The sequence below is a fragment of the Dermacentor andersoni genome, unplaced genomic scaffold (assembly GCF_023375885.2).
Source record: "Dermacentor andersoni unplaced genomic scaffold, qqDerAnde1_hic_scaffold ctg00000102.1, whole genome shotgun sequence".
NCBI classification, from domain to species: Eukaryota; Metazoa; Arthropoda; class Arachnida; order Ixodida; family Ixodidae; genus Dermacentor; species Dermacentor andersoni.
Window position 1 is genome coordinate 120,121 of NW_027314809.1, and position 71,895 is coordinate 192,015.

Here is a 71,895-nt window from a genome sequence, read left to right on the forward strand (position 1 = left end):
CATGCTTAGCACGTCGTTTGGTAGAAATCCACGTGCGCGTTCTGCAAAAAGCACCATTTGCATGCACATCTTGTGGTTTTGCAGAAAACTTCATCCGCGTCTACCAAAAGATGCATGTGCATGCTTAAGAGGAAGCTTTAGCTTGGGTGCTCCTATCTAAATACATGTAAAAGGAGAATTCGTTTTTCTCGGCAACCACTGCACTAAATTTGACGGCGTTTGCTGCATTTAAAAGAAAAGCTTAAAATCTAGTGACTGTTGGTTTCGAATTTTCGATTTAGGTCGTCAAATTTTTGTAAAAATTTGGCAAAAATCGCCAATTTTCAGAAAACGAAACTATCAAGTTTACAACTCCGTAACTCAGCAAGAAAAAATCATATCGCCATTCTGTAAATTGTACCTGATAGCACATCTAAAGCGGACAAAATTGATATGTTACATATGAACCTCAAAAAATGGAGTAATGTGTAATTACAACTTTTGCAGAACGTTCGTAAACAACGTAACAAGATCACGTAAGATGTAAACTGACATATCAAATTTGTCCGCTTTAAATGGTCTAATGGATGCCGTTTACAGAATCGCGATATCTGTTCTTGATGCAGAGCTATTAGCTTGTAAACTTCGTGCTTCTATTTTTTTCATACGTCTGAATTTTTGAAAATCCTTTTAACAAAATTCAAGCCCTAAATCAAAATTCCGCTTCCAACAGTCACTAGAATTTAACTTTCTCTCTCAAATGCAACAAATTTCATTAAAATCGGTCCAGAGGTTATCTCAGAAAAACGCTTTTGCGTTTTTACATGTATTTGAATAGGCCGCGTTGGAGTTGAGCCCGAGCTAAAGCTTCCTCTTAAAACGCGTTTTCGCACAAATGCGTGCGCGGGTGCTAAAAAGAGCAGCATCGGCATGCTTAGCACGTCGTTTGGTAGAAATGCACGTGCGCGTTCTGCCAAAAGCACCATTTGCATGCACATCTTGTGGTTTTGCAGAAAACTTCATCCGCGTCTACCAAAAGATGCATGTGCATGCTTAAAACGCGTTTTCGCACAAATGCGTGCGCGGGTGCTAAAAAGAGCAGCATCGGCATGCTTAGCACGTCGTTTGGTAGAAATCCACGTCCGCGTTCTGCCAAAAGCACCATTTGCATGCACATCTTGTGGTTTTGCAGAAAACTTCATCCGCGTCTACCAAAAGATGCATGTGCATGCTTAAAACGCGTTTTCGCACAAATGCGTGCGCGGGTGCTAAAAAGAGCAGCATCGGCATGCTTAGCACGTCGTTTGGTAGAAATCCACGTGCGCGTTCTGCCAAAAGCACCATTTGCATGCACATCTTGTGGTTTTGCAGAAAACTTCATCCGCGTCTACCAAAAGATGCATGTGCATGCTTAAAACGCGTTTTCGCACAAATCCGTGCGCGGGTGCTAAAAAGAGCAGCATCGGCATGCTTAGCACGCCGTTTGGTAGAAATCCACGTGCGCGTTCTGCCAAAAGCACCATTTGCATGCACATCTTGTGGTTTTGCAGAAAACTTCATCCGCGTCTACCAAAAGATCCATGTGCACGCTTAAAACGCGTTTTCGCACAAATCCGTGCGCGGGTGCTAAAAAGAGCAGCATCGGCATGCTTAGCACGTCGTCTGGTAGAAATCCACGTGCGCGTTCTGCAAAAAGCACCATTTGCATGCACATCTTGTGGTTTTGCAGAAAACTTCATCCGCGTCTACCAAAAGATGCATGTGCATGCTTAAAACGCGTTTTCGCACAAATGCGTGCGCGGGTGCTAAAAAGAGCAGCATCGGCATGCTTAGCACGTCGTTTGGTAGAAATCCACGTCCGCGTTCTGCCAAAAGCACCATTTGCATGCACATCTTGTGGTTTTGCAGAAAACTTCATCCGCGTCTACCAAAAGATGCATGTGCATGCTTAAAACGCGTTTTCGCACAAATCCGTGCGCGGGTGCTAAAAAGAGCAGCATCGGCATGCTTAGCACGTCGTTTGGTAGAAATCCACGTGCGCGTTCTGCCAAAAGCACCATTTGCATGCACCACTTCTGGTTTTGCAGAAAACTTCATCCGCGTCTACCAAAAGATGCATGTGCATGCTTAAAACGCGTTTTCGCACAAATCCGTGCGCGGGTGCTAAAAAGAGCAGCATCGGCATGCTTAGCACGTCGTTTGGTAGAAATCCACGTGCGCGTTCTGCCAAAAGCACCATTTGCATGCACATCTTGTGGTTTTGCAGAAAACTTCATCCGCGTCTACCAAAAGATGCATGTGCATGCTTAAAACGCGTTTTCGCACAAATCCGTGCGCGGGTGCTAAAAAGAGCAGCATCGGCATGCTTAGCACGTCGTTTGGTAGAAATCCACGTGCGCGTTCTGCCAAAAGCACCATTTGCATGCACATCTTGTGGTTTTGCAGAAAACTTCATCCGCGTCTACCAAAAGATGCATGTGCATGCTTAAAACGCGTTTTCGCACAAATCCGTGCGCGGGTGCTAAAAAGAGCAGCATCGGCATGCTTAGCACGTCGTTTGGTAGAAATCCACGTGCGCGTTCTGCCAAAAGCACTATTTGCATGCACATCTTGTGGTTTTGCAGAAAACTTCATCCGCGTCTACCAAAAGATGCATGTGCATGCTTAAAACGCGTTTTCGCACAAATGCGTGCGCGGGTGCTAAAAAGAGCAGCATCGGCATGCTTAGCACGTCGTTTGGTAGAAATCCACGTGCGCGTTCTGCCAAAAGCACCATTTGCATGCACATCTTGTGGTTTTGCAGAAAACTTCATCCGCGTCTACCAAAAGATGCATGTGCATGCTTAAAACGCGTTTTCGCACAAATCCGTGCGCGGGTGCTAAAAAGAGCAGCATCGGCATGCTTAGCACGTCGTTTGGTAGAAATCCACGTGCGCGTTCTGCCTAAAGCACCATTTGCATGCACATCTTGTGGTTTTGCAGAAAACTTCATCCGCGTCTACCAAAAGATCCATGTGCACGCTTAAAACGCGTTTTCGCACAAATCCGTGCGCGGGTGCTAAAAAGAGCAGCATCGGCATGCTTAGCACGTCGTCTGGTAGAAATCCACGTGCGTGTTCTGCAAAAAGCACCATTTGCATGCACATCTTGTGGTTTTGCAGAAAACTTCATCCGCGTCTACCAAAAGATGCATGTGCATGCTTAAAACGCGTTTTCGCACAAATGCGTGCGCGGGTGCTAAAAAGAGCAGCATCGGCATGCTTAGCACGTCGTTTGGTAGACATCCACGTGCGCGTTCTGCCAAAAGCACCATTTGCATGCACATCTTGTGGTTTTGCAGAAAACTTCATCCGCGTCTACCAAAAGATGCATGTGCATGCTTAAAACGCGTTTTCGCACAAATCCGTGCGCGGGTGCTAAAAAGAGCAGCATCGCCATGCTTAGCACGTCGTTTGGTAGAAATCCAAGTGCGCGTTCTGCCAAAAGCACCATTTCCATGCACATCTTGTGGTTTTGCAGAAAACTTCATCCGCGTCTACCAAAAGATGCATGTGCATGCTTAAAACGCGTTTTCGCACAAATCCGTGCGCGGGTGCTAAAAAGAGCAGCATCGGCATGCGTAGCACGTCGTTTGGTAGAAATCCACGTGCGCGTTCTGCCAAAAGCACCATTTGCATGCACATCTTGTGGTTTTGCAGAAAACTTCATCCGCGTCTACCAAAAGATGCATGTGCATGCTTAAAACGCGTTTTCGCACAAATCCATGCGCGGGTGCTAAAAAGAGCAGCATCGGCATGCTTAGCACGTCGTTTGGTAGAAATCCACGTGCGCGTTCTGCCAAAAGCACCATTTGCATGCACATCTTGTGGTTTTACAGAAAACTTCATCCGCGTCTACCAAAAGATGCATGTGCATGCTTAAAACGCGTTTTCGCACAAATGCGTGCGCGGGTGCTAAAAAGAGCAGCATCGGCATGCTTAGCACGTCGTTTGGTAGAAATCCACGTGCGCGTTCTGCCAAAAGCACCATTTGCATGCACATCTTGTGGTTTTGCAGAAAACTTCATCCGCGTCTACCAAAAGATGCATGTGCATGCTTAAAACGCGTTTTTGCACAAATCCGTGCGCGGGTGCTAAAAAGAGCAGCATCGGCATGCTTAGCACGTCGTTTGGTAGAAACCCACGTGCGCGTTCTGCAAAAAGCACCATTTGCATGCACATCTTGTGGTTTTGCAGAAAACTTCATCCGCGTCTACCAAAAGATGCAAGTGCATGCTTAAAACGCGTTTTCGCACAAATGCGTGCGCGGGTGCTAAAAAGAGCAGCATCGGCATGCTTAGCACGTCGTTTGGTAGAAATCCACGTGCGCGTTCTGCCAAAAGCACCATTTGCATGCACATTTTGTGGTTTTGCAGAAAACTTCATCCGCGTCTACCAAAAGATGCATGTGCATGCTTAAAACGCGTTTTTGCACAAATCCGTGCGCGGGTGCTAAAAAGAGCAGCATCGGCATGCTTAGCACGTCGTTTGGTAGAAATCCGCGTGCGCGTTCTGCCAAAAGCACCATTTGCATGCACATCTTCTGGTTTTGCAGAAAACTTCATCCGCGTCTACCAAAAGATGCATGTGCATGCTTAAAACGCGTTCTCGCACAAATCCGTGCGCGGGTGCTAAAAAGAGCAGCATCGGCATGCTTAGCACGTCGTTTGGTAGAAATCCACGTGCGCGTTCTGCCAAAAGCACCATTTGCATGCACATCTTGTTGTTTTGCAGAAAACTTCATCCGCGTCTACCAAAAGATGCATGTGCATGCTTAAAACGCGTTTTCGCACAAATCCGTGCGCGGGTGCTAAAAAGAGCAGCATCGGCATGCTTAGCACGCCGTTTGGTAGAAATCCACGTGCGCGTTCTGCCAAAAGCACCATTTGCATGCACATCTTGTGGTTTTGCAGAAAACTTCATCCGCGTCTACCAAAAGATGCATGTGCATGCTTAAAACGCGTTTTCGCACAAATCCGTGCGCGGGTGCTAAAAAGAGCAGCATCGGCATGCTTAGCACGTCGTCTGGTAGAAATCCACGTGCGCGTTCTGGAAAAAGCACCATTTGCATGCACATCTTGTGGTTTTGCAGAAAACTTCATCCGCGTCTACCAAAAGATGCATGTGCATGCTTAAAACGCGTTTTCGCATAAATGCGTGCGCGGGTGCTAAAAAGAGCAGCATCGGCATGCTTAGCACGTCGTTTGGTAGAAATCCACGTGCGCGTTCTGCCAAAAGAACCATTTGCATGCACATCTTGTGGTTTTGCAGAAAACTTCATCCGCGTCTACCAAAAGATGCATGTGCATGCTTAAAACGCGTTTTCGCAAAAATCCGTGCGCGGGTGCTAAAAAGAGCAGCATCGGCATGCTTAGCACGTCGTTTGGTAGAAATCCACGTGCGCGTTCTGCAAAAAGCACCATTTGCATGCACATCTTGTGGTTTTGCAGAAAACTTCATCCGCGTCTACCAAAAGATGCATGTGCATGCTTAAAACGCGTTTTCGCACAAATGCGTGCGCGGGTGCTAAAAAGAGCAGCATCGGCATGCTTAGCACGTCGTTTGGTAGAAATCCACGTGCGCGTTCTGCCAAAAGCACCATTTGCATGCACATCTTGTGGTTTTGCAGAAAACTTCATCCGCGTCTACCAAAAGATGCATCCCGGTCAAAAAATCCGTCAGGGCTATCTTGATGGACTTGTAGAATTCTTGAAGGTCCGTCAGGAATTTCTACAGGCACTCTCCCAGTACCAATAGGATTCTTAAAGGTCAGTCAGGAATTTCTACAGGCACTCTCCCAGTACCAATAGGATTCTTAAAGGTCAGTCAGGAATTCCTACAGGCACTCTCCCAGTACCAATAGGATTCTTAAAGGTCAGTCAGGAATTCCTACAGGCACTCTCCCAATACAAATAGGATTCTTAACAGTCAGTCAGGAATTCCTACAGGCACTCTCCCAATACAAATAGGATTCTTAACGGTCAGTCAAGGATTCCTACAGGCACTCTCCCAATACCAATAGCATTCTTAAAGTTCAGTCAGGAATTCTTACGGGCACTCTCCCAATACCAATAAGATTCTTAAAGGTCAGTCAAGAGTGTCTATATGCACCCTCCCAATACAAACAGGGCTCTTAAAAGTCATGTAAGACTGTTACAGGCAACCTTCCAGTTCCAATAAGAGTCTTGTCATTTATTGGAGATACTTTACATGTAGCTTTCGTAGACCAATAGGGCGCCTAAAGGTTAGATAGATTTCTACGGGCATCATGGCCGTCCGAAACGAAAGCGTCCGCCCAGCCGATTAACTGAGTTGAACGTGTAAATCCTCGTGAAAAAGCTGCAGTAACCAAAAGCGATCAGTCTTTGTTTGGTGCTTCTACTTTTATTTACTCTTTGTGTTGTCGAGATCGGCAGATGCGTGAGGCAACTCGCAACCGAGTGGCTTTCCGCAGTACACTAGGCGAATGATTTCTTCACCTCATGTTAATTACAGCTACAATAACATCAATTGCGCTACCTTAAGAGTGTCGAGGAGAGCAGAAACTAATTGCCGCTATTAGCACAGTTACCGCGTGAGTATATTATGTATATATAGTATATATAAGCGACATTACAAACTTGGGCCAGTTAGAGAGAGAGAGAGAGAAAATATTTATTTATCATGAGTTTGGGCGACTTCCTCGCAGGGTGGGCCAGTTAGAAGCAGAATGAAGGCTGCGCTACAAACTGAATTTTTTCGGTGGCTTGTCATCAACTACAACTATTCTACAGGCTTGCAGAGAGCTAAAAGAAAATATCAAGGGTTGACTTGGGCATGTTGGTAGTACATGTTCATAATAAAAACACCACAAGAGACAGAGACAAATGAAGAAAGACACAGCACTGTGCTTGTCTTTCCTCATTTGTCCGTGTCTCACACGCTTCATTTTAAAAAAGACAATATGTTCAGAAAATTTCACTTTTTATTGGTGAATAAAAATTATGCACAGATGTACATCAACAAAGCATGGGCTAAACAACTGCCATGAGGTGACAAGATACATTGACAAAACAGTTGCTTAGAGGTGACAAAGCAATTTTCTTAAAAACGTCTAAAAAATGAGCAACATAGCCTATTTAAAATCCACATCAGTTAGACCAAGCACTACGCAAACAAACACCGCAGATAATACAACATGTAAGCTAGCTCTCAGTGGTAGTGTCATAAATGGGGATGCAAGAGTATTTGCAAGGGTACCCCCCACCCCCGCCTATGTAATACCCTCTCCTGGAGGGCCTTTAGGGGCAACGTGAATAAACAAACTTGCATAACTGTGCAACATTATCATAACTGTGCGACCCAACAGTGAAGCCTACAAGAAAATGCACCAATGTGTAGGTATATGTCACTTATTCTTTGTCAGATAATGTGCATGTAGTGATATCATTGTTAAATTTTCTCACCATGCTTGTCTCTAAGTAAGCACTTTTTTTTACATCAAAATCACAAGTATCACTCATGGTTCTCAAGTGCCTGTGCCTATAACTATGAATGCCTCAATGTACAAAAGTTGCTGCTGAGCATGTTGAGGGGCATTCATTTTATTAGGTACTTCACGAAAGCAAATAAACACACAAGCTTGGGTTTGGATCGTAGAGGTGCACCAATCGGCTACAGCTCTACTGAGGAAGGAGAATGCCACATGCAGATTTGCACATGAATAGAACACATTAGCACGTTCTGCCTAGGCAGCAGAGCTTACCAACCACTCTCACAAACTATTGGTGCCATGGCTGGTCAATTCAATGAACAGTTGCACCTGACTGCTACCTCTCCCCAACCACCTTCACGGAATGGCGACTTCAGGCAACCGAGCCAACCATGCAAGCACAAGCACAGCTACTTAGAGCGAGTGCGACGGCAGCCTTTTTGTACCAGCAGACTTCCCACAGCTCCACGACCTCCTGGAGTTCTGCATCGCCTAACGAGCCCTCTGGTTTAGCCAGCCGGATAGCCATTTCACTAACAATGTGACTGACTTACTGCTGCATTACCACCATGCATTACGGGAGCTTTCAGAGGGCCGAATTGTGGAACTGTGAATGGCACCTCCTGTGCCAAACATCTGTAAGAACCTGCGGCACAGCGTAATCGGCTACTATACTTCGTCTTCCTCCCAGCACGCTGTCATGACCACTTTCACCCCATGACCAGTGGCCTCATTGCATATCTTCACAATGCTTACCCATGTTCACCCATGCTGATTGTTATCACATGCCAGTCCAGACCTTCAACCTCTCTTCATCCCATGAGTTGTCACACCAGCTCAGATAAGTCCGCACACCTGCTGTTCCCACAAAAGAAAACTGAGCCAACCACAAATCCTGTCCGCTTCTTTACAAATCCCACTTCTTCCTTACACACTGCCATGGGCTCTCATCCCAACCTGTTGTATCTGGTGACCTCTCACAACCATTTCCGAGGCTTTACCACTCACTCTACCAGGCACACTTTCTCTACATGACAGTCCAAGGACCACTTCGAGCAACCACCACCACCGCCCCAACTTTGTTGTCATAGGAATTCTCCTAGCAAGCAGGAGCAAGTAGACCGTCTTCTGAAGAGCAGTGCTCTTGATCCCCACAGATGCCTGAACTGCAAAAGTTTCACAGATGTAGCCTTGCCATGTATTCATTCAGCTTGAGTGTCAATTCTACCTCAGCATGAGTAAGGCACCACGCCACCATGCTGCAGCTGCAAGTCCTACACAACTGCCGCTTTTTCTGGTATCACTGCTGCCGCCAAATTCGTGTACTCTATATTCATGTCCCCAGCAGCAAGTAAACCTGCTCTTAATAAATTAAGCAATGACAGCTATCGGAATCCCTCATGAGACATTGATACTGCAGATACACCGAGATTACCACACCAAGACACCACTCCCGACGGCTTCTCGCACCAGCCACCTCCACCTGTCCTTTGCATTGTTCCTGCAGCTAAGCTTGTGAAATAGCATGAATCAGCTGCGACTGATCGTGCAGACACCAGCTTTTGCTGTACTATGCCAGTGCCATCAGAGCACCAATGGATGACACGGTCCTCAACATCAGCCCTTGCTGGACCCTTGCCGTCAGCATACACCTGCCTGGTACACCTCGGCCCCGATTCCAAGATCCGTCACACTGGAAAAACATATGTATATTCAACATAACACTGTCAGTGGGCAAGACTGCACGTTTCATGTACAGCCACAGGCTTGGTCTTCCCATGGCTATGTCTTCCTGCAGGCTCGCAGCTGACAACCTTCAGATAGGCAACTACGACTGGCATGTACGTACTTCTTGAATCTATGCAACCCACCGCCCATCCCCAGCACCTCTCAGCCTTGACCTCTAAAGAACCGTATGTACCATTCACCCCAACATGAACTCGACCAGGACAGCCCAATTGGCCCTATGAACTGCCACCATGTGTACGCACTCTCTTATTCGAGCGTTTCTTTTGCATATATTATTCAATCGCACTGCATGCTAGGGGAAGTACCTTAGCAGAAATGTGCCAATCAGCTACATTATCGCCAAGGACAAAGAAAGCTGTAAGCAAATTTGTGCATGTATAAAATGCTAGCACAACTGGCCTGTGCAGCTGCACTTGCGAAATGCTCTCAGCTTCAAGGCTATTTGGCTTCGACGAACCATGACCGTGGCATCTCCCTCTCCTCAAATGCCTCCACATGCTTTTCAACTCTGTCTTGATTAGCAGCCTATGGCATTATTCTACATGTCGTAAGAGGAGGGAATGGCTGCACTCTTTGCGTGCATCATAAGTGATTCATAATCCCATACAAACAGTAATGGCCTTCCCACAACCAGTTTTCTCATCTGCCATGGTCCCATTTGTTACATGTGGCATAAAAGCCGGCTCTGCTTGCCATTCTAGACAGCTCCCAATGAAAGGCATGGCACACTTGATGAAATTGCTACCGAGCAGCCATTAGTAAACCTTATGGAGGTGCATGCGCTCGCCCGCCTTACCACAAATTCGCATAGTAATAGAGGCACACAGCTCCTACACCTTGCTGCATCTACGTCAAGAGTGCTGGAACATGAGCTGCTACATTTGCCACCCCAATTAGGTCCTCTTGTCGAAATGCTTACTGCAAGTTTCTTTTATCCGACCATTCCAAGTTCCAAGGTGATTTCAGTAACAGGCACTGACGAGGACACAGACAAGAAGCAACAAAGGCTTGATGAGGTCTGCACACCCTATTACATGGCAAGCATGATGTATGGTGCTCACAGGTTGAAACACAACACTGCAAGAGGGTGGCCGCCGGTATATGCAATGTTGCGTGGGAGCAGGGTGATGCAGTGTGGTATACCGCGAGGGTGAGAGCGTTTTGTGCATAGGCTTACTGCTTCCAGCTGCCAATGAATGAGACTGCGGTTCCCCGCAGCGCCCCACTGATGCTGCATGCCTGGCGCGCTAGAGTGTGCCGCCAATGTCGTCACACTGTCTGCTCGCATGCTCTTGTTACACATGCCCTTCCAATATGGCAGATATTCTGTGCACGTAAGGCACATTTACGTTCACCTTAATAAAATGAATGTCTGCATGAAGGAATAGCAAATGTTATTCTTTCTTTTTTTTTTTCTAGAAGGTTACATTCTGCAATAAAGTTTGCTATTCCTTCGTGCAGACGTTCGTTCTATTCAGATGAACGTAAATGTGCCTTACGTGGACAACACATGTGCCGCATAGGAAGGGCATGTATAAAAAGAGTGCGTGAGCAAATAATGTCGTGAAACCATCGGCACGCAAGCACGCTCCAGCGCACCAGGCTTGCCGCGCCCCTCCGGCGCTGCAGAGAACCGCAGTCCAATTAATAGGCAGCCAGAAGCAGTAAGCATACGCTCAAAACAACCTCACTCGCAAAGTACCACAATGCAACACCTTGCTTCTACGAGCAGTGCTGCATGTACTGGTGGCCACGCTCTCAGTGTCGTGCTTCAATCCGTGAGCACAGTACATATCTAGGTAATGCAATGCATGAAAAGAGCCTTTTTTTATACAGGTGCAAAAAAAGAAATACAACTTGTGGAATATCGGTTAATAAATTAGATGAACAATTACATATTGATCGATTCTCGTTTTATAAAAGGACCACTAGAAGTAAATGATACAATAAACAAGAAACAGCAATAGAAAACTAGCTATTCTGCAAAAGCTCAGGACACACCATGCAATGCCACATAGAAACGAAGTAGCAATACAGCAGTGCAAGGCACTGGGAAAAAAATAGCATTACAACAGTTTGTACAAAGCATACCATGACAGACACACTTCACTAACAACAGCTTTCACATGTCATTACTCGCACACAATAACAGTGAAAAACACATAATAAAATAAACAGTCCAATGGTTTGTGCAAAGTGTTCTACTATAGACACTTTGCAAACAATATCAGCAGACAGGACTATTGATCAGTTTTTAAGCATGTTGATGACCAGATGCAAAATACAAATAAATAAAAATGCCACATTAGTGATTGAGAAAGGGGAAAAAATTAATTATACCCTCACACTACTTCAGCTTGCGGCCAGACCAACAAGCCCCAATTCAATGTTATCAATAAGGTAGAAAAACTCAATTTTATGACCAGAGCACACGCACGTAACAAAGCAGCTCCCTTCTCAGCAGCAGTCTACAAGACTTGGCACAGAACCATTGCAGTTAGATTCCTACAAGAACATGGATGTGCAGATACCAAAAGGAGGACATGCCTGCCTCTAGAGTCACCAACATCAATAGTATACTGGGCACAGTTTTCAAGCAATCCACGACTGTATGGTGAAATAGAAAAGATTCCCGAGAACTAGAAAGGGCGGCTAAACTTTGGCCATGCTAAAGAACAATTGAGCACTGCACATAGCGCTAGCCAATAGCCATGACAGCCTGCCTGCTTGCCACTGCCAGGCAAAATAAACAAACTGTAATTCACCCACAATGACAGAAAACAGAACCCCTGACAAATAAGTGGTCAACATGCATGCAGCATCAGCAGAGAACATTCCTAACAAAAGCTGAAAACACTTTTGCAGCTTTTAGTCTGTGGTGCTCTCCCGATTTTTGTTATATGGGAAAAATAAAGGCAAATTTCAAATGTCGCGATGTTAACCTTTCCACCATGTCCAAAAGAAATATAGGCTTCGATTATACCACTCAGCAATAAAAGCTCAGTAGAGCAGACACCTAATAGTTTGCATTTTATTTTTTGCGCAGCTTCACTTCACTGAATCTATGTGCCTGTAATGCCCACTGGCAAGAACAAAGAGATTGCCACAAATAAAAATTGCATCTGCTGCAAAAAATATGTGTGCAGGAACAAATGTAACAGATTGTCCTCATTTATCATCAGATGGTTCCTTGTGCTTTAGTTTCACATGGAAACAGTATTACAAGCTAGCCTAGCAAAAAGTCAATACGAAGTGCGACACAAACAAAAGTATTGCTATCATTTGCATCTACAGCTTCTAGACCATTCATGACAGGAGCTTCTGTGCAAACATTCTGGCAATGTCATTCTTGTCTACGACCTCCAGGGCAAAGTTAGTTAGCATAGAGGGTAAAAACTTAGTCACAGTTGTCTTGAACAACTTCTCGTGATCACTGGGGCCTGAATACTTAAGACTTAATGCTGTCGCAGCACTTCAGCACCATTTTTGCCAATATCGCACACCAATGCTTATGGTGCCGCATTGATCAAATTGCATTGATCGCAATATGGCATTTAACAGCAAGAATAATTAGAAATCTAAGCTTTCAAACCCGGTACACAGTCGACAACTCCATTACATGTTTAAACGCAAGCACATTAACCTTGCGACTTGTTGACAATGTGCAAAACAAGAACACTAACCGATACATATATATTTTGTTTTTTTTTTCATGTGGCACACGACTGGGGCTCTCGGCCAATGCAGCTAGTTCATTGTATAAAAGTAAGCCACTGAAATCCTACAGCGAAGTAAGGGGCTCTTGAATGCAAAACAACAGATTTGCTATGATAGCCTAATGTGTGCTTTACTTCACAGACAGCAGTCATTGCTCTATTACTATATCCTTCATCCCAAGCCACAGTTTTAGTAAGGCGAACAGGTTTTGTCACATTTTAAGACTTCCAGAAGTGCATACACTGCCATTGCGACTTTTCCGCATAGGTGCTTCGACAGAGAGAGCGCTGCAAGCCTGGATTGAAAAGCCTGGATTGAAACTATACAAGAGACTATGGTGTAAATTATGCAGAATGAAGTCCCCACTGCTCTCTCAGTTCAAACATTGCTAGTGTTGATGCACATCAAAAGAGTTCATATGATTAACTACTGCAGGCAAGAATACTTTCAGCTCGCTGTACACATTTCGTAAACTCGCCATTTCACCACAAAGGATTCCTTTAAAAGATCAGTAGTCAGTCCCTGTAGGCCTTGTACATCTACAGGTGGAATCAAAACTTCTCTACAGAGTTCCCAACATCACAGATGTAGGATGAGCTGCCTACAGTGAAGAATACACACTGTGCCTGCAAGTCATCACTGCTGTACAGGCAGTGATTTTCTGAGGGCGGTGGGTGTTGGCAGTGCATAATGTGAGGTACATCAAAAGCACAAGCACCAATGAGCATGTGCTGACAATGAAAATATATGGAGCTTGTGTCCGCATAAATTCCCAAGACATGCACGTACTTGCCATCCTTCATGCTGACATAATATGAAGAGGTTTTTCGCGGAACTAAATAGTCTGCAGCATGTACGACTACTGTGCCAACCTGTGCTCGGAAGTACCTTGAAACTTCAGGCACTCTCTCAAATTTAGATATAAACAATTCCTGCAAAGTTTCTGACATCCCTGAAAATGGCTGGGGCACACCAAGAACACATGTCTGAAAGCATGCCTTGTACTGAATTTCCATCTTCGCTTTTGCAGATGCTATGCGAGCAGACATAGTCACTGTTCTTTCCAAGTTATGATACATCTCTCGCATAATGCACCTCTCAGCTACCTGCATTGGCACAAACTTCGCCGCAGAAATAAGACGCAATACAAAGCCATTGCCATCTTCAAAGGGAAATGTCGATGTTGCCCAAAGAGGACCAAACATGCGTGTTGACTTCGGCAAGTGTAGCAGTTGGTGGACATTAAATGTCATTGAAGATTCTCCATAAAGTCTTGACATATGAGCAACAAATCTCAGCAACAGCTCTTCTGCCTCATTTATGCCACTTGCAGTAACAATATCTTTAAGCAATAAAAAAACAGCTTTCGAAAGCAGAGAAAAATGAGCCAGGAAACTTTGTGCAAGCACACCTGAAAGGCATGGAATACTATAAAATAAAAGCCAATGCCGCCATTCAACAGCCTTCCAAAAAGAACGCTCCGAGAGCGGTCGCGGTGTTCGTCCGAATGTTATTGGTGGCTTGATGCTACACAACTTCCCATCCAGCAATTTCAGCTCTCTGCCAATGTAATAGGCAGATCCTACAGATGAAAGCCACAACTTAGTCAGCTGTTTTGTTACACCTTCTAAAACACAATGCATATAGTCTGGGGGCAAGCCCCACACAAGGTCTAGACTTTTTAGCTTCATCAAAGGAGATGGCCCCTTAATACCAGCGACTGTAGTTCTCTGGTGTACAGCTTGAAGCATCGCCTTGAAAACACCTTCATGCGTCCTTTCTGGGGCTGGCTCTGCATGGCACAAGTACTTCAGTGTTCCTGCAAATATAAGCGCACAAATGCAAAGGTCATCTCCTGAACGCATCAGAATAAGCTATGAATTACATCATATGGCAGTATCAGCAATTCAGCATTAGTAAGCCTTCACTCACATACACTAAGAAGTATTCCTGCAAAATAAGTGACTCAGCAATCGGCCTTTGTCCATATAGCATAACAAAACCAGATAAAATATGGTGATTGCAGCTATTAAAATTGGTAAAGTGTGCAGAGCATGCCACCTAAACATAATGTGATGTGGTACCACTACTACTGGTGGCAGCACAGAGCATTGCAGCAATGGTGCTTTCGGCAGTACAGTGGGAAAATGATCAGCGATGTAAATAAGAGGGTTAAATGAATTCTTGATGGACTCTGCAGTTAATCCACCAATGTTTAAACCACAATGATTTTTATGTTTCTATAAGTGGTTTAGCACACTAGCTTAAAAAGCCAAGCATTCAGCATAAATTTATGTGCGCTTTTTAGGCAGATAGCTACCATGCCCAAGTAATTAACCACTTATTTTTGATTTACATTTAAATCCTTTAAAACATTACCTTTCAGTGCATTCCCACTTTATTCGCATACATGTGGCAGCTAAATCTGCAGTAAAAAACTGTCAAAGGAAACAACAGTGATAGACTCCAATTCAGTGGTGCAAGCTAATGTAGTGCCTTTAGGGATGAGAATATCTTCAGATGTCATGTTTGTAGCGTAGAGAAGTGCAGAGCCATGATAAAACTAAGCCAGCCCTGATGCAAAGGTTATCCCTCTTGCGAGACCGCTTGCAGATGGTAATACGAGCACGTCGCCGCAGTCAATGACATCAGACGTCATAGTAACAATGCTTTGATGGCGAGGAGGTAGCGCAGTATCTTCTGCAGCAAGCAAGTGAAGTGGAGCATCATCTGCATGAAGTGAATAGGTCGCGTCGTTCATGTGGAGAATGCGTTGCCCGCAGCAGATGGAGGCGGAGGCCATAGAAAGAAAATCCCATCCCAATATGAGCTGCTGGGCACACGAACTTAGCACTGCAAATTGTACGTAATGCAGAAGTCCATCAATGGATATACAAGCAATGCACATGACAGTAGGTCGAATGGCGGCCCCTTGAGCAGCGAGTAGCGTAGGTCCATCATAGGGGGTCGTAACTTTCCGAAGTCGCGAAGACAATTCACGGTGAATAACTGAAACACTAGCACCAGTGTCTATCAAATCTTCTACTTGTACACCTTCTACTACAACCAATATCATGTTGCACGGACGCGATAGAGGAATTTCTGTCCTGCCGTTTGATGCAGCTTTTCCTCCAAAAGCCGGACGACGCTGTGCGAATTGAGAAGCAGGTCCAAGTGGGGACGTGGAGTGGCGAAGGGGTGATGGCGAGCAGCGTCTCGCAGGACGGTACGTCGGAGCCATCTTGGATGCTACATTAGGCGATGGTGATCGGCCGCGTGGTGGAGCATAAGGATGGCATTGACCATGGAGGCTCCCTAGACAATGGAAAGTAGCTTTGGGCGAAAAGTCATCCCGTTCGTATACGTCATATCCGCAACGCTCGTCTTGCTGGCGCTTGTGGCAAAAATGTGCTATGTGGCCACGATAGCCGCAGTAGTAGCAGATGGGACGAGGAGGATGCCACAGCGGATAGCTGGTTTGGCTAGGTGCGCTGGTAGTCATGGAGGCCATGTGGGCCGGCGTTGGTTTTGAAGGCATCAGTGGAACGATGACTGGAGTAACTGCGACAACTTGTGCATATGTTGGCGCGGTCCAGATATTTCAGTAACTCAACTTGTTTTTAAACTTATGCTTTGATGTCATACATATAATTGTACCCATGAATTTTGCACTGTACCATGTTTATTTTTCTATTTTTTTTATATTCAATTTCGTTCCCGGTCATCACAGGAGGTGACCGGAAGTGCTGCGCAAGAAACAAGAGTGTCCCTTGGAGCTCGTGCTACTAAAATGTATCACTTTTTTTCTGCAATTTCTGCTCGATTTATTTTGACATTGCATAGCAATGGAAACAAGTATCAAGCACCAGCATATAAAGTAAAATATAAACATAAAGTAATAAAGCAAAAGAAGCAATGTTCTGCTGAGACTCAAACCTGGGTCTTTTTTAGTGGGAAGCAACCATTCAACCCAACAACATAACTTATCGCAGCACAACTACTGGCATTACCATCTTCTGGCTTATTTTTTTGGAAGTTTCTTCTGCATCACTCCAGCATGGCACATTGAAAACAAAAAGTGCAATGCATGAAGGAAGAAATAAATTCACCGACAATCAGGATACTCCCTAATGCAGAATTGGAGCACAGCTCTATACATGTTTTCATTTCGCAATATATTGGCTGGCACAGACAATCAGTCTTGTGCAGCCCACTGCAAACAGAGTGAAGTACGGCGCGACTGCCTTGCTAATTTAGAGATTGCGGGAGCCAGCGTGTGTGTGACGCGTGCTTGCGAATCACAGCAGCAGCCGCCGGCAGACCTCCTAGATGACGCGCACTACTCTGGCACCGACTCGTAGCCATCATCGCTACACTACACTTTTCTTCTCATGCCTTCGCCATACCCTCCTCCACAGCCTTCCTCCTCACATCTCGTCCCCTGCTGCAGTCCGCATTCACTCTTTCATTCTTCGCTGCGGTCATTTGCTCAGTTACGCCAACGCTTGCCGCAGAACAAGCGCCTACGAGCTGCACTCTGCAATGAAGATGAGCCCTTCCTGAACAGGAAGCATCTGCAACTTGTAGGGCAGTAGCTCCTCTATGCATGCCGTCTCTGATCTCCGAGCTAAGCACGCCTACGCCAACCAAAGCCACATCGGAGAGCAACCATTGAGATTTGTTCCATAAACAAGGGCAACGAGACCTAAAATTACATGCGAGTTTCGCCACACTTTTTGCAATGCATCTAGAATTGTCGGCTTACCAAGACTGCTGCTTGTGATTGCAGCAGCATAGCTTAAACTCCCGTTCCATGCACAGGCAAAAGCACTTAACTTTTCTGCTGACCTACACACTAGTCCTAAAAAGGGCTTTCAAGTACCTTCTGAAAAAAGTACCTTCTGAAAAAGATACAAACGGAAATTGGCTCAGGAATACTAATGTTCCTGTGGCTTCATAGCATGCTGTCATAATGCCATCACTGATAGGTTCAGCTGAATTGTATGTTCTGCAAGTAATAAATTTGCAAATCGTCTGGCTGAAGCCACAAATTAATCCATGGGTATCATAGCGCTATAGGACACAGAGAAGACGGAGGCAACAGCATGAGCGCTTGTCCTGTTGTCTCCCTCTAGTCTGTGTCCTATAGCACTATGATCCCCATTAATGTATCTAACCAACTAGCACAAAGAACCATACTTCTAAGCCACAAATAACTTGCTCATACGGAGATAAATTATGTTAAATTCCACTACCAGTTCTCTAAAGAAATGTTCTATAGAAAATGTCCTGTAAAAAACAATATATACTCTGCTTTGAGAAAAACTAGTCAAAAATTGCCCAATGTGGCATAAAAACATTGCAACTATCCAGACCATTTAGTAGATGGGAACATATGCAACAAAACTACACCCACCCAGCTTTTCCATCTATCAAGATAGATCTCCAGCTCTAGCCTCGGTGCTGGACAAATAAATACACTTTCTATGATAAATGTGTAAAGTTAAGCTTGCACTCAATTTGCCCTCCACTTGCTGGTTCATAGTACTCACTTAATATTTTTGCTTCTGTTGCCAATAAGAGTTTGACAACACCAATTCAAAGTGCTTTGTAGCTATGGGCACTAAGTACCATGCGTGCACTCACCTTCTACAGCTGTCCCTCTCTCCAAACACCAACTACAGCCAAAGTAGCCGTTGAATTGCTTCATGTTCAGAACTGCAGCTCTAGCTGGCGAATCAACACAGCAAGTAACTGCATGGACCGCTGATTTGATTCGTCTTCCACCATGGGACCATGTAAGAGTTCCAATATTGGCAAGCTCTTCAACAAATTTGCCAATGAAAAGATGCATTGGAGGGTGAACTTTTGAAAACCACAGAGCGCCAATTGCTATATTTTGCCACCGGACTTGAGCAGGAAGCTCGTTCAAAAGAATTTGAATTGGCCAAATTGAATATTTGCTCGATTCAAAAACTGGTGCACCATCTGTATTGAAGCACAGTGTCAAATCTGACCAACTCATATTAAACTGTTTCCTTATGCTTCTATACAAATCACCGTCAGTGATGTCACTGTATGTTCCTGGTATAAAGCGTCGCGATGCCAGCAACTGCAAGTTTTGAAGCAGTGCACCACCAACATTCTTCAATATATCTAGCATCCGCTGCCTCATATCAAACACCAAGAAGAAACTCCCAGAATGCTTCAGGCTCTGAAGCGTCTTCTCCATGCCACATGACTGACAAGTCACCGACACATTTTCTTCAGATCTTGAGAACTTCCCCAAATATTCATGACAAGTGTGACAAAAAAAATGTAGCTTTATCAGTTCTTTCTTGTCTTTCCAGAGCTTTCGGAAGAAATATGTGCTTCCAGGCACTACATTGCTTCCTAACAGGGCATTTATCAAAATTAGCAGACCTCTAATTTGAGCCCACGTCAGTCCAGCACTGACAACATAAGCTAAGATGAGCAACAGTGCCTCTGCCTTTGTCGTCGACTGCGAAGGGAGCGTTTCCTTTGAGAGTTTCAAGAAGTACTGCTCAGGGGCATCATCCAAACCGAACTGTTCCGTGTCACAATCTTCGGCTGCACTGTCACCTTCGCTGTCATGTTGCACCTGTGTATGGTCGGCCTCTTCTTCGGTTTCAGAGCCGACATCCTGCATGGCAACACTGGGAGCAGGAACAGAGCATTCATCTTCGTCTCTCTCGTCTCTTTCACATGTGTTGCTGGCATAAGGCATTGGCGGTTCATCATCAAGGCAGCTAGCAGCCATGTCTGGTAACATGCTCAGGTTGCCATCCCGAGATGCATCTTCAGAAACACTGGCTGTCCGATGAACTGGAGAGTCCTTTGCACAAACAATGGTCGCTGCCTGCTTGTTTGGTGCAACAACCTGGAAAAAAAGGCCTTCCAGTTTTAATTAAGTGGTAATTACTTTTACTGCGTACTGGGCAGATAAATTACAGTGGAAGTGATGTGTAATAAACAGAAGTATCACAACTAATAATAACACAAAGAATAATTAATTTAATTGATATCCAAAACATTAAAAAGGGTCACACAATGGAAGGCTCGCTCTGGGCTGAGGCTTCCCTTGTTCAGCCATTATTAATAATTGATATTACAATATGTGTATAACATGCTGCCATATAATCAGTTGCAAAATACTCAATTCAGGTGGTTCGTAAGGCATCTTAGAAGCAGGATATTCTAAGTGCACTGTACACAGAATCGTATGAGAACATGACACTTATTATAACCTGGATTAATTTTAATTGCTGCGCTCAAGTTCATACCGACATGAGCAAAGGATGAAATTATGACAAAATAGGGAAAACATACGCCCATTGGAAGCAACACAGTGATGCTGTTTTGTTGCATCATGTGCATTAGTTTAAAATACAACTAATCCTGTTTTCCAATAATACAAATGGCTGCTGACAAATCTCAATGCCAAGGATACAGAAAGCTCCCCTAAGCTATCAAGCTAATATAATACAATTTATTATATTTTATCACAATTGTGTGCTCATTTATTTGTTAAATCAAGAAGTGCACAAGTACTTAGAAATGCAAAGATCTGACGGCAAGGGAAAGAATCCAACGAGTTGGCACAATCCTGCAAAAGGGAATTGATGCACTGGCCTCTTGGGTCGATGTGGTAATAGCATGTGAAAGAAATGTATTATATTTGAGGGCAACAATTACCTACATTGTCACATGCTCAGTTATTGCTTATGCTCATTTGCCTACACAAGCAATCGACATCAGAGATAACTTTTGCAACTGCGTTGTCTATTCTAGATTTGTTACCTGAATATAGGGCACAGCAGCAATTCTTCTGTGGTAGTTCAACGCGTTCAAGCCCAGTCTTTTTTTTAAGCTTGAGAAAAAGAGACGCAATTCGCTGCGGCTCAGCTACGTCGTGATTTTAAGTGACGCATTCTCTCTTTTGACCCTGGTGGTCGTCTGATGCTCTCGCAGTTGCTTTCACCGTTCTAGACTAGAGCCTTGATCGAGCTCTGTACGAAAAACTACACAGGACTGTTTTTACTTTCTGCCTGCATCGTAAAGTGGCGCCGCGGCAATCGTCATGGGAGCCCTGGATTAGGGGCCCCGCCAACAGTCCTCTGACTAGTCAATAAAGATGTTTATATTTCTCTGCACAGAACTCGACTTTGTGCTCGGCTGCAGAACGCCACAGCCACTAAACCAAAGTGGCATGTCAAAAACTGCCCCCCCCCCCTCCACCCAAAAAGAACTTGTTATAATCACTGAATTATCAGTATTGCACGTACCTTGCTAGCGCTGCGTGTTTTCGCTCGCTTGGCAATGCTGCTGAGGGTCTGCTTTGGTACTTGATCAGTTGAGTTCGGTTCCAAGTACCGCCTGTAGCGGCCTCGCGTCTTCTGCGACATGCTGCGCGCAAACACTAGCAGAGAGCAAGCTGGGCCTGCGGCACGCTTATTACTGCTGCTGCAAATACTTGCGGGCAAACACAACTAAGAGCTAGCTTCACCTTCGGAATACCACAAAACTTAGTCGAAACCCCAAAAGGAGGCATGTACAAACCGAACCACGCGGCCGACTATCCAAGATTATGGAGCCATGCGTGAGCAATGGATATATATTGTGTTTTGTGAGATGGAAAACATTGATGGTCGCCACCTGGCCGCTGCTTTTTTTTCTTTGCTAGTAAACATAAACTTGTTTCGCCGCCTGCCGTCAGCTGCAGAAAGCAGCGTTTCAGGGAGGGCTTCCGCGCGTTGCCCACTCCTAGGATAGGCGAATGCCCTCCTTGAAACGCTGCTTTCTGCATCTGACGGCAGGCGGCGACACAAGTTTATGCTTGCGCAGTGACGGCAGCAGCTTGCATTCTCATATGTGCAGTATATTTGCACTTTTTTTCATAAAAACCAAACAAGTAAATGTGCGAAGTGTTATACTAAATGAATTCGATGCAAAAATGCGATCGTTTTGCAAAATTTGAGCAAGAACAGTGCAGGGATGAGCACAAAACCTTTTTGAGAACACGCGCAGCGAAATATTCAGGACCCTGTACTTAGGCTGATGCGGCCACTTATTAGCGTTTCTCTCTCTTACGCTCGTCTAGTATACCTGTGTTGAAACCAACAATCGGCATGTCGTATAAGCTCACGTCGAAATCATGCCGTCGTCGTCACGCGATGGTCGTCACCGTCGTCTTGCTGATGTCGTAATACGCACGCTCCTGTCAGACACAGAGCTATTTGTATTACACAAATATGTACCTGGTAACGCTTTGCGCAATCCCAAACGAGCCCGCTACATGCAAATGTTTCGCATAACATTGATTCCCACTGTGCGTGGGATGAACCAGCCCGATTCAGCACACTTGTGGATATCAGTGTAATTATCCACACTATACCGAAATTATAAGTCATCCTTTATAGTTCTTTTACATGACTTTTGATCTGCGTTCTGTAGATTATGCGATGTTGACGGAAATCACAGAAGTCAAGATACATGTCCAGGGTGCTCTAAACGCTTTCCAGCACTTTTGCCGATCATCATAAGTTGCAGCACTCTAATAGATACATATAACTACAGCGCTGTACTCTCGTATAATCAATTCTTCCCAACACAAGTTCCAACATTAATGAAATAGGGGGAGTCGGGACCGTCACAGCAGCATATGCATTGCTATATTTCGCTGTATAAACAGCTTCCTGAATGTCCACTTGTATAAGTCGTAGGATTGTATACCTCCGTATCACGCATAAGTATTCGCATGTTTTGTACAAACACTCAAGCATGAAGCACTATGCATTATTGCTCTTGGCTTGCAAGAACTAAGCTTGGTTCATATTTTAAAATGTTAGTTGTTCGCTCTAGAATATTGAATAGCTCTTAAATATTGAACCCTTTTCAAAAAATAAACCAATTGTGAGTAGCGTTTCCTCGTCGTCGTGTCGTCTTTTCACCGTGTGTTCGTCCTTTTTAGCGCTACCATCAGTTTTAAAGAATCGCTGTAGAAGCTTGTGCATGACCATATATGGAAAAGTTACAGATTAACAACCGTCAAAACCCCGAAGCTAGACTAGCCCGTGCGCTATAACAACAACCGCGGGACTGGGAATTAAGCCAGGGTTTTTTCGGGAGGACAACGAACTAGAAGACCGCAATATTAATTAAGGAAATTAAAAAAAATAAGAAAAAAACGCAGGAACAAGAAAGAAAGGAAGGGAAGCAGGAAGAAAAGATGTGTTTGAGGATGGTAACTGGGCGCATCCAACGCAGCGTAGGTCGACAGTCAATCGTGCTTCAAGCGCCGGACGCTTCACAATTAAAATATTTCGAGGATTCACGATCGAAACACCATGTAGCTTACCAAAAGTGAAATAATGCAGAAAAGAGCAAGCAAGTTGTGACTGCAAATGTGTGCCAAGCATAAAAGTTGTCTTCACTTTTGTGTCCAGCTGCATCAGTGTACACGTGCAGCGCCCTAAAAAGTGTTCACTGCCAACTTTCAAAGGAGTAATTTCACGACGTGGCAATTCCACTTCCACAGAATAATTGCATTTTCCCTATTATTATTAGCTATTGTCGCTGTTGTCAATTGAGATAAACTTAAATGTATAAGAAAATCATGGGGTATATACAATGCCATATATACAGAGTGACCCGTTATGCAATATGATACGAATACCGAATTTAGAAAAAAAAAAACAAAAATTCATCTCGCTTTTATTACACCCACTCACCTTGCCGTTTTAATCTATCTTGCATGTAATTCTCGGAAACTTCCCGTTCGTCGTGCAAAATTAACTTTTGACGCAGATGTAACGAAAGTCTGCATTAAAAAAGAAAGATTAAGAAAGTGCAGCCAACATTTCCTAACCTTATAACGGCATCATGGTGGCTCATTTAGTGTGGACACCTGTTTCACATTATTTAGCACGCGTTTTGAATGAAAAGGCTCTATTGTGCGTCCCGCAAACAGCTACACTAGCACGAAAGCAGTGTGGCACTTTCGTATGTTCGCGCCTTAGATCACATGACATTGGGTAATGTCGTCAATAGGACGTCACATCTCAAGCACGTGGTATAACGTGAACACGTGGAGATTGCTACTCTCTCAGTGACAGTTCGCTTGGTTCGCCCGTGCCTCCTAGCTTGCCGCCACTGACCTGAGCTGCGTGACAATGTTTGCGTTCGTGCAATACGAATTCGATGGCAAGACGGCTGTCGTCAAGCACTGCGCCATAAGCGACTTCAAGCCCAAGAACGTTGCCGATTTCCAGCCAACCAAATCTTACAGCGTTTACTGGCCTGGAGACGACAACACAGACGGCGACTTCTATGAAGCGCGAATCCTGCATCTCGCTGGTAAGTGACACGTCAAGCTCCATTCGTACCCTTTCGTAGTGATGTCCTGGATCGAAGAGCGTGCGTTGTGTATAGGCAGCGGCCGTAGTGACATAACTTAAGTCGGGAAGCAGCTTATCTAGACCTTTTCACACAATGTGTGTTACGCCTCGAAAGTGGCGGTAGCATTACCTGTATGTGCATTCACTTGGAGTCTTTAATTTTCAATATACGCTATCGCACAATGATTGCACCATGAGCATTTCATGTAGGCGTGCTTCAAAACGGCTGTAGAGTCTCCAAAAGGCGGCGTCTTTCCTTGGATTGTAACGGCGTTGTCGTGCTTGCAGGAACATTATGCAAGTAGGCCTTGTAGGATATTTGTGTCTGCGTGTGTTTGGGTTGCATCCCACAACGTTATATTATCTGCAGAATCGATGGAGGAGATGCAGGCCTACATGGAGAAGCGCCCCAGGAAGGTGTTGGTGGACTTGCCAAAAGGGCGAAAAAGGAGCAAAGAAAAGGTAATAATGCCTTGTTGATAATTGCATTTGCTGCATGCAAGGCAGAAGGCTAGAGCACTTAATATTATGTGCTGAACTGCCTTACGTCTTCAAAAAGTAATGACAGTGATGTCCAACCTGCACGGAAGTCAATGTGATTGCATCACACATACTACAGCGAAAAGAATGGTAAAAAAATTTTAGGAACACCTGCAAGCATTCCGCGTGCTAATTAGTGATAGTGGAATAAGTCAGTAAGTGATGCACCACCATTCACTTAAACCAAGCACTTTCCACCTTCATAACACTCTGTAGATGTACTGCAAGTCAATTTCACATCGCCTCTAAGACAACAGTGTGCTGATAAGGCAAAAGCAGACAGTTGGGCAAGTTTGCATGGTGACAAAAGAAACAGCTAGAAGAGACAAATGCGATGAAAGCGAGAGGGTGGAGTGCCCACTCTGAACTTATAACTGATTCAAAATCTTGTGACGTCTGCAGGAGAAAGAACAGAATGCAAACACAATTTTATTCTTAATAATGTTTTAGTTACTTTGGCAGCTGAGATCAGAAATTTTTTCATGGTAGGTCACAGTACAAAGCCTTCACAGAATAATTTTACTATGTAAACTGCAAGCCTTTTTGTAATTGAAGCCTTATATATAGCATTGTGCATGCATAACATACTCCATATTACCAAATAGTTGTCTAAATAGTAAAAAAGGTTTCATGTTCTAGTCCATGCAAGTTCTCCCACATAAGCTGCTGCATGCCCAGGTATATCAAAAGCAAAAGCAGTGATTAAAATAATGATATTTAAGATGCGCCACATGCATCTTAAAACAGTTGTGGTTGAATCTGTGCTGCAAGTTTCAGTAACATGTAAAGTGCTTTATCTATATGTGTATACATCAACATCATTAACCTACTTTAAGTCCACTGCAGGATGAAGGCCTCTCTCTCCGATCTCTAATTGGCCCCTGTGCTGTGCTAACCGATTCCAACTTGCACCTGCGAATTTCTTAATTTCATTACCCCACCTAGTCTTTTGCCGTCCTCGACTGCATTTCCCTTTTCTTGGCACCCATTTTGTAACCCTAATGGTCCACCGGTTATCTAACCTATACATTACATGCCCCACCCAGCTCCTTTTTTTTTTCTCTTAATGCCAATTAAAATATTGGCTGTGCCCGTTTGCTCTCTGATCCACACTGCTGTTTTCCTGTCTCTTAACGCTACACCTATAATTCTTTGTTCCATCGCTCTTTGTGCGGTCCTTAACTTCTTTTCGAACTTCTTTGTCAGTCTCCAAGTTTCTGCTCTATATGTTAGCACCAGTAGAATGCACTGATTGTACATCTTTCTTTTTAGTGATAATGGTAAGCTTCCAGTAGGAATTTGAGTATGTCGGCCGTATACACTCTACCGCAAATTTATTGTTCTATGAATTTCTTTCTCATGATTGGGGTCCCCTGTGAGTCCTAGGTAAACATATTCCTTCGCGGACTCTACAGGCTGACTGGCGATACTGAAATCTTGTTCCCTTGCCAGGCTATTGATGATTATCTTTGTTTTCTGAATATTAATTTTCAACCCCACTCTTGCAAACTCTCTGTTAAGGTGCTCAATCATTTGTTGTAACACGTCCCCAGTGTTGCTGAACAGGACAATGTCATCTGCGAACCGAAGGTTGCCGAGATGTTCGCCGTTGATCCTTACTCCTAAGTGGTCCCAATTTACTAGCTTGAACACTTCTTCCAAGCATGCAATGAATATCATTGGAGAGATTGTGTCGCCTTTGCTGATCCCTTTCTTTATAGGTATCTTCCTACTCTTCTTGTGGAGAATTAGGGTAGCTGTGGAATCTTTGTAGATATTTTCCAACATATTTATGTAAGCCTGCTCTAATCCTTGATTAAGTAATGCCTCTATGACTTCTGGTATGTCTACCGAATCAAGTGCCTCTTCGTATTCTACGAAAGCCATGTAGAGAGGCTGACTAATCTGCAGATTTCTTTATTACCTGATTGATTACATGGATGTGATCCATTGTACAGAATCCCTTCCTGAAGCCAGCCTATTGCCTTGGTTGACTGAAGTCCAATATTGCCCTTATTCTATTGGAGATTGTTTTGGTAAATATTTTATATAATAAGTAAGCTAATGGGCCTGTAATTTTCCAATTCTTTAACGTCTCCTTTTTGTGGATTAGTAGAATGTTGGCATTCTTCCAGTTCTCTGGGACCCTTGAAGTTGTGAGACATTTCGTATAAAGGGCCACAAACTTTTCAAGCATGTCCCCTCCATTTTGATTAAATGAACTGTTATTCAATCTTCTACTGCCACTTTTCCAAATCTGCCGGTAGCCCTCAATGATTGGCAGAAATTATTTTGTGTCGTGCCCATTTTGGCAGTCGTTGTGAGCAATCGGGTTCATGGACTACAACTGCTATCTGCCACACACGGTTTAAACAAAATTCTTGTATAGTAATGGAAACACCTATTGTATGTGAATTGGTTAGTTATTATTGGTGTTATGAGTGTACCATTGAAATCCCAAGTCGTCATCATAATAATATGAGCACCTTTAACTAGCATGCAGCAGAAATATGGAATGCAAATTCTAGCTTTCTTTTGTTTGTGAGTGTAACAACATCTGCACCACATCTACAGAAATATCATTTCAGCTTTGTTTTTATTGTTTTTCACATTGAGTTGGTTATTGTATATAGCTTTGTTTGTGTTTTACTTTTATTCTGCAGTAGGTAGGTAAATAAAGTCGTGCTGCATTACACTTAACTGTTACATTCTGTGCAGAAAGTGGTGTGCGTTCATTTTGCCAGGGCATCTATTGTGCCTTATTGAACTGCAGGTGGAGCAGTCCCAAAAGAAGTTAAGGACTCAAGTACGCGAGAGGTCGGAGCTGCAGCTGGCGGACGAAGTCCTGCAGGACGATGAGTCTGACTTTGTCCCGAGGAGTGCATATGCAGCTTTACAGCTGCAGCTGCAAGCTGTGCAAAATGAGCTGGACAGCTTGCGCGCCCAGTTCACTGAAAATGCTCAAGTAGTCTCCTCGGCACAGCAGGTTCCTGAGGATCAAGGCAGTGCCTTGCCAAGAGGCACTTGCATATGTGCCGAGGAGCACTACAAGGAGCTGAATGAAGAAGTGCGGCAGCTTCGTGCCAGGAACATGGAGCTGCAAAAGACACTCTGTTACAAGCTTTTTCAAAGTGGTGAGTGTTTTCATTTCTTGAATTTTGGATCATTACTGTACTGTTGGAAAATTCGCACGCCAAGTATGAAGTTGATCCCATAAAAATGTTTAGGGCCCCATGTTACATACAGTGTAAACAAATGCAGGATATTTCATATTTCTGGTTTAGTTGAGGCTATTGGTTCCTGTCTGTGTTGCCTGGTTCACTTCAGTTATATTTACCCTGTATTATTGTTTTTCGTGCTTTACTGGTTGCAGCTGTCTGGTGGCATATCGTCCTGAGGAAGGTCAGTCTGTCATGTGCTCAGGATTGAGTGTATTAGAAAAGGCCTATCGACTAGGCCACTTGACTTGGTAAAGCCTGGTGTTGGGTGCAAAGTAGAATGGGCAGCTCAGGATGGCAGACATGGCTTAGAAATGAATATTTACATATGGAGTTTGGTAGCAGTACATGACATTGCACCAATTTACTGCTTTCAAGACTGGGCCATGCTTTAAAGTGTAAAATAATGCATTTTAGGTGGAAATTAGTCATGACAGACTCTGCCATTGGTAGTTTTGCACTCATTTGATTTTTCTATGAAATATTCTTTCCATTGTGACATTTCTGAAAAATACTTTTAAAAAAAGGCAGGCTTGAGCAATTTGGAGGACTTTCATTGTGCATAGAGTGACCTGGGGGGAGATATTCTGTAAGTGTCCACCTATTGGACACGTCCATTTCTTCTGCTGCTGAAGTTCTGATTGGCCAGGGGTCGCCTGTCTCCTTCTGATGCATAGCCCAGCCCAGCCAATCGGAACTTCAACAGCAGACAAAACGGACATGTCCACTAAGTGGACACTTAGAGAATACCCCCCCCCAGCAGTATCGTCAAACCTCAATGTGGACCTAGTGCTCACTCCTAAGGGAAAGTTGGAACGCAGAAATTGTAATTGATATTCGGGACAGTCCTGCAAATTCTAGGAACCTTTGTGAGCCTAGCATTGTTACTGCCATCTGATCATGCTAATGCAGCAAGAAGCACTGAAGCAATGTTTGGAATTTTGGTTAAGTGGAAACACGTAGGAAATGCTTGAGATCCTTTTGCTATGTGATCAACAAAAGTCGGACAAGAGCTCTTATCCATTCTTGAAGCATCGTCTCCAGCCTGAGACATCTGCTGTTTGAATGCTGTTAATGACTAGTGGAAGTTTATGTATGTGGATTCAAAATGCATAGGAACAGAAAAATTATTTTTCTCGGTAACCACTGCTTCAAGTTTGATTAGGTTTACTGCATTTAATAAGAAACGTTTATCTAGGGACTGCAGCAAGGGTATTTTTATTAGGCCATCAATTTTTCATATGAATTGTTAAAAATTGCAGAAATTCAGAAAATGAGAATATCAAGCTTACAACTTCGTAACTCGACAACAAAAAAAAAACCATTTCACAATTCTGTAAATGTCACCTTATGACATATAAATGGGACAAGGTTGATGTATTATGTGCCTTTAATTTATGGGTTGGACTTTTGCAGAACCCCTGTAAACATTTAACCAATTCATATAGGCTGTAGAATCTTAATAAATTTGTCTGATTTAGATGGCTCTAATGGATGAAGTTTACAGAACTGTGATGTCTGCTTTTGGTGCTGAGTTATGGATTTGTAAAGTTCGTGCTTCTGTTGTTGGAAATATTTTTCACATTATATTCCTAAATCAAAATTTCTTAATCATTAGAATTTAACTCTCTTAAGTGCAGCGAATTTTATTACAATTGGTCGAGCAGATGTTTTATGAAAACGTATTTGCATTTTGCATTATTTCAATAAAGAACTTGGTGTTGGCCACAAGTTTCTTCTTACGACTTAATCTTTCTGTGAACCTCTTGTTTAGAGTGCTAGATAGATGAACAATACAGAGCACAATGGTAAAGCGATATGCCTTCTACAAAGAAGCTAAATGCAGCAAATTTGTGGTATAGCTGTGAAATTTGGTGCATCTGCTATGCACATTTTGCACCAGCCATGCTCTGTACACAGAAGTCGAGCTTGTTGGCATTTGCAGAGATCATTGCCTTTTCAAGGCTAATTTGTTTCATTGTTTGTTCCCCAAGTGAAAATCTGAATGAAAGGAAAAGTACAAATTGTTTTCTTCAGTTTTCTTGGTGTCTCATAAAGGGAATTGCAAGTGGTTGTGAAAATATATCAACTAGAGCTGGTGCCTTTGCAGAGAAAAAGCATGCAGATGAACTGCAATAAATAAGTGCCTCAGTTAAGAATGTACTTTTCAAAGCATTGCACTTACACCAAAAAGGCAATGTAGGGGCAAATTTGGTTGAATTATGAAGTATTCATATTTTCTGGCCAGAAACTTTGCCTCCATGAAACAAACAATGCTAAGATAAAAAGTGAAATTGTTTTGAGCTTTAAGGGGAAGCTTAAGAGTCTGTCGAATTCAATAGGACACTCATATACGGTTGCGGGAACCTTATAAACCATGTAGGTAAATTTTTTTTTTTTTCAATTAGGAGCGACGTAATCGTCGGTTAAAATTGCGCTGTAGCTCCGCTCCCCGTCGTATGCCGCGCGCTGCTGCTGACGCTGACGATGCGAGCGGAGACCGGAAACCACGGTGTTGTGACAACACTAGTGTTCTGTTCCTTCGCAGCCTCCGCGACCGTGCCTGACCGTGCTTGTTTGTGCATGCGTGCCATCGTAATCTGCTTCAATCGACCCTGCATTCCTTTGTTGGTGCGTCTGCGTGTATGTAGAGTGGTAGTCAACGTGCGCAGCATCAACTGAAGTGGTGGGCCGATCATGCTGGCTTTCTGTGCAGCCTACGGTTGCACGAACACCAGCGGCCGCGACGATGTTGTCTTCCAAATGCCATCAAAGACTACCAAAGAAGCATTTGCACTCATGAACACATGCAAAGAACTAGTGTCAAATTACCAAGTGCACCTTAGCTTGATACATACGTATACGGCCAGCCCTGCAATTCGGCCTGTGCAGTTGCTGCATATGGCCACAGAATGAGAGAGGACAACTTGCCACTAGCAGGCTTTCTAAACGCAGCGCGAAAAGATCGGAGCAACAAAAACAAAGACTGCACGAGGGCGGACTGACTGATGATAACTGGTGTTGGAAGGCCTTATGAATTCACGAACTCGCCCAAACCTGGATTTTGATTTACTGCGAGCTCCTTCGTGTTAGCATGCTGAACGGAAGGTGCATGTTTATCTCCCGCCCTTGATGCAGGTTTCGTTGCAAAGCGCCGCTAATTTTCTATTTGCACGTGTGTTGTAAAACAGCCTGCAGGCAGCTACCATAACGCAGTGCAAATGTAGAGTTTGCATGTGCTGGAAAGCCGGCACACGCCAGGACGCTACACTCCCCCCTTCTCTCGCGCACAGCGAGAAACCGACCGTCTCATGTAGCCGACGGAATTCGCCGCCTTTACGACTTCGGTTACGAGTAGTGTGCGGATGGCGCACAGATGAAAGTCACTACACGTACTGCATGAACCGGGAAGCTTTTCACGCATTTAAACCGTCTTTGTAGATTGCCGACAGCTTTGGACAGCGCGCAAATGCCGACGATCGCATCCCCGCTTACGTTCCACGAGGAGGCATGCAGGAACACAACACTACAGTTGTTTGACCGGAAACGAGCTCACTAGATCGGCGAAAGATCGGCGAGATCACTAGATCGCTTTGCAAAAAACATACTCGCCAAAGAGCATTTCCAACATGAGGAGATCCCAAGACTTCGCTTTCGTTCGCGTCGAAAGCACTGCTCGCACCAGCATCGTTTGCTTCTTTGAGAGGCCGGCTCTTCGCAATCGGCTCGTACATGTAGGGAGTAACGCCGAACTCCTCAGAAAAACGCAGTCTCTCTAAACTTTCCATTACCATCTCAGAAAAACAGCACCAAACTACGTGGCACCGCGCTTCATGTGTAGCGGCAGCGGTTGGTTCGGACGAACACTAGTGTTGACGTCACGAGGCGCCCGACCAATCACAGGCGGAAACGAGACGCGCGAGCTCGGCGTGTCCGCTGCTGCACTTTTCGTCGAAATAAAATATATTTGAGCTTTCTTTCGCTCAATTTCGATACGATATTCGAATTCGGAGGGTTGAAAACTATTATGTACAGATGTTCACTCATTTTTTCTGGAAAACCTTTCAGCTTCCCTTTAATGCTCATTGCTACAAATGCTAGAAATGTTTGTGTTACCACCACTTCAGTGTAAGAACTTGTAATGTATTTTGACACTGTTGTGCAAGCACAGTCAGTGTTATTGGAGATTATTGCTCTGCAGACATCTGTTATTTCCTTGACTCATATCAACACTGCTTAAACAAAGAAACATAAGGGATCAACTGTGCTTCCCAAACGCAAAAGTTGCACTAGGAGAAATGTTTGTGTTCATTGCTAGCATTGGCGAAACGACAAGCAGTAACAGCTGGCAGCATCTGTTGCTATGTTGTCTTAGTTTTCTACTCCATTCTCTGTTTTTGACTTGTGCTTTCTTGTCAATGGGCTAATTAAACATTATGTCTTTGTGGAGTACATACTATTTCATATAGAAGTTATCATTTGTCATTTACTGGTGCCAGTCATGATAAGTTATGACATTCAGGTGCTGGTAAATTGTTGACAGCTCAGATGCCTCCTTCAAAAACCTTTCAGAAAGCAGAGTTGTCTATGCCACATCGTTCGATGTGTCAGTACGGGCGCAGCCGGACCCTGTCACCCCTTCGAACATTGGAGGCAAGTTCTATCTTCTGCTGTGTGTTCTAGTTTAATCTTCATTAGAAGCACTATTTTGTTTTCCGCAGTAAAGTGTATTGAAAAAAGAACAAAGAATGACTCAAGAAAGCATTTTTTTTCTGTATTTGATGTAGCATAAGGGCCATTATGTATCATCATATTGGACTATAACATTCCAACTGGAGTGCTTGTATAGCATGCAATGATTACATTTTCAAAGCATCGTTCAGCCTTATTTTATATCCTGTGCATATGTACTGTTAAAAAGACAGTGAAAAATTTTGTATAGAACTTGGGAAATGAGCTTGAAGTTAATATAGTCTATTTCATAAATACCTCGCATTCAAAGAGTGCTTCAATGCATTCAGTAGAAGTGTACTTATTGGCATTCAAATTCACCGTTAATCCCCTTCGTATTCCTTGTGCTCCTTCAATGCCATGCACTGCAAAGGCTATGCCAAGTGCACTTGTGCTCAGTGAGCTGCAGTGAGCTCAGCTAGTGGGCTCATTGCAGTACCCTGGGGCAGCCGCAGTATCTACGCTATGTAGCAGACGCAGCAACATGTAACTGTAATGCATATATGCAGCATTTGCTGCATGTACAACACTGGCTGGAATGTGCACTTGTGCTCATGTTCTCCAATCTGGCTGTGCAATGTGGTGTGGACAGGCTTTGTCCTGAAACAGCTTGACTGAATAATAGTACCACATCGAACTTGTGCATTCTTAATTTAGCACTATCAATAGCTCAGTAGGAAGCGATGTCTGCCAAGGCATCTAGCGAGGAGCAGCCAGGAGTGAGCACGCGCTGGCAAACGTACGTGGGGTCTGACCCTAAGTTTAATATGGTTCAAGGCCAGTTCAATATTCAAAACAAGTTGAGAGTAATGGGTTTCTTCATCAAAACTAATAGCTGGGTAGTTGGTGTGGTTTCATTTTAACAAAAACCTGTATTTGAAAGGTGCGGACGAGCAAAGAAACGAGAGTTGCAAAACAGTCCCGTGTTTGTTGTTTCTTTGCTTGTCCATGTCTTTTTCACGCTGGTTTTTTGTGAAGATGAAAGTAATGAGACTCAGCGGCTACGACACTGATAAGTGGTGTGGCCAAAGTTTAATTCTTATGCCGCGCAAGAGCAGAGGATAGTAGTTGACTTATTTCCGAAGTACGTAATTCTTATGAAAATTCGAAAGCATATTTTTGCTAACTTCAATTTCTATTAAACTGTGTTAATAAATATATACAGCAACATTAGAAACAAGTGCACTGATCTAAGCATCCTTCTTGCTATTGGCCAACAGCAGCCTCATATGGGGATGTGCTATATGACGAAATATGGCACCCGAAAAGAGTGAGAAGGCTTCTGTTGAAAAGAGAGTGTTTCAGAAAAAAGGTGAATTCATGGTCTGCTTATGATCTCCATATGCACAACACAACTGAGCTCCACTGTGCATGAATGGAAAATTTGACTGACGTTTATAGCAGTGTATCCTTTCTGCGTACCCGCCGTGGTTGCTCAGTGGCTATGGTGTTGGGCTGCTGAGCACGAGGTCGCGGGATCGAATCCCGGCCACGGCGGCCGCATTTCGATGGGGGCGATATGCGAAAACACCCGTGTGCTTAGATTTAGGTGCACGTTAAAGAACCCCAGGTGGTCGAAATTTCCGGAGTCCTCCACTACGGCGTGCCTCATAATCAGAAAGTGGTTTTGGCACGTAAAACCCCAAATATTATTATTATCCTTTCTGCAGACTGTTTTTTCACCAAGCCCAAGGGGTGGTTCAGGAGTTCTCTAAAGCAAAAAGATGGTTTTTATCCCCAAAGAAATTTGTTGCGTTACAGAGAAATTGCTGGTGTGCAGGATTCATATTAAGGCTGTACTTGCAACTTACTGAAGCACCTCTTATTGAAACTGATGATATGGATCCAGCATAATGTGCAGCCTTGCGCTCACATACACAGCATTCCAAGGTAAAGCGTCAGTAAATTTAATAACACTATGCTAGCTATACAAATTGTTCTTGCACAGGCACTTCAGCACTTTTGCCGAGCCTATATTTGCAAGAGTCTGGAGATGCACAATTAATGAAAATTCGTTGATTATATTTTTTTGTCACATTCGTTGTGTACATTTACATAGGAAATTTGAAGACGGTCATATTTGAGGACAACTACATTTTGTTTGGTTCTTATGAAGTACTTCTGTTCCGTTATATTCATAATAAAATTTGGCTCTCTCTGTGTGAATTTCACATTTAAAGGAGAGGGAGGAGTCGAAACAAGGCAAACCCATCATGTGACATAGCATATTGCGTATATCATGCCAGTGTAAAAGCCAGGCAAAGCTGATAACAGCTGTGCTCCTGCTCCCAGAATGCAAAAGAGGTTTTTGCATCAAGCTACATCATATGCAGTCTTTTCCCTATCTATTAAGATTATCTCTGCCCCTGAAGGTTAGATTAGCATACTGAGTATGAAATTGATATCCGGGAACACCAGTGCTTTAGTAGAATCAAAGTGAAGTTGCCTTCACATACAATTGCCTTGAAATTTCTAACACAGTTGCAAAATAAAAAAAAGTTTCCAAACTTTCGTTAACCATGTGTTGGTTTGCTGAAATTGTGTCTGCTGTGAACCACACAAACCACTTCTGCAAACATTTGTGTAGGTTGCATAAGGTATTTATTAATCTGCACTTTATCTTCGCAAGCACTGTAATGTTAAATGCAATAAAGGCACTTGCTTTGTGATCACTTTAGTAATGATGTCGCATTGCAGGAATGTATTTGTAATAACAGTGTTTGTTCCTATATGGTCTTTCAGCAGTTTGTGTTTTGATATTCTAGGGTCCACAACCCGTGTTGTGCCAGCACCAAGGGTGCACTGTCAGACGGGTAAGTCATTGTCTAATAATACAGGCGATTTGCATTATGCAGTACTCATCCTGTTATGTTGTGTTCACTGAAGCCATGCATGCCCAGCACACTGATGGTACCTAAGCTACTGTAGAGGGTTTTTTTTCCCACGGCCGTCTAATTTCTTGACGTAGCTCACAAGTATTCCCTTTCTGTAGGACGTGCAAGACTCCCACTTCATAGGCCCACCGTCTCAGAGGAGTTGGCCCAGAGAGGTAAGTAACGTCCATGCTTTAGCTTGGAGCTTACATTGTATTATGCAATGCTAAAGTGGTAGGTCAACATGGCAGACCAAACAGGCAGCTGTTTACTACTTTTTTTCCAACTTTTGTTTGTCACAGTCTCAACTGGTGCACATTTATTCTTTTTTGTGCATCCGTTACTGTTCTGCTCTTGTGTAAGGTTACTTGATTTTCCTGACTGCGAGCACAAAGGAAGAATCCGAGTGGGAGGCAGTTGAGGAAGGAGGAATGAGGGGCACATGCTATTTGCAGCAAGTTTGCACTGTAGTGTGCTATATGTTAGTTTTCAGTGGTTACTTTTCCTTCCCTGGAGGAACACATATAGTACTTGCAATTCGGGGCACTTGAAAGAACTGCAGATGCCAACCTGCCAACTCTGCTTAATTTTCTATAAAGGACAGCTGCCATGCACAACTTCAATTTTGTATAGCCTTGTACACGTGATGCTCAGGTTGTGTGTTTTTCTTCCATTGGTGGCAAGTTTTTCGACTTTCATTTCCTTCTTTTTTGAGGAGATGAATATAATAACAAACGCTTCCCCTTTATTTTAACTTTGCATTTCAGTTCTAAATTTCATAAGTTATCTGCATACTTTCTTCGTAGGGCTTTTACTAAGATGCAGAAGGGTTGAAATTCGGGCCAATTGGTACATAATTGAAGGAAAAATAAGTCCCAAAACACAAAGGACAAGAAGAGAGGTTCACACCACAACGGCTGGACTATCAACTGAGCTTTATTAGAAATGGCGTAGTCCCAGCAAGGCCAGCAGAGCATGCACAGCAACAGCATCACTAATCACAGAGCATGAAAAGTCAAGTTATCGCATCTGTCGTGACCGAACTAAAAAGGCTAATTCTTTCTCAAGTAAGCGCACCGAGGTCGTACTAATGACGGCTGAATTAGTACAACCTCATTGCGCTTACTTGAAAAAGAATTAGCCTTTTTAGTTCGGTCACGACAGATGCGATAACTTGACTTTTCATGCTCTGTGATTAGTGATGCTGTTGCTGTGCATGCTCTGCTGGCCTTGCTAGGGCTACGCCATTTCTAATAAAGCTCAGTTGATAGTCCAGCCGTTGTGGTGTGAACCTCTCTTCTTGTTCTTTGTGTTTTGGGACTGTTTTTTTCCTTCAACTATGATCGAGCTGCATGGTTTAGTTGTACTGTACAAAATATAAATATCAGGAATATATTTCACATAAACAGTAGTGATGAAGCTATGGCTGAAAATGCAACATTCTCTTGTGTGAAAAGAAAACTACAGTGCAGTACATATTCTTTTTACATTTATACCTGTAATGGTGCTAGCTGTTTCTGAAATAAGTTTGGCAGCATATGCCACGTCATGTTACAGCTTAGCACAACAGCAGCACCATTGCCAAACCTGAAGGAAACTGTTGGCAGTGTGAAACACTGATGCACTTGTGCATTGATGTTTTGCATGCTTGATGATGTTTGTAAGAGGTGCTTGCTTATTTAAAGTGCAGCGATTTCACTTTCTATGGACTCTTTCACTTTTGCAAGTCAAACCATAATTGATCATGGCGGAAACATCTAATAACCTTGTAATTGGAAACATCTGTGAGGTACACCAAGAAAGTGCTTGAAATTTCCCATATTCAGTGCCTAATTTTCCCAGCTAAGAAAGTAAATATAGTAGAGCTAGCTTAGTGTCAATAGGCAAGTAAAAGCCATCAAGAAATTCTGTGATATGTTTAATATCAGGTGAGTAGAGAAACTAAGGAAAATAGGCAACCATCAGCTAAATGGCGGGTGTGTGTAGTCGTTGAATATAGGTGCAGTAATTATGCGAATATTTTTATTCCTCAGAATCTGCAACTGTCCAAAAGGATGCTGCTGCTGCTGTTGCTTCAGAACCTGAGATTCCTCAGAACTACGATGCTGCAGCATCAAATTTTAACAGCTTAGAAGAGTTGGGTGAGGAATATTTATATGTTAAATGATTTGTTTCTACTATATCTGTCTTCTGGTGTATGTGGCATTGTCAACATATTTGTTAGGGCAAGTTTTACAAACAGTGTGAACTTGTAGAAGGGAGTTGCAAGGTGTTTATCAAGATTTATTGGTGCCTTAGGTTCGTACAGGGAAGCAAAGGATAAGAGGTACTAAGATAAATATTCACATTCATTTATTCTCCTAGAAAGCTGGAATTCAAATTCTTTATGTGTTTTGTAGGTTTTGCACTCACTTAAGTTGATTAGTGCGGAGATATGGGCTTATTGGTATGTCATCATGAAGTTTTTTTGGTGTAGCGCAATTAGTACATGGATGTAGAGCAAGAACAAGACTGACCGTTTGTGGGTTCTTTTCGTTATCTGTGCACTAGTTGCACTACACCAAAAAAGCACTCATGCAACTTCTAGCTTTTTGAAAAAAGGTTCTAAGCAGCTTTCATGTACGTTACATGCTTCCGGTAGCATATTCATGTGTATGAGGTGCTAGCGATATTACAATCCATGCTGCCATGCATTGGTCTTGTGTTTGGCTTAGCTTTACTATGTTTGCTTATCTAAGCACTGTTACAGAGATGCTTGTGCATAAAGCAGTTGGCATATGGCTCTTGAATGAATAACCTAATTTTTAACCAGTATGAAATAAAGCAGCCACTGCTTTTCAAGCATGGTTCATGGGAACTCATTTTTTCTGGGATGTAATTGAGGTAATTTTCATGTACTTTGCGTGTATTTTACAGAGCTCTCACACTCAGTAGTGGTGAATCTGCTGCATCCTTCTGTCACAGGTGCTTGCGAGTAGGTGTTTTCACTGCCAGCCTTCTAAAAAAAATAAGTAAATAGCACTGGAAGCAGCTGATATGATAGAGATCATAATGTGACTGAGTCATGCATTCATTCATCTGAAGATGCAGCCACCACAGCAATCTCTCCACTATTTAAATCTGTTTGAATGAGTGAGACAGTCATTAGAGTATGCATCAAACTTTTGTTGTACATGCAGGCTGTGGAGTGAAAGGAGATGAAAATTTGTGGCACGTTTACAGCCTGGTGGATTTTTTTAAAGCCTTAAAGGAGTACTCACACAAAAAAATTTTCTATCCTGCTTTTTCTGGTGCAATAAGTAGCTAATGACCCAGTCATCACGGCACGAAACATCATTGGCTTCAGAGCGTGACAGGCAATTATTTGGAGTCTTGTCTGTAGTGACCAGTCCAATTTTTGGTTTCAGAGAGCTGCAAGATAGGACAAACAAGGAATGTAAAAACAGTTGGACACGTGATCGCAAAAAACTGTGACGTGCTCGCGGGCGTGCGAGATTCGTGAAGCTAGTTGGTCTGCTACGCCTGCACATGCTTTGCGATGTCCTCGCCATCATTGTTGTTCTCATTTTCATTGTCCAGCGATGACTATTTCCTGGTTGCGCAAGTCGTCACCGTATTAGACGTGGTCAACCACTTTTGATTGGCTCCACTACAAAACAGCGACTTGGAAAGTGTGACTAGCGACAGCTATCATTATGCATACGCACTGCTACAAGAAGTACGAAGCATTCGTCGAGGGCGCTTAAGGAATGAAGCATATTCCGGAGCACGAGACAAGACAGGATAAAAGTTGGCACAGCATCAGGCTTGGGAACATAGTCTTGGGGGAAGATCATCGAACAGCTTTGGTTTTGTTTATACCAGGCATGTTTGAAATGAAACGAGCAAATCTGGCTGCTCTTCAGTGGGGTACATTCTAAGCATCCAGTGGCACGCACAAACTCGGCCCACTTCTGCCACTTATCACACCAATGGTATAGCGAACGAGCAAGCCAGGTGAGCTGGCGACCGCTGGCAAACGGCATATAGGCCTAGCTCGCTGGATGTAGGATCCGAGGCCGATGGCCCTTGCGACCCCCCCACAGCTTGTAATAAAGCACCTATATTCGTCAACAGAATCAATGCCTGCACATTTATGTCGCTCATAAGAGACAATATTATTGGTTTTCCCGATGCCATTGGTAGCGATGAGAAACCACGCTGGCCAGGCGAGCTGCTTCACAGAGACGATTGCTGTGGGGGCTGCGCTGACTGCTTGCGAGTCAAAATCACTCCAGTGATTTACTATATTGCGCATCATTTTATAACATGCACACTTCTGAAGTCGCTTTACTGCACGAGTTACTTTGTGTCGGAAAGAAATTTTTGCTGATTTGTGTGCCGCTGTCAGCGGCGAGAGATGTCAGTGTCGTGACCAGGGAAAAAAAGAAGACTGGGATGTTCAGAGCGGCGAGAAACTTGCTCGCTGGACCCGTTGCGATGACATCGCAAACCCGTAACGTAGCATTTTCTCGGTTGTGTACGATCCTTCCTAGATGTCGATGTCGCGAGGTGCTGCGTTTTGCAATTGGCTGTGCACACATACTGTAAAATTGATTTTAAATATGTTCTAAGCTGTATTTGCCGTTGATATTTTGCAGACGATGTATGTGTGCCCACATAAATGAATCTTGCATGTTAACCCGACTTCGAAATTTTGTGTCGGTACTCCTTTAATGTCTGAAGCTGCTTAGGTCACTCAATATATGTGATAAATTTGTGGTTATTCTGCAGAGTCTGTGGAAACCTCGGCACCATTACCAGTGGAAGATATAGGTAAGAAATAGTGTGCTACTGGTAATGTTGTGAAGGAAAAACATTGTTCAATTTTATATCTTGTGTAGAACCTAGCTCAGTGCAGAAGATTTAACAGCTTTGTCTTCCTCGTGCGAATAGGAAACACATGTTAGTCATCATCGTCATGATCAGCTTATTCAGATTGTACACGTGGACCACCTTTCGTACTGGTGGCCAGTTTACACTTGTCCCACCTCAGCCAAACCCATTTTATGCTTGAATATTTGCGAATATTATTGCTCCAATCCATAGCACTTGGGAGAATAAGAAATGATGAGGCAGTAACACTGATCTGGACACCCTGCCACCAATAAGGGAATGGCCAAATTGCATTATATGTCACCTTAAAAGCACATTTCAATACAAACCATTCTGTGCTTCTACAAGGTACATTTCTGGAAGTTTCTGTCTTGCCTTGTTGGGGGGCCTCTTTCACAAAAATTGTCTGGTGGTGGTTACCCACTAGGGTTACCCAGTGCAACAGCCTGATGGAATATCCATTATGCCACAGGCGCATGCATGGCATTAGAGAATAATTAAATCCTGGGGTTTGACGTGCTAAAGCCACTTTCTGTTTATGAGCCACACCATAGTGGAGGACTCCGGAAATATCGACCACCTGGGGTTCTTTAACGTGCACTTAAATCTAAGTACACGGGTGTTTTCGCATTTTGCCCCCATTGGAATGCGGCCGCCGGGGCCGAGATTCGATCCCGCGGCCTCGTGCTCAGCAGCCAGACACCATAGCCACTGAGCAACGACAGGTCATTAGAGAATAGCAGCCTACCACAATTCCTCACATGTGCAAGCTACTGCTTTAAAATGCTTGACATACATCGCATTGCATAGCAAGTTTGCTCCATCATGCAAGCATGCACCACTTTTGTGATTGCCGCAGTTCATCCGCCTGTGAGGTTAGCCTTGGTCATACCGGAATAAGTTGAATGTTTCATCTCTGGTGAACAAGAAATCAGTTGCCTTGCCATCCTTTGCTGTTGCCACAAACACACACCCTATACAAGCATGTTGCACCATTTTCATGGATCCCCAAATGATGCTATGCGGCCCTAAAGTTGTTGGGCAAGTTGGTTGATACTTGAAACCTGCCACGGTGGCGTTGTGGCTGTGGTGTTGGGCTGCTAATTCCGAGGTTGTGGGATCAAATCCGAGCGGCGGAGGCTGCATCTTGATGAGGGCAAAAAGCAAAAACACCCATGTACCAAGCATTGGGTGCATGTTGAAGAACCTCAGGTAGTCAAAATGAACCCAGTCTCCCACTATGGCGTGCCTCATAATCCGATCGTGGTTTTGGCATATAAAAACACTACAACCTAGTTTTCTTTTATACTTGAGGAAGGTGGCATGGCATTGCATGGCAAATAAAATGCAAAGAACATATGGTGGGGCAGCATGGGCTGCTCACCATATGGCTGCCTGATTTATTGCAGTCTTGCTGGCATGTTTTTTCCAGTCTTGTAGGGGCTGTGATGAATTGGTTGTGGGTGGCGCCTACGCTCTCCAGTGTGTTCTTTGTTCTATTTGCGCTACATTAGTGTCCCTATATGCTAGATGGCTAGTTACCTAGCTGTGTAATGCTTTGCCTAACATTGATTCCCACAATGTGTGGGATCTGCATAATTGGCTGCCAGAGGGCTATAAAGATTAGGACACAAAGGACAGGAAGTTTATGTACTTGAGCAGCATCCTTGGTTTTATTAAAGGCAAGCTTTATGAATTTATTTATCCCTTAGGCCCTGAAGTGATGTACAATTTTCATTTTCTTATTTCTTGAATAATTTTTAGCTTTAGTTTGTTCGTTTAATGTTTATGAAAAAAATGTACACTTGGTAGGGTAAATACTCTGCTGACTGTGACTGTTTCCATTTTCTTACCACCCTTTCTGTTACTATAACAGGGTGCTAGTTATTCGTTCTATGCAATATATTATTTAGTCCTAGGAATTCTATTATACCAATTTCTTTGTTCTTGCTTACACTGTTTGTAATTTGTGCGTTAGAAACCTCATTTTGTTGTGCAGGCGATCTTCATTGTGAGGAGGCTGTAGATTTTGAGCACGCCACCTCAGACTTTGTGATAGGCTCCAGAAGAGATGACGGAAAGGTAATCACACCAAATTTATTAGCTGCAGATATTGCCTGAATGTTGCCACAAAGTGATCAATTCAGTTGCAGCTTGAATGAGCTGAATTTATTCTGTGACAGCTCGCAGGCATGCATATGAAAGTCCTACCTGTACCTGCCTTTCGGCAAGACAGTCGTTGGGCGATTTTCAACTACTACACAGCCTGACTCAGTGGTTGCAAGCCACGCAGTAAACAGTGTGCTGGTCAGCCAGACCAGCACATGCACCAGCAGTTTGCGACCACTAAGTCCAATTTTTGTAATTTTCAGTTTTTGTGAGAACTTTTAAAGAAACTCTATGGAGAAGCCACACTCTCCATTTTGTGTGCATAAGTGATATATTGTGCATTCAAGGAAATCTGGCATGACACTAGTTATGGAGTTGACAGCTAGCCCTCTGATAAAGCAAATAAAAAAAAGTGATATAGACCTGTCAGTGCTTCTAATTTGTGAGTGATTATTTCTTTCTGTAATGCAGGTTTATGCAGGCAGTGGCTTCTGGTTGGACCAGAAAGCCTGGGACTGCTTGTTTAGTGCCTCGACAGATTCTATGTTTTGCAGAAGCACTGCTACCGTGTTATGGACGGCAGAGCAATTAAAGACGAGGAGTGTGACGGGGACACTTTCGAACAAAGCCCGTTCGCTTGGCTACACCGAGGCAAAGCCACCACTCACGCCAGAAAAAATCTCGTCTCTAAAGGGTATATATCTTTTTCCTGTGGCCTTTAGAAAGTTTACATATTGATCTTGTGCATGTTTTATATTTTTATTATAATGTGGTTTATTCTACATAAAACTGGCACATCAATTTTGATTAATTGCCTTGTGTTATGTTCTACCACTGAATAATGGAAACAAAATATTTTAGCTCTGTTATTTGTGCATGTGATGGCCAATTCAGTATTTGTGCAGCAAAAAGAAAGTTGAAGGCTTGTTTATTTGAGTTATTGTTACCATGGTCTTTCAGCCGATAGTACAGTAAAAGCTCGTTAATTCGAACCGCAAGGGGAAGCCGCTTCAGTTCGAACTAACAAAAGTGAAGGAGAACAACAGTACACGGCGATTTGGAAGTAGTAGGGCATGCCAGAAATTTAATGCTTTAAAAAGTCCGTGATCGTAGCCTGCCTTTTTTCCTTGAAGGTGACAGCTAGCACTTCTTGCTCTAACGAGCTAATGTGGCGGAAGGCCTCCTCTTTGCCTTCTTTAAAACTGAAGAAGAGACGGGCAGCATTCAATCCAGCCATGACCTCCGCAGCGGAGGGCCTCACTGGCGCGTCGTCTTTCTCCTCCTCCTCGTCACTGGCAGCGACAGGTTCAGCGCTTCTGACCTGAGAAATTATGTCCTCATCTGTCAGCGCACCACACACCACTGCACTCTCGTCCATGTCGACAAAGTCAGTAAAGGAGATGTTGTCCAAAACGTCCGCCATGGGAGCGGTGACGCCGTCTTCGGGCGCAGCTGGCTGGTTTCCTCCTTGTAGAGCTTGTGCGCCGAAGCCACAGTGGCGATAGCAAGTTGCTATCGTGACTGCATTTACTTGCTCCCAAGCACGCACATGCATGTGTAGCGCACTTAGGAGCGTCACCTGATAATTATTGCACAAAATAATTTGCTCCAACAAACGGCGCCGGTAAAATGATTTAAAATTTTGAATGATACCTTGGTCCATGGGCTGCAGTGCCGCTGTAGTGTTAGGTGGAAGGAAGGCTAGCTCAATGGCCTTCGTCTCAATGTTGACCTTATGAGCCCAACAATTGTCACCGAGCAGGAGGACTTTCCGTCCACAACGCTCAAACTTTTTGTCCATCTTCGCTAGCCACTGTCCGAACAGTTCCCCCGTCATCTATGCCTTTCTGTTGGCCGCGTAGTCCACCGGGAGGGACGGGATCTGGGTGGCCAACGTAGAACGGAGAGGAGGCAGCCGCTGCTGCCTTCTGGCTGACCCCGCGCCGGTTAGATCTTCTGCCGATTTTGCTTTCTCTCGCCGTTCTCTTTGTTCCGGAGGCGATGCAGCCTTGTGTGTATGCAGGAGGTGCGCTTCTCTGGCAGTGTGCCAGGCGCCATGCCGCCGGCACCGTGGCGCGTAGTTCGAATTATCCATGGCGGAACCTTCTCGCGCTTGAATTAATGGGCTTTTTTATACACAGACTTCTGGGGAGCTTGACCAGACAAAATCGTACAGTTCGAATTATCCATAAATTCGAATTATTGAAGTTCGAATTAATGAGCTTTCACTATATTTGTCTGGCAACTGTTTTCTATATTTTGCTCTTACAGTGAAACCTCATTAAACCGTAGTTGGCCGGAGCTCGGGAAAAGTACTTACTAAACAGCAGTACTGCTTAACCGAAATAGCATGAGATCGCCCACTTACCTGTCAAAAACTGAACTCTGAGAGAGTGCGATGAAAGGGGGAAAGAACAAGCAGTATTTATTCACTTTGCGCAACAAAAGTGTTATTTTCGTTTGATGCCGTGGCGGCCTAGCAGCAACAACAGCGGCCTGTCGTCGGCTCACTCATAATTTGCTCATTTGCGCAAGATGCGTGAGGCAGCCAATCGCAGTCGAGAATTCTGATACGCATCGGGCTTGATCATGATCAAAAGTGTTCACTGGTGTTACTGAAGCTGCGAGCCAGCTTTTCAGCCAGCCCCCTCTTCTCGCCAAGCACTCGCATGACAAACTTCTCATTGACATTGCATGTTCTCCATGCATGCAGGCGGTAGCGCTGCAGAAGTTGCGGGGCGCCTTTTTCATTGCCGGGTGCTGTTCTCATCGTGGCGATTGCATTCATGAGGCTGACGTAACGCGCAGCTTCTGCCACTGTCGGGCCTGAATCGTCCGTGCTGTCGCTTTTCATGTCGTCTTCGTCACTGTCGCTGGTTGACACTTTGGCAACAACAGAGGCAACAATGGCGAAAAGTCGAACCTTGTAGCCGACATCTCTTCACGGTCGCAGCAGCGCTGCCAAGCAACTTCGCATTCTAAATGCCACGCACCGTAGCCAACAGCAGATCCTTGTTGTGTGCCAGCACCGACTTCTTCGTATCACGTTCGATAGCACGAACGATGCCTATTTGTTCTTCTATGCTGAGCACTCGGCGTCTTTTTTATCCGAGCTTCCGTATGACGCGAGTCCTTCTTTGCACGATGCCACAATGCTCTCTAGCGTGGCGCCGAAATGATGTTGATGTGGCTTCACGCGCAAACGCACAGGATGCTTGGAGGCCGTTCTGATTTCTGAGGCGTGTTCTGCCGGGCTGCTCGATGGAGACCACGCACTGCTGTGATTGTGCGATCAAAAGTGGAAACGCTACTTGTTAACCGATATGCACGCAATAAGCTGGTATGGTTTATGCGGATACAAAAAATTATTTTCAATGGGCACTGAGTCGGCGATTTCACTGTACTACTTTTAAAACGAAACTACTGTTTAAGCGGGTACAGTTTAACGAGGTTTTACTGCGCTAGATTTCTGACTACAATTTTGCACAAGAACGCAAGCTGCAATCACCGATGCATTACTGAAGTTAGTGCAGCAACTTGCTGCACTCGGATAGTTAGCCATATCTTTATTTGTCATCACTGTAGGTATACTAAGATGCTCATTATGGTCAGGTGTTAACAGTGCTCATGCATTGCAAGTCATATGGAGCAAAATGTGGTACTATCGGCATCAAATAAAACGTGAACAGTGGAGAGCATAACTGAAGGGTTAGGGTGGACCGTCCAGTCATCACCATCGGCAGGCGTGCTCATCCGGTTTGAATATACTACATGATGATGCTCCCCCTTTTCGTTTCTGTTCTGGCTCTCTTTTATTTGAATGTGACAGAACAAAAATTGAAGAAAACAGAAGCTAAAATATCAAAGTACAGGGTGAGTATTATTGCCCATTGTGGTGAAACCGTATATGCTATTGGTGTCAAATGAAACGCAGTGGTACAGTTTGCACTGTCGTCATTACTCTGCCATAACCTTTCGCTTTCAAATAAAAGAGAACCAGAACAGAAACTAAAATATTGCAGTATAGAGGGAACATCATTGTGTAGGACGGTCAAACCGGAAGTATGTGCACGTCAATGGTGTCGATTGCATGGGCGCAGACTTTACCTTCAGTTAGGAGCTCCGTTCGTCATTTCATGTCGATAGTATCTCACTAGCAGTAGGTGTAACAGCTTTTATACATGGATGCTTCATAGCTTCATATTAAATATGAAGTAATCAAGCACACCACTGTTACACACGACTGTGCAGAACAATAATAGCGCACTTATTTTTTTTAAGGAAATTAATTCATGCGTTCACAAGCAGTAGTGGCTTCCTTTGCAAACTAAATTTGTCTTTGCCTACATACTGTGCTTCAGTGACTTCTGAATGTGCCCATGGAGTAATAAAGAACTGTGCTTAGTTCTGTGTTTTCTTTATGAGGTTAATAGTTTCACTTTCTATGCAGCGATGCTTGCCATCTACATGGGCGACGTGACAAAGGAGGTGGCGGACAAGCGATTGAAAATGGTCCGCAAGCATTTGTCACAAAAGCTTGGTGACGTGCAGCGGCGCTGAATTGTGTGTATCAGCCACGGACATTAAGGTGTTCAATAAATCTATCAGTCGGAGCCTTCAGGTTTCCAGATGTCACATCAATGCATACTCTCATGCCATGGAGGAAGAGTAGATTTTAATGAAGAGAAAGGAGAAGAGGTTGGCCTGGAGAGCTTGTCTCTAGCCTGCTATCTTCCCTGGGGAAAGGGGAAATGGTAATGACAGGGAAGGGTAGGTGGCGGGTGATTGTTATGGTACAATGAGCTACTATATACACATCCAATATGCGGAGGCGTACTGTAGATGCAATACACGCAAGAGTAATCTTGTCCACACAATAAGTTATCATGCAAACCCATTTTGCACTGTCCATGTCTCGCAGGTTCTAGAGGCGATCGTCTAAACCAGTCTCATGTAGAAAGTTCAAGAGACTTTATGGCACGTTGGGCACAGTCAACTGTTCACCACGTGCCCAGAATCTTTTCTTCCTAAAAGGGGCGATAGTCCAAGCAGTCAACACTAGCTTTAAGTGTTCTTCATTCGCCCGCTTAGTGAGGGCACACACAAAGTACTTGAACTATTGTCTCGGGAGTGTGACAGACACTACAGTGCTGAACATGAAGGCTGTGATGTGCAATTTTGTTGCCTTTGACCCTCCTGTTGCATGTCACCCAGAAAGAGTATAGAGCACCAACAAGATGACATAGGATGGGACACACTCAAGCATAAGTGTGTGTTACCCATTGTGTCCTTGTTTTGTTCTTGCCCTTTTACTCTTCTGTCTGTGCTGTTTTGTTGCAACTGTTACATCTGTTCTACAAATAAAACGGACTGTGCTAAAGTTGCACCAACGAGAGGGGTGGTCAATGCAAGTGTGGGAGGATTTATTCATTTTTATTTATTTATTTATTGCCGAAGGATACTGTTGCATCTCTTCTAACTGGTCACAACTGATTGTGATATAGAATCGTCACTTACAGCGCATACATAGACGAGGGACCTCGTCTATGTAGGCGCTGTAAGTGACGATTGATACCATTGAATACGAACTAGCCCGTACCCAAACCTTGCTGTGATACAGAGGTTCCTAAACAGGAATAAAGTACCTCGGAAAGGCTGGCTATATTTGAGCAAGCAGGTGGCAATTAATGAACCGGCCTGTTAACAAGTTTTTTTCCAGGCTGCCTGACTATATGTATGTTTTTGTGGTCCCCTCTGTTGTCTGCAGCACCTTTGTTAAAGTCGGCTGCTGTATATATAGTACAGCCCTATTTGTTATGCGACAGTGGTTATGCTATATAGCTTTTGAAATCTAGTCTGGCTTCTGTGTTAGCTGTAAAGTGCATGCCTTTGTTCATTCATCCAGTAATAATATATTCTGGTCAGTTGTTATTTTTTGTTTTCTGCATCCTCAGGCATTCTTGCTATGACAACAAAGTACTTATATAATAATCATAGTGGTAAGATATTTGCAGCAAGAGCAGTCCTCTGTGCTGTCACCCTGCTACAATACAGCATTTTAGCGGAACATTTCACCGAGCCTGTGCCAAAGAAAGCAGAATGAAAGCTTCATTCCATTCATGCTGTCTTCGGTTAGTACAGGAAGCATCTTCAACAGCAGTTAATGCGGCAGTTTTTCAGGTCACTTTGTTGTTATTGAATGACCGACTCATGATAAAGCATTTAGTACAATTTTGTCATTTTAATTATCTCTAATACTGTAAGCCTGTATTCTTGCCCACATATAATGTTTTTTCCCTACATTTCTGCAAAAGTACCCTTGCTGTAAAATATGAATGGTGTATATTTTCCATTAAGACAGTATATTCTGCATTTCATGTTTTTTCTCTTCCCATCTGCTTCAAAAGGGGAGGCTGTTCCAGAATTTTCTTCAAGACAGTTGGTTTTGCACCAATTTCGTCAATGCAACAACAAAACCGAACTGCTCATGTCGAGTGCAAATAAAGCTTCAGTTACCTCAATTTTGTTTGTCCTGTTAAAAATGGAGTGTAAAATGCGCACATGCCTGCCTACTGACTGGCATACAAGCTGGTTGAGACACAACAAAAATGTTAGTCCTTCAGCCTGCGTAGCAGCTGTGCCAATACGTCTTAAAATTGATGCAATCATGCATTTTTGCCATTAACCGATAAGCTAGTAGGGAACGATAGACTGGTAGAGACCGATAGACTGGTAGAGCCCGATAGACTGGTAGACCATCAGACTGGTAGACCGGTAGACCATCAGACTGGTAGACCATCAGACCGGTAGACCATCAGACTGGTAGACCATCAGACTGGTAGACCATCAGACTGGTAGACCATCAGACTGGTAGACCATCAGACTGGTAGACCTTCAAGGTCCAAAATTACGTATAGCCATCAGACATGTAAGCCAGTAGCTTGATGGAATTTTTGACTGGGATGTGCATGCTTAAAACGCGTTTTCGCACAAATCCGTGCGCGGGTGCTAAAAAGAGCAGCATCGGCATGCTTAGCACGTCGTTTGGTAGAAATCCACGTGCGCGTTCTGCCAAAAGCACCATTTGCATGCACATCTTGTGGTTTTGCAGAAAACTTCATCCGCGTCTACCAAAAGATGCATGTGCATGCTTAAAACGCGTTTTCGCACAAATCTGCGCGCGGGTGCTAAAAAGAGCAGCATCGGCATGCTTAGCACGTCGTTTGATTGAAATCCACGTGCGCGTTCTGCCAAAAGCACCATTTGCATGCACATCTTGTGGTTTTGCAGAAAACTTCATCCGCGTTTACCAAAAGATGCATGTGCATACTTAAAACGCGTTTTCGCACAAATCCGTGCGCGGGTGCTAAAAAGAGCAGCATCGGCATGCTTAGCACGTCGTTTGGTAGAAATCCACGTGCGCGTTCTGCCAAAAGCACCATTTGCATGCACATCTTGTGGTTTTGCAGAAAACTTCATCCGCGTCTACCAAAAGATGCATGTGCATGCTTAAAACGCGTTTTCGCACAAATCCGTGCGCGGGTGCTAAAAAGAGCAGCATCGGCATGCTTAGCACGTCGTTTGGTAGAAATCCACGTGCGCGTTCTGCCAAAAGCACCATTTGCATGCACATCTTGTGGTTTTGCAGAAAACTTCATCCGCGTCTACCAAAAGATGCATGTGCATGCTTAAAACGCGTTTTCGCACAAATCCGTGCGCGGGTGCTAAAAAGAGCAGCATCGGCATGCTTAGCACGTCGTTTGGTAGAAATCCACGTGCGCGTTCTGCCAAAAGCATCATTTGCATGCACATCTTGTGGTTTTGCAGAAAACTTCATCCGCGTCTACCAAAAGATGCATGTGCATGCTTAAAACGCGTTTTCGCACAAATCCGTTCGCGGGTGCTAAAAAGAGCAGCATCGGCATGCTTAGCACGTCGTTTGGTAGAAATCCACGTGCGCGTTCTGCCAAAAGCACCATTTGCATGCACATCTTGTGGTTTTGCAGAAAACTTCATCCGCGTCTACCAAAAGATGCATGTGCATGCTTAAAACGCGTTTTCGCACAAATCCGTGCGCGGGTGCTAAAAAGAGCAGCATCGGCATGCTTAGCACGTCGTTTGGTAGAAATCCACGTGCGCGTTCTGCCAAAAGCACCATTTGCATGCACATCTTCTGGTTTTGCAGAAAACTTCATCCGCGTCTACCAAAAGATGCATGTGCATGCTTAAAACGCGTTTTCGCACAAATCCGTGCGCGGGTGCTAAAAAGAGCAGCATCGGCATGCTTAGCACGTCGTTTGGTAGAAATCCACGTGCGCGTTCTGCCAAAAGCACCATTTGCATGCACATCTTTTGGTTTTGCAGAAAACTTCATCCGCGTCTACCAAAAGATGCATGTGCATGCTTAAAACGCGTTTTCGCACAAATCCGTGCGCGGGTGCTAAAAAGAGCAGCACCGGCATGCTTAGCACGTCGTTTGGTAGAAATCCACGTGCGCGTTCTGCAAAAAGCACCATTTGCATGCACATCTTGTGGTTTTGCAGAAAACTTCATCCGCGTCAACCAAAAGATGCATGTGCATGCTTAAAACGCGTTTTCGCACAAATGCGTGCGCGTTTGCTAAAAAGAGCAGCATCGGCATGCTTAGCACGTCGTTTGGTAGAAATCCACGTGCGCGTTCTGCCAAAAGCACCATTTGCATGCACATCTTGTGGTTTTGCAGAAAACTTCATCCGCGTCTACCAAAAGATGCATGTGCATGCTTAAAACGCGTTTTCGCATAAATCCGTGCGCGGGTGCTAAAAAGAGCAGCATCGGCATGCTTAGCACGTCGTTTGGTAGAAATCCACGTGCGCGTTCTGCAAAAAGCACCATTTGCATGCACATCTTGTGGTTTTGCAGAAAACTTCATCCGCGTCTACCAAAAGATGCATGTGCATGCTTAAAACGCGTTTTCGCACAAATGCGTGCGCGGGAGCTAAAAAGAGCAGCATCGGCAAGCTTAGCACGTCGTTTGGTAGAAATCCACGTGCGCGTTCTGCCAAAAGCACCATTTGCATGCACATCTTGTGGTTTTGCAGAAAACTTCATCCGCGTCTACCAAAAGATGCATGTGCATACTTAAAACGCGTTTTCGCACAAATCCGCGCGCGTGTGCTAAAAAGAGCAGCATCGGCATGCTTAGCACGTCGTTTGGTAGAAATCCACGTGCGCGTTCTGCCAAAAGCACCATTTGCATGCACATCTTCTGGTTTTGCAGAAAACTTCATCCGCGTCTACCAAAAGATGCATGTGCATGCTTAAAACGCGTTTTCGCACAAATCCGTGCGCGGGTGCTAAAAAGAGCAGCATCGGCATGCTTAGCACGTCGTTTGGTAGAAATCCACGTGCGCGTTCTGCCAAAAGCACCATTTGCATGCACATCTTGTGGTTTTGCAGAAAACTTCATCCGCGTCTACCAAAAGATGCATGTGCATGCTTAAAACGCGTTTTCGCACAAATCCGTGCGCGGGTGCTAAAAAGAGCAGCATCGGCATGCTTAGCACGTCGTCTGGTAGAAATCCACGTGCGCGTTCTGCAAAAAGCACCATTTGCATGCACATCTTGTGGTTTTGCAGAAAACTTCATCCGCGTCTACCAAAAGATGCATGTGCATGCTTAAAACGCGTTTTCGCACAAATGCGTGCGCGGGTGCTAAAAAGAGCAGCATCGGCATGCTTAGCACGTCGTTTTGTAGAAATCCACGTGCGCGTTCTGCCAAAAGCACCATTTGCATGCACATCTTGTGGTTTTGCAGAAAACTTCATCCGCGTCTACCAAAAGATGCATGTGCATGCTTAAAACGCGTTTTCGCACAAATCCGTGCGCGGGTGCTAAAAAGAGCAGCATCGGTATGCTTAGCACGTCGTTTGGTAGAAATCCACGTGCGCGTTCTGCCAAAATCACCATTTGCATGCACATCTTGTGGTTTTGCAGAAAACTTCATCCGCGTCTACCAAAAGATGCATGTGCATGCTTAAAACGCGTTTTCGCACAAATCCGTGCGCGGGTGCTAAAAAGAGCAGCATCGGCATGCTTAGCACGTCGTTTGGTAGAAATCCACGTGCGCGTTCTGCCAAAAGCACCATTTGCATGCACATCTTGTGGTTTTTCAGAAAACTTCATCCGCGTCTACCAAAAGATGCATGTGCATGCTTACAACGCGTTTTCGCACAAATCCGTGCGCGGGTGCTAAAAAGAGCAGCATCGGCATGCTTAGCACGTCGTTTGGTAGAAATCCACGTGCGCGTTCTGCCAAAAGCACCATTTGCATGCACATCTTGTGGTTTTGCAGAAAACTTCATCCGCGTCTACCAAAAGATGCATGTGCATGCTTAAAACGCGTTTTCGCACAAATCCGTGCGCGGGTGCTAAAAAGAGCAGCATCGGCATGCTTAGCACGTCGTTTGGTAGAAATCCACGTGCGCGTTCTGCAAAAAGCACCATTTGCATGCACATCTTGTGGTTTTGCAGAAAACTTCATCCGCGTCTACCAAAAGATGCATGTGCATGCTTAAAACGCGTTTTCGCACAAATGCGTGCGCGGGTGCTAAAAAGAGCAGCATCGGCATGCTTAGCACGTCGTTTGGTAGAAATCCACGTGCGCGTTCTGCCAAAAGCACCATTTGCATGCACATCTTGTGGTTTTGCAGAAAACTTCATCCGCGTCTACCAAAAGATGCATGTGCATGCTTAAAACGCGTTTTCGCACAAATGCGTGCGCGGGTGCTAAAAAGAGCAGCATCGGCATGCTTAGCACGTCGTTTGGTAGAAATCTACGTGCGCGTTCTGCCAAAAGCACCATTTGCATGCACATCTTGTGGTTTTGCAGAAAACTTCATCCGCGTCTACCAAAAGATGCATGTGCATGCTTAAAACGCGTTTTCGCACAAATCCGTGCGCGGGTGCTAAAAAGAGCAGCATCGGCAAGCTTAGCACGTCGTTTGGTAGAAATCCACGTGCGCGTTCTGCAAAAAGCACCATTTGCATGCACATATTGTGGTTTTGCAGAAAACTTCATCCGCGTCTACCAAAAGATGCATGTGCATGCTTAAAACGCGTTTTCGCACAAATGCGTGCGCGGGTGCTAAAAAGAGCAGCATCGGCATGCTTAGCACGTCGTTTGGTAGAAATCCACGTGCGCGTTCTGCAAAAAGCACCATTTGCATGCACATCTTGTGGTTTTGCAGAAAACTTCATCCGCGTCTACCAAAAGATGCATGTGCATGCTTAAAACGCGTTTTCGCACAAATGCGTGCGCGGGTGCTAAAAAGAGCAGCATCGGCATGCTTAGCACGTCGTTTGGTAGAAATCCACGTGCGCATTCTGCAAAAAGCACCATTTGCATGCACATCTTGTGGTTTTGCAGAAAACTTCATCCGCGTCTACCAAAAGATGCATGTGCATGCTTAAAACGCGTTTTCGCACAAATCCGTGCGCGGGTGCTAAAAAGAGCAGCATCGGCATGCTTAGCACGTCGTTTGGTAGAAATCCACGTGCGCGTTCTGCAAAAAGCACCATTTGCATGCACATCTTGTGGTTTTGCAGAAAACTTCATCCGCGTCTACCAAAAGATGCATGTGCATGCTTAAAACGCGTTTTCGCACAAATGCGTGCGCGGGAGCTAAAAAGAGCAGCATCGGCAAGCTTAGCACGTCGTTTGGTAGAAATCCACGTGCGCGTTCTGCCAAAAGCACCATTTGCATGCACATCTTGTGGTTTTGCAGAAAACTTCATCCGCGTCTACCAAAAGATGCATGTGCATACTTAAAACGCGTTTTCGCACAAATCCGCGCGCGTGTGCTAAAAAGAGCAGCATCGGCATGCTTAGCACGTCGTTTGGTAGAAATCCACGTGCGCGTTCTGCCAAAAGCACCATTTGCATGCACATCTTCTGGTTTTGCAGAAAACTTCATCCGCGTCTACCAAAAGATGCATGTGCATGCTTAAAACGCGTTTTCGCACAAATCCGTGCGCGGGTGCTAAAAAGAGCAGCATCGGCATGCTTAGCACGTCGTTTGGTAGAAATCCACGTGCGCGTTCTGCCAAAAGCACCATTTGCATGCACATCTTGTGGTTTTGCAGAAAACTTCATCCGCGTCTACCAAAAGATGCATGTGCATGCTTAAAACGCGTTTTCGCACAAATCCGTGCGCGGGTGCTAAAAAGAGCAGCATCGGCATGTTTAGCACGTCGCCTGGTAGAAATCCACGTGCGCGTTCTGCAAAAAGCACCATTTGCATGCACATCTTGTGGTTTTGCAGAAAACTTCATCCGCGTCTACCAAAAGATGCATGTGCATGCTTAAAACGCGTTTTCGCACAAATGCGTGCGCGGGTGCTAAAAAGAGCAGCATCGGCATGCTTAGCACGTCGTTTTGTAGAAATCCACGTGCGCGTTCTGCCAAAAGCACCATTTGCATGCACATCTTGTGGTTTTGCAGAAAACTTCATCCGCGTCTACCAAAAGATGCATGTGCATGCTTAAAACGCGTTTTCGCACAAATCCGTGCGCGGGTGCTAAAAAGAGCAGCATCGGTATGCTTAGCACGTCGTTTGGTAGAAATCCACGTGCGCGTTCTGCCAAAATCACCATTTGCATGCAGCTCTTGTGGTTTTGCAGAAAACTTCATCCGCGTCTACCAAAAGATGCATGTGCATGCTTAAAACGCGTTTTCGCACAAATCCGTGCGCGGGTGCTAAAAAGAGCAGCATCGGCATGCTTAGCACGTCGTTTGGTAGAAATCCACGTGCGCGTTCTGCCAAAAGCACCATTTGCATGCACATCTTGTGGTTTTTCAGAAAACTTCATCCGCGTCTACCAAAAGATGCATGTGCATGCTTACAACGCGTTTTCGCACAAATCCGTGCGCGGGTGCTAAAAAGAGCAGCATCGGCATGCTTAGCACGTCGTTTGGTAGAAATCCACGTGCGCGTTCTGCCAAAAGCACCATTTGCATGCACATCTTGTGGTTTTGCAGAAAACTTCATCCGCGTCTACCAAAAGATGCATGTGCATGCTTAAAACGCGTTTTCGCACAAATCCGTGCGCGGGTGCTAAAAAGAGCAGCATCGGCATGCTTAGCACGTCGTTTGGTAGAAATCCACGTGCGCGTTCTGCAAAAAGCACCATTTGCATGCACATCTTGTGGTTTTGCAGAAAACTTCATCCGCGTCTACCAAAAGATGCATGTGCATGCTTAAAACGCGTTTTCGCACAAATGCGTGCGCGGGTGCTAAAAAGAGCAGCATCGGCATGCTTAGCACGTCGTTTGGTAGAAATCCACGTGCGCGTTCTGCCAAAAGCACCATTTGCATGCACATCTTGTGGTTTTGCAGAAAACTTCATCCGCGTCTACCAAAAGATGCATGTGCATGCTTAAAACGCGTTTTCGCACAAATGCGTGCGCGGGTGCTAAAAAGACCAGCATCGGCATGCTTAGCACGTCGTTTGGTAGAAATCCACGTGCGCGTTTTGCAAAAAGCACCATTTGCATGCACATCTTGTGGTTTTGCAGAAAACTTCATCCGCGTCTACCAAAAGATGCATGTGCATGCTTAAAACGCGTTTTCGCACAAATCCGTGCGCGGGTGCTAAAAAGAGCAGCATCGGCATGCTTAGCACGTCGTTTGGTAGAAATCCACGTGCGCGTTCTGCCAAAAGCACCATTTGCATGCACATCTTGTGGTTCTGCAGAAAACTTCATCCGCGTCTACCAAAAGATGCAGGTGCATGCTTAAAACGCGTTTTCGCACAAATCCGTGCGCGGGTGCTAAAAAGAGCAGCATCGGCATGCTTAGCACGTCGTTTGGTAGAAATCCACGTGCGCGTTCTGCAAAAAGCACCATTTGCATGCACATCTTGTGGTTTTGCAGAAAACTTCATCCGCGTCTACCAAAAGATGCATGTGCATGCTTAAAACGCGTTTTCGCACAAATCCGTGCGCGGGTGCTAAAAAGAGCAGCATCGGCATGCTTAGCACGTCGTTTGGTAGAAATCCACGTGCGCGTTCTGCCAAAAGCACCATTTACATGCACATCTTGTGGTTTTGCAGAAAACTTCATCCGCGTCTACGAAAAGATGCATGTGCATGCTTAAAACGCGTTTTCGCACAAATCCGTGCGCGGGTGCTAAAAAGAGCAGCATCGGCATGCTTAGCACGTCGTTTGGTAGAAATCCACGTGCGCGTTCTGCCAAAAGCACCATTTGCATGCACATCTTGTGGTTTTGCAGAAAACTTCATCCGCGTCTACCAAAAGATGCATGTGCATGCTTAAAACGCGTTTTCGCACAAATGCGTGCGCGGGTGCTAAAAAGAGCAGCATCGGCATGCTTAGCACGTCGTTTGGTAGAAATCCACGTGCGCATTCTGCAAAAAGCACCATTTGCATGCACATCTTGTGGTTTTGCAGAAAACTTCATCCGCGTCTACCAAAAGATGCATGTGCATGCTTAAAACGCGTTTTCGCACAAATCCGTGCGCGGGTGCTAAAAAGAGCAGCATCGGCATGCTTAGCACGTCGTTTGGTAGAAATCCACGTGCGCGTTCTGCAAAAAGCACCATTTGCATGCACATCTTGTGGTTTTGCAGAAAACTTCATCCGCGTCTACCAAAAGATGCATGTGCATGCTTAAAACGCGTTTTCGCACAAATGCGTGCGCGGGAGCTAAAAAGAGCAGCATCGGCAAGCTTAGCACGTCGTTTGGTAGAAATCCACGTGCGCGTTCTGCCAAAAGCACCATTTGCATGCACATCTTGTGGTTTTGCAGAAAACTTCATCCGCGTCTACCAAAAGATGCATGTGCATACTTAAAACGCGTTTTCGCACAAATCCGCGCGCGTGTGCTAAAAAGAGCAGCATCGGCATGCTTAGCACGTCGTTTGGTAGAAATCCACGTGCGCGTTCTGCCAAAAGCACCATTTGCATGCACATCTTCTGGTTTTGCAGAAAACTTCATCCGCGTCTACCAAAAGATGCATGTGCATGCTTAAAACGCGTTTTCGCACAAATCCGTGCGCGGGTGCTAAAAAGAGCAGCATCGGCATGCTTAGCACGTCGTTTGGTAGAAATCCACGTGCGCGTTCTGCCAAAAGCACCATTTGCATGCACATCTTGTGGTTTTGCAGAAAACTTCATCCGCGTCTACCAAAAGATGCATGTGCATGCTTAAAACGCGTTTTCGCACAAATCCGTGCGCGGGCGCTAAAAAGAGCAGCATCGGCATGTTTACCACGTCGTCTGGTAGAAATCCACGTGCGCGTTCTGCAAAAAGCACCATTTGCATGCACATCTTGTGGTTTTGCAGAAAACTTCATCCGCGTCTACCAAAAGATGCATGTGCATGCTTAAAACGCGTTTTCGCACAAATGCGTGCGCGGGTGCTAAAAAGAGCAGCATCGGCATGCTTAGCACGTCGTTTTGTAGAAATCCACGTGCGCGTTCTGCCAAAAGCACCATTTGCATGCACATCTTGTGGTTTTGCAGAAAACTTCATCCGCGTCTACCAAAAGATGCATGTGCATGCTTAAAACGCGTTTTCGCACAAATCCGTGCGCGGGTGCTAAAAAGAGCAGCATCGGTATGCTTAGCACGTCGTTTGGTAGAAATCCACGTGCGCATTCTGCCAAAATCACCATTTGCATGCACATCTTGTGGTTTTGCAGAAAACTTCATCCGCGTCTACCACAAGATGCATGTGCATGCTTAAAACGCGTTTTCGCACAAATCCGTGCGCGGGTGCTAAAAAGAGCAGCATCGGCATGCTTAGCACGTCGTTTGGTAGAAATCCACGTGCGCGTTCTGCCAAAAGCACCATTTGCATGCACATCTTGTGGTTTTTCAGAAAACTTCATCCGCGTCTACCAAAAGATGCATGTGCATGCTTACAACGCGTTTTCGCACAAATCCGTGCGCGGGTGCTAAAAAGAGCAGCATCGGCATGCTTAGCACGTCGTTTGGTAGAAATCCACGTGCGCGTTCTGCCAAAAGCACCATTTGCATGCACATCTTGTGGTTTTGCAGAAAACTTCATCCGCGTCTACCAAAAGATGCATGTGCATGCTTAAAACGCGTTTTCGCACAAATCCGTGCGCGGGTGCTAAAAAGAGCAGCATCGGCATGCTTAGCACGTCGTTTGGTAGAAATCCACGTGCGCGTTCTGCAAAAAGCACCATTTGCATGCACATCTTGTGGTTTTGCAGAAAACTTCATCCGCGTCTACCAAAAGATGCATGTGCATGCTTAAAACGCGTTTTCGCACAAATGCGTGCGCGGGTGCTAAAAAGAGCAGCATCGGCATGCTTAGCACGTCGTTTGGTAGAAATCCACGTGCGCGTTCTGCCAAAAGCACCATTTGCATGCACATCTTGTGGTTTTGCAGAAAACTTCATCCGCGTCTACCAAAAGATGCATGTGCATGCTTAAAACGCGTTTTCGCACAAATGCGTGCGCGGGTGCTAAAAAGACCAGCATCGGCATGCTTAGCACGTCGTTTGGTAGAAATCCACGTGCGCGTTCTGCAAAAAGCACCATTTGCATGCACATCTTGTGGTTTTGCAGAAAACTTCATCCGCGTCTACCAAAAGATGCATGTGCATGCTTAAAACGCGTTTTCGCACAAATGCGTGCGCGGGTGCTAAAAAGACCAGCATCGGCATGCTTAGCACGTCGTTTGGTAGAAATCCACGTGCGCGTTCTGCCAAAAGCACCATTTGCATGCACATCTTGTGGTTTTGCAGAAAACTTCATCCGCGTCTACCAAAAGATGCATGTGCATGCTTAAAACGCGTTTTCGCACAAATCCGTGCGCGGGTGCTAAAAAGAGCAGCATCGGCATGCTTAGCACGTCGTTTGGTAGAAATCCACGTGCGCGTTCTGCCAAAAGCACCATTTGCATGCACATCTTGTGGTTTTGCAGAAAACTTCATCCGCGTCTACCAAAAGATGCATGTGCATGCTTAAAACGCGTTTTCGCACAAATCCGTGCGCGGGTGCTAAAAAGAGCAGCATCGGCATGCTTAGCACGTCGTTTGGTAGAAATCCACGTGCGCGTTCTGCCAAAAGCACCATTTGCATGCACATCTTGTGGTTTTGCAGAAATCTTCATCCGCGTCTACCAAAAGATGCATGTGCATGCTTAAAACGCGTTTTCGCACAAATCCGTGCGCGGGTGCTAAAAAGAGCAGCATCGGCATGCTTAGCACGTCGTTTGGTAGAAATCCACGTGCGCGTTCTGCCAAAAGCACCATTTGCATGCACATCTTGTGGTTTTGCAGAAAACTTCATCCGCGTCTACCAAAAGATGCATGTGCATGCTTAAAACGCGTTTTCGCACAAATCCGTGCGCGGGTGCTAAAAAGAGCAGCATCGGCATGCTTAGCACGTCGTTTGGTAGAAATCCACGTGCGCGTTCTGCCAAAAGCACCATTTGCATGCACATCTTGTGGTTTTGCAGAAAACTTCATCCGCGTCTACCAAAAGATGCATGTGCATGCTTAAAACGCGTTTTCGCACAAATCCGTGCGCGGGTGCTAAAAAGAGCAGCATCGGCATGCTTAGCACGTCGTTTGGTAGAAATCCACGTGCGCGTTCTGCCAAAAGCACCATTTGCATGCACATCTAGTGGTTCTGCAGAAAACTTCATCCGCGTCTACCAAAAGATGCAGGTGCATGCTTAAAACGCGTTTTCGCACAAATCCGTGCGCGGGTGCTAAAAAGAGCAGCATCGGCATGCTTAGCACGTCGTTTGGTAGAAATCCACGTGCGCGTTCTGCAAAAAGCACCATTTGCATGCACATCTTGTGGTTTTGCAGAAAACTTCATCCGCGTCTACCAAAATATGCATGTGCATGCTTAAAACGCGTTTTCGCACAAATCCGTGCGCGGGTGCTAAAAAGAGCAGCATCGGCATGCTTAGCACGTCGTTTGGTAGAAATCCACGTGCGCGTTCTGCCAAAAGCACCATTTACATGCACATCTAGTGGTTTTGCAGAAAACTTCATCCGCGTCTACCAAAAGATGCATGTGCATGCTTAAAACGCGTTTTTGCACAAATCCGTGCGCGGGTGCTAAAAAGAGCAGCATCGGCATGCTTAGCACGTCGTTTGGTAGAAATCCACGTGCGCGTTCTGCCAAAAGCACCATTTGCATGCACATCTTGTGGTTTTGCAGAAAACTTCATCCGCGTCTACCAAAAGATGCATGTGCATGCTTAAAACGCGTTTTCGCACAAATGCGTGCGCGGGTGCTAAAAAGACCAGCATCGGCATGCTTAGCACGTCGTTTGGTAGAAATCCACGTGCGCGTTCTGCAAAAAGCACCATTTGCATGCACATCTTGTGGTTTTGCAGAAAACTTCATCCGCGTCTACCAAAAGATGCATGTGCATGCTTAAAACGCGTTTTCGCACAAATGCGTGCGCGGGTGCTAAAAAGAGCAGCATCGGCATGCTTAGCACGTCGTTTGGTAGAAATCCACGTGCGCGTTCTGCCAAAAGCACCATTTGCATGCACATCTTGTGGTTTTGCAGAAAACTTCATCCGCGTCTACCAAAAGATGCATGTGCATGCTTAAAACGCGTTTTCGCACAAATCCGTGCGCGGGTGCTAAAAAGAGCAGCATCGGCATGCTTAGCACGTCGTTTGGTAGAAATCCACGTGCGCGTTCTGCCAAAAGCACCATTTGCATGCACATCTTGTGGTTTTGCAGAAAACTTCATCCGCGTCTACCAAAAGATGCATGTGCATGCTTAAAACGCGTTTTCGCACAAATCCGTGCGCGGGTGCTAAAAAGAGCAGCATCGGCATGCTTAGCACGTCGTTTGGTAGAAATCCACGTGCGCGTTCTGCCAAAAGCACCATTTGCATGCACATCTTGTGGTTTTGCAGAAATCTTCATCCGCGTCTACCAAAAGATGCATGTGCATGCTTAAAACGCGTTTTCGCACAAATCCGTGCGCGGGTGCTAAAAAGAGCAGCATCGGCATGCTTAGCACGTCGTTTGGTAGAAATCCACGTGCGCGTTCTGCCAAAAGCACCATTTGCATGCACATCTTGTGGTTTTGCAGAAAACTTCATCCGCGTCTACCAAAAGATGCATGTGCATGCTTAAAACGCGTTTTCGCACAAATCCGTGCGCGGGTGCTAAAAAGAGCAGCATCGGCATGCTTAGCACGTCGTTTGGTAGAAATCCACGTGCGCGTTCTGCCAAAAGCACCATTTGCATGCACATCTTGTGGTTTTGCAGAAAACTTCATCCGCGTCTACCAAAAGATGCATGTGCATGCTTAAAACGCGTTTTCGCACAAATCCGTGCGCGGGTGCTAAAAAGAGCAGCATCGGCATGCTTAGCACGTCGTTTGGTAGAAATCCACGTGCGCGTTCTGCCAAAAGCACCATTTGCATGCACATCTAGTGGTTCTGCAGAAAACTTCATCCGCGTCTACCAAAAGATGCAGGTGCATGCTTAAAACGCGTTTTCGCACAAATCCGTGCGCGGGTGCTAAAAAGAGCAGCATCGGCATGCTTAGCACGTCGTTTGGTAGAAATCCACGTGCGCGTTCTGCAAAAAGCACCATTTGCATGCACATCTTGTGGTTTTGCAGAAAACTTCATCCGCGTCTACCAAAATATGCATGTGCATGCTTAAAACGCGTTTTCGCACAAATCCGTGCGCGGGTGCTAAAAAGAGCAGCATCGGCATGCTTAGCACGTCGTTTGGTAGAAATCCACGTGCGCGTTCTGCCAAAAGCACCATTTACATGCACATCTAGTGGTTTTGCAGAAAACTTCATCCGCGTCTACCAAAAGATGCATGTGCATGCTTAAAACGCGTTTTTGCACAAATCCGTGCGCGGGTGCTAAAAAGAGCAGCATCGGCATGCTTAGCACGTCGTTTGGTAGAAATCCACGTGCGCGTTCTGCCAAAAGCACCATTTGCATGCACATCTTGTGGTTTTGCAGAAAACTTCATCCGCGTCTACCAAAAGATGCATGTGCATGCTTAAAACGCGTTTTCGCACAAATCCGTGCGCGTGTGCTAAAAAGAGCAGCATCGGCATGCTTAGCACGTCGTTTGGTAGAAATCCACGTGCGCGTTCTGCCAAAAGCACCATTTGCATGCACATCTTCTGGTTTTGCAGAAAACTTCATCCGCGTCTACCAAAAGATGCATGTGCATGCTTAAAACCCGTTTTCGCACAAATCCGTGGGCGGGTGCTAAAAAGAGCAGCATCGGCATGCTTAGCACGTCGTTTGGTAGAAATCCACGTGCGCGTTCTGCCAAAAGCACCATTTGCATGCACATCTTGTGGTTTTGCAGAAAACTTCATCCGCGTCTACCAAAAGATGCATGTGCATGCTTAAAACGCGTTTTCGCACAAATCCGTGCGCGGGTGCTAAAAAGAGCAGCATCGGCATGCTTAGCACGTCGTTTGGTAGAAATCCACGTGTGCGTTCTGCCAAAAGCACCATTTGCATGCACATCTTGTGGTTTTGCAGAAAACTTCATCCGCGTCTACAAAAAGATGCATGTGCATGCTTAAAACGCGTTTTCGCACAAATGCGTGCGCGGGTGCTAAAAAGAGCAGCATCGGCATGCTTAGCACGTCGTTTGGTAGAACTCCACGTGCGCGTTCTGCCAATAGCACCATTTGCATGCACATCTTGTGGTTTTGCAGAAAACTTCATCCGCGTCTACCAAAAGATGCATGTGCATGCTTAAAACGCGTTTTCGCACAAATGCGTGCGCGGGTGCTAAAAAGAGCAGCATCGGCATGCTTAGCACGTCGTTTGGTAGAAATCCACGTGCGCGTTCTGCCAAAAGCACCATTTGCATGCACATCTTGTGGTTTTGCAGAAAACTTCATCCGCGTCTACCAAAAGATGCATGTGCATGCTTAAAACGCGTTTTCGCACAAATGCGTGCGCGGGTGCGAAAAAGAGCAGTATCGGCATGCTTAGCACGTCGTTTGGTAGAAATCCACGTGCGCGTTCTGCAAAAAGCACCATTTGCATGCACATCTTGTGGTTTTGCAGAAAACTTCATCCGCGTCTACCAAAAGATGCATGTGCATGCTTAAAACGCGTTTTCGCACAAATGCGTGCGCGGGTGCTAAAAAGAGCAGCATCGGCATGCTTAGCACGTCGTTTGGTAGAAATCCACGTGCGCGTTCTGCAAAAAGCACCATTTGCATGCACATCTTGTGGTTTTGCAGAAAACTTCATCCGCGTCTACCAAAAGATGCATGTGCATGCTTAAAACGCGTTTTCGCACAAATGCGTGCGCGGGTGCTAAAAAGAGCAGCATCGGCATGCTTAGCACGTCGTTTGGTAGAAATCCACGTGCGCATTCTGCAAAAAGCACCATTTGCATGCACATCTTGTGGTTTTGCAGAAAACTTCATCCGCGTCTACCAAAAGATGCATGTGCATGCTTAAAACGCGTTTTCGCACAAATCCGTGCGCGGGTGCTAAAAAGAGCAGCATCGGCATGCTTAGCACGTCGTTTGGTAGAAATCCACGTGCGCGTTCTGCAAAAAGCACCATTTGCATGCACATCTTGTGGTTTTGCAGAAAACTTCATCCGCGTCTACCAAAAGATGCATGTGCATGCTTAAAACGCGTTTTCGCACAAATCCGTGCGCGGGTGCTAAAAAGAGCAGCATCGGCATGCTTAGCACGTCGTTTGGTAGAAATCCACGTGCGCGTTCTGCAAAAAGCACCATTTGCATGCACATCTTGTGGTTTTGCAGAAAACTTCATCCGCGTCTACCAAAAGATGCATGTGCATGCTTAAAACGCGTTTTCGCACAAATGCGTGCGCGGGTGCTAAAAAGAGCAGCATCGGCATGCTTAGCACGTCGTTTGGTAGAAATCCACGTGCGCGTTCTGCCAAAAGCACCATTTGCATGCACATCTTGTGGTTTTGCAGAAAACTTCATCCGCGTCTACCAAAAGATGCATGTGCGTGCTTAAAACGCGTTTTCGCACAAATGCGTGCGCGGGTGCTAAAAAGACCAGCATCGGCATGCTTAGCACGTCGTTTGGTAGAAATCCACGTGCGCGTTCTGCCAAAAGCACCATTTGCATGCACATCTTGTGGTTTTGCAGAAAACTTTATCCGCGTCTACCAAAAGATGCATGTGCATGCTTAAAACGCGTTTTCGCACAAATCCGTGCGCGGGTGCTAAAAAGAGCAGCATCGGCATGCTTAGCACGTCGTTTGGTAGAAATCCACGTGCGCGTTCTGCCAAAAGCACCATTTGCATGCACATCTTGTGGTTCTGCAGAAAACTTCATCCGCGTCTACCAAAAGATGCAGGTGCATGCTTAAAACGCGTTTTCGCACAAATCCGTGCGCGGGTGCTAAAAAGAGCAGCATCGGCATGCTTAGCACGTCGTTTGGTAGAAATCCACGTGCGCGTTCTGCAAAAAGCACCATTTGCATGCACATCTTGTGGTTTTGCAGAAAACTTCATCCGCGTCTACCAAAAGATGCATGTGCATGCTTAAAACGCGTTTTCGCACAAATCCGTGCGCGGGTGCTAAAAAGAGCAGCATCGGCATGCTTAGCACGTCGTTTGGTAGAAATCCACGTGCGCGTTCTGCCAAAAGCACCATTTGCATGCACATCTTGTGGTTCTGCAGAAAACTTCATCCGCGTCTACCAAAAGATGCAGGTGCATGCTTAAAACGCGTTTTCGCACAAATCCGTGCGCGGGTGCTAAAAAGAGCAGCACCGGCATGCTTAGCACGTCGTTTGGTAGAAATCCACGTGCGCGTTCTGCAAAAAGCACCATTTGCATGCACATCTTGTGGTTTTGCAGAAAACTTCATCCGCGTCTACCAAAAGATGCATGTGCATGCTTAAAACGCGTTTTCGCACAAATCCGTGCGCGGGTGCTAAAAAGAGCAGCATCGGCATGCTTAGCATGTCGTTTGGTAGAAATCCACGTGCGCGTTCTGCCAAAAGCACCATTTACATGCACATCTTGTGGTTTTGCAGAAAACTTCATCCGCGTCTACCAAAAGATGCATGTGCATGCTTAAAACGCGTTTTCGCACAAATCCGTGCGCGGGTGCTAAAAAGAGCAGCATCGGCATGCTTAGCACGTCGTTTGGTAGAAATCCACGTGCGCGTTCTGCCAAAAGCACCATTTGCATGCACATCTTGTGGTTTTGCAGAAAACTTCATCCGCGTCTACCAAAAGATGCATGTGCATGCTTAAAACGCGTTTTCGCACAAATCCGTGCGCGGGTGCTAAAAAGAGCAGCATCGGCATGCTTAGCACGTCGTTTGGTAGAAATCCACGTGCGCGTTCTGCCAAAAGCACCATTTGCATGCACATCTTGTGGTTTTGCAGAAAACTTCATCCGCGTCTACCAAAAGATGCATGTGCATGCTTAAAACGCGTTTTCGCACAAATCCGTGCGCGTGTGCTAAAAAGAGCAGCATCGGCATGCTTAGCACGTCGTTTGGTAGAAATCCACGTGCGCGTTCTGCCAAAAGCACCATTTGCATGCACATCTTCTGGTTTTGCAGAAAACTTCATCCGCGTCTACCAAAAGATGCATGTGCATGCTTAAAACCCGTTTTCGCACAAATCCGTGGGCGGGTGCTAAAAAGAGCAGCATCGGCATGCTTAGCACGTCGTTTGGTAGAAATCCACGTGCGCGTTCTGCCAAAAGCACCATTTGCATGCACATCTTGTGGTTTTGCAGAAAACTTCATCCGCGTCTACCAAAAGATGCATGTGCATGCTTAAAACGCGTTTTCGCACAAATCCGTGCGCGGGTGCTAAAAAGAGCAGCATCGGCATGCTTAGCACGTCGTTTGGTAGAAATCCACGTGTGCGTTCTGCCAAAAGCACCATTTGCATGCACATCTTGTGGTTTTGCAGAAAACTTCATCCGCGTCTACCAAAAGATGCATGTGCATGCTTAAAACGCGTTTTCGCACAAATGCGTGCGCGGGTGCTAAAAAGAGCAGCATCGGCATGCTTAGCACGTCGTTTGGTAGAAATCCACGTGCGCGTTCTGCCAAAAGCACCATTTGCATGCACATCTTGTGGTTTTGCAGAAAACTTCATCCGCGTCTACCAAAAGATGCATGTGCATGCTTAAAACGCGTTTTCGCACAAATGCGTGCGCGGGTGCGAAAAAGAGCAGCATCGGCATGCTTAGCACGTCGTTTGGTAGAAATCCACGTGCGCGTTCTGCAAAAAGCACCATTTGCATGCACATCTTGTGGTTTTGCAGAAAACTTCATCCGCGTCTACCAAAAGATGCATGTGCATGCTTAAAACGCGTTTTCGCACAAATGCGTGCGCGGGTGCTAAAAAGAGCAGCATCGGCATGCTTAGCACGTCGTTTGGTAGAAATCCACGTGCGCGTTCTGCAAAAAGCACCATTTGCATGCACATCTTGTGGTTTTGCAGAAAACTTCATCCGCGTCTACCAAAAGATGCATGTGCATGCTTAAAACGCGTTTTCGCACAAATGCGTGCGCGGGTGCTAAAAAGAGCAGCATCGGCATGCTTAGCACGTCGTTTGGTAGAAATCCACGTGCGCGTTCTGCCAAAAGCACCATTTGCATGCACATCTTGTGGTTTTGCAGAAAACTTCATCCGCGTCTACCAAAAGATGCATGTGCATGCTTAAAACGCGTTTTCGCACAAATCCGTGCGCGGGTGCTAAAAAGAGCAGCATCGGCATGCTTAGCACGTCGTTTGGTAGAAATCCACGTGCGCGTTCTGCCAAAAGCACCATTTGCATGCACATCTTGTGGTTTTGCAGAAAACTTCATCCGCGTCTACCAAAAGATGCATGTGGATGCTTAAAACGCGTTTTCGCACAAATCCGTGCGCGGGTGCTAAAAAGAGCAGCATCGGCATGCTTAGCACGTCGTTTGGTAGAAATCCACGTGCGCGTTCTGCCAAAAGCACCATTTGCATGCACATCTTGTGGTTTTGCAGAAAACTTCATCCGCGTCTACCAAAAGATGCATGTGCATGCTTAAAACGCGTTTTCGCACAAATCCGTGCGCGGGTGCTAAAAAGAGCAGCATCGGCATGCTTAGCACGTCGTTTGGTAGAAATCCACGTGCGCGTTCTGCCAAAAGCACCATTTGCATGCACATCTTCTGGTTTTGCAGAAAACTTCATCCGCGTCTACCAAAAGATGCATGTGCATGCTTAAAACCCGTTTTCGCACAAATCCGTGGGCGGGTGCTAAAAAGAGCAGCATCGGCATGCTTAGCACGTCGTTTGGTAGAAATCCACGTGCGCGTTCTGCCAAAAGCACCATTTGCATGCACATCTTGTGGTTTTGCAGAAAACTTCATCCGCGTCTACCAAAAGATGCATGTGCATGCTTAAAACGCGTTTTCGCACAAATCCGTGCGCGGGTGCTAAAAAGAGCAGCATCGGCATGCTTAGCACGTCGTTTGGTAGAAATCGACGTGCGCGTTCTGCCAAAAGCACCATTTGCATGCACATATTGTGGTTTTGCAGAAAACTTCATCCGCGTCTACCAAAAGATGCATGTGCATGCTTAAAACGCGTTTTTGCACAAATCCGTGCGCGGGTGCTAAAGAGAGCAGCATCGGCATGCTTAGCACGTCGTATGGTAGAAATCCACGTACGCGTTCTGCCAAAAGCACCATTTGCATGCACATCTTGTGGTTTTGCAGAAAACTTCATCCGCGCCTACCAAAAGATGCATGTGCATGCTTAAAACGCGTTTTCGCACAAATCCGTGCGCGGGTGCTAAAAAGAGCAGCATCGGCATGCTTAGCACGTCGTTTGGTAGAAATCCACGTGCGCGTTCTGCCAAAAGCACCATTTGCATGCACATCTTGTGGTTTTGCAGAAAACTTCATCCGCGTCTACCAAAAGATGCATGTCCATGCTTAAAACGCGTTTTCGCACAAATGCGTGGGCGGGGGCTAAAAAGAGCAGCATCGGCATGCTTAGCACGTCGTTTGGTAGAAATTCACGTGCGCGTTCTGCCAAAAGCACCATTTGCATGCACATCTTGTGGTTTTGCAGAAAACTTCATCCGCGTCTACCAAAAGATGCATGTGCATGCTTAAAACGCGTTTTCGCACAAATGCGTGCGCGGGTGCTAAAAAGAGCAGCATCGGCATGCTTAGCACGTCGTTTGGTAGAAATCCACGTGCGCGTTCTGCCAAAAGCACCATTTGCATGCACATCTTGTGGTTTTGCAGAAAACTTCATCCGCGTCTACCAAAAGATGCATGTGCATGCTTAAAACGTGTTTTCGCACAAATCCATTCGCGGGTGCTAAAAAGAGCAGCATCGGCATGCTTAGCACGTCGTTTGGTAGAAATCCACGTGCGCGTTCTGCCAAAAGCACCATTTGCATGCACATCTTGTGGTTTTGCAAAAAACTTCATCCGCGTCTACCAAAAGATGCATGTGCATGCTTAAAACGCGTTTTCGCACAAATGCGTGCGCGGGTGCTAAAAAGAGCAGCATCGGCATGCTTAGCGCGTCGTTTGGTAGAAATCCACGTGCGCGTTCTGCCAAAAGCACCATTTGCATGCACATCTTGTGGTTTTGCAGAAAACTTCATCCGCGTCTACCAAAAGATGCATGTGCATGCTTAAAACGCGTTTTCGCACAAATCCGTGCGCGGGTGCTAAAAAAAGCAGCATCGGCATGCTTAGCACGTCGTTTGGTAGAAATCCACGTGCGCGTTCTGCCAAAAGCACCATTTGCATGCACATCTTGTGGTTTTGCAGAAAACTTCATCCGCGTCTACCAAAAGATGCATGTGCATGCTTAAAACGCGTTTTCGCACAAATCCGTGCGCGGGTGCTAAAAAGAGCAGCATCGGCATGCTTAGCACGTCGTTTGGTAGAAATCCACGTGCGCGTTCTGCCAAAAGCACCATTTGCATGCACATCTTGTGGTTTTGCAGAAAACTTCATCCGCGTCTACCAAAAGATGCATGTGCATGCTTAAAACGTGTTTTCGCACAAATCCGTTCGCGGGTGCTAAAAAGAGCAGCATCGGCATGCTTAGCACGTCGTTTGGTAGAAATCCACGTGCGCGTTCTGCCAAAAGCACCATTTGCATGCACATCTTGTGGTTTTGCAAAAAACTTCATCCGCGTCTACCAAAAGATGCATGTGCATGCTTAAAACGCGTTTTCGCACAAATGCGTGCGCGGGTGCTAAAAAGAGCAGCATCGGCATGCTTAGCGCGTCGTTTGGTAGAAATCCACGTGCGCGTTCTGCCAAAAGCACCATTTGCATGCACATCTTGTGGTTTTGCAGAAAACTTCATCCGCGTCTACCAAAAGATGCATGTGCATGCTTAAAACGCGTTTTCGCACAAATCCGTGCGCGGGTGCTAAAAAAAGCAGCATCGGCATGCTTAGCACGTCGTTTGGTAGAAATCCACGTGCGCGTTCTGCCGAAAGCACCATTTGCATGCACATCTTGTGGTTTTGCAGAAAACTTCATCCGCGTCTACCAAAAGATGCATGTGCATGCTTAAAACGCGTTTTCGCACAAATCCGTGCGCGGGTGCTAAAAAGAGCAGCATCGGCATGCTTAGCACGTCGTTTGGTAGAAATCCACGTGCGCGTTCTGCCAAAAGCACCATATGCATGCACATCTTGTGGTTTTGCAGAAAACTTCATCCGCGTCTACCAAAAGATGCATGTGCATGCTTAAAACGCGTTTTCGCACAAATCCGTGCGCGGGTGCTAAAAAGAGCAGCATCGGCATGCTTAGCACGTTGTTTGGTAGAAATCCACGTGCGCGTTCTGCCAGAAGCACCATTTGCATGCACATCTTGTGGTTTTGCAGAAAACTTCATCCGCGTCTACCAAAAGATGCATGTGCATGCTTAAAACGCGTTTTCGCACAAATCCGTGCGCGGGTGCAAAAAAGAGCAGCATCGGCATGCTTAGCACGTCGTTTGGTAGAAATCCACGTGCGCGTTCTGCCAAAAGCACCATTTGCACGCACATCTTGTGGTTTTGCAGAAAACTTCATACGCGTCTACCAAAAGATGCATGTGCATGCTTAAAACGCGTTTTCGCACAAATCCGTGCGCGGGTGCTAAAAAGAGCAGCATCGGCATGCCTAGCACGTCGTTTGGTAGAAATCCACGTGCGCGTTCTGCAAAAAGCACCATTTGCATGCACATCTTGTGGTTTTGCAGAAAACTTCATACGCGTCTACCAAAAGATGCGTGTGCATGCTTAAAACGCGTTTTCGCACAAATGCGTGCGCGGGTGCGAAAAAGAGCAGCATCGGCATGCTTAGCACGTCGTTTGGTATAAATCCACGTGCGCGTTCTGCAAAAAGCACCATTTGCATGCACATCTTGTGGTTTTGCAGAAAACTTCATCCGCGTCTACCAAAAGATGCATGTGCATGCTTAAAACGCGTTTTCGCACAAATGCGTGCGCGGGTGCTAAAAAGAGCAGCATCGGCATGCTTAGCACGTCGTTTGGTAGAAATCCACGTGCGCGTTCTGCCAAAAGCACCATTTGCATGCACATCTTGTGGTTTTGCAGAAAACTTCATCCGCGTCTACCAAAAGATGCATGTGCATGCTTAAAACGCGTTTTCGCACAAATGCGTGCGCGGGTGCTAAAAAGAGCAGCATCGGCATGCTTAGCACGTCGTTTGGTAGAAATCCACGTGCGCGTTCTGCCAAAAACACCATTTGCATGCACATCTTGTGGTTTTGCAGAAAACTTCATCCGCGTCTACCAAAAGATGCATGTGCATGCTTAAAACGCGTTTTCGCACAAATCCGTGCGCGGGTGCTAAAAAGAGCAGCATCGGCATGCTTAGCACGTCGTTTGGTAGAAATCCACGTGCGCGTTCTGCCAAAAGCACCATTTGCATGCACATCTTGTGGTTTTGCAGAAAACTTCATCCGCGTCTACCAAAAGATGCATGTGCATGCTTAAAACGCGCTTTCGCACAAATCCGTGCGCGGGTGCTAAAACGAGCAGCATCGGCATGCTTAGCACGTCGTTTGGTAGAAATCCACGTGCGCGTTCTGCCAAAAGCACCATTTGCGTGCACATCTTGTGGTTTTGCAGAAAACTTCATCCGCGTCTACCAAAAGATGCATGTGCATGCTTAAAACGCG

General features: G+C 45.2%; 2 protein-coding genes and 1 long non-coding RNA gene across 4 annotated transcripts; 2 read left to right on the top strand and 1 right to left on the bottom strand.

The window, feature by feature from the left end:
* Nucleotides 1-9,155: 9,155 nt before the first annotated feature.
* LOC126522159 (uncharacterized) lies at nucleotides 9,156-21,448 on the bottom strand. Of its 2 annotated transcripts, XR_011891396.1 has the most exons (3): nucleotides 21,261-21,448; nucleotides 14,669-14,773; nucleotides 9,156-9,181 (listed from the first exon to the last, which is right to left on the bottom strand). XR_011891396.1 is itself a non-coding variant. In XM_072285832.1 (2 exons), the coding sequence occupies exon 2, from the start codon at nucleotides 14,703-14,705 to the stop codon at nucleotides 13,506-13,508; it is 1,200 nt and encodes a 399-aa protein (XP_072141933.1). In that variant the 5' UTR covers nucleotides 14,706-14,773; nucleotides 21,261-21,448; the 3' UTR covers nucleotides 13,396-13,505. The 2 variants fall into 2 exon arrangements, 1 of the variants encoding a protein (XP_072141933.1); XM_072285832.1 differs by lacking the exon at nucleotides 9,156-9,181 and having other exon boundaries at nucleotides 13,396-14,773.
* A 1,155-nt stretch (nucleotides 21,449-22,603) lies between these two features.
* On the top strand, nucleotides 22,604-33,478 carry LOC129382294 (uncharacterized). The gene is made up of 4 exons (XM_072285833.1): nucleotides 22,604-24,833; nucleotides 27,685-28,045; nucleotides 32,702-32,782; nucleotides 33,453-33,478. The coding sequence occupies exons 1-4, from the start codon at nucleotides 24,747-24,749 to the stop codon at nucleotides 33,476-33,478; spliced, it is 555 nt and encodes a 184-aa protein (XP_072141934.1). The 5' UTR covers nucleotides 22,604-24,746.
* Nucleotides 33,479-35,618: 2,140 nt separating this feature from the next.
* On the top strand, nucleotides 35,619-40,534 carry LOC140214471 (uncharacterized). The gene is made up of 4 exons (XR_011891395.1): nucleotides 35,619-35,673; nucleotides 35,853-35,909; nucleotides 37,767-37,874; nucleotides 40,507-40,534. It is a non-coding gene; the product is annotated as an uncharacterized lncRNA (long non-coding RNA).
* Nucleotides 40,535-71,895: the final 31,361 nt, after the last annotated feature.

Excerpts from the sequence above, each read along its gene's own strand:
- LOC126522159 (XM_072285832.1), bottom strand. The coding sequence starts at position 14,705 with ATGCTTCAAGCTGTACACCAGAGAACTACAGTCGCTGGTATTAAGGGG.
- LOC129382294 (XM_072285833.1), top strand. The coding sequence starts at position 24,747 with ATGGAGGAGATGCAGGCCTACATGGAGAAGCGCCCCAGGAAGGTGTTG. Across the intron at positions 28,046-32,701 it reads TTACAAGCTTTTTCAAAGTG|AAAGCAGAGTTGTCTATGCC; the intron begins GTGAGTGTTTTC and ends AAAACCTTTCAG. Across the intron at positions 32,783-33,452 it reads CACCCCTTCGAACATTGGAG|GCTTTGTCCTGAAACAGCTT; the intron begins GCAAGTTCTATC and ends TGGTGTGGACAG.